The 72,089-nt window shown below is 37.9% G+C and overlaps 2 protein-coding genes across 2 annotated transcripts; one reads left to right on the forward strand and one right to left on the reverse strand.

Annotated features, from left to right (window-relative positions):
• Positions 1-29,214: 29,214 nt before the first annotated feature.
• LOC131147242 (receptor-like protein EIX1) lies at positions 29,215-49,692 on the forward strand. The gene is made up of 4 exons (XM_058097003.1): positions 29,215-30,376; positions 30,481-30,674; positions 36,355-36,490; positions 49,277-49,692. Exons 1-4 carry the CDS (start codon positions 29,215-29,217, stop codon positions 49,690-49,692), a joined length of 1,908 nt encoding a protein of 635 aa, XP_057952986.1.
• Positions 49,693-49,783: 91 nt separating this feature from the next.
• On the reverse strand, positions 49,784-57,318 carry LOC131147243 (uncharacterized). The gene is made up of 7 exons (XM_058097005.1): positions 57,158-57,318; positions 56,680-56,776; positions 56,057-56,195; positions 54,465-54,535; positions 54,160-54,240; positions 54,000-54,055; positions 49,784-49,871 (listed from the first exon to the last, which is right to left on the reverse strand). The coding sequence occupies exons 1-7, from the start codon at positions 57,316-57,318 to the stop codon at positions 49,784-49,786; spliced, it is 693 nt and encodes a 230-aa protein (XP_057952988.1).
• Positions 57,319-72,089: the final 14,771 nt, after the last annotated feature.

The raw sequence follows: 72,089 nt of genomic DNA on the forward strand, positions 1-72,089 counted from the left end.
ACAGCCGAGCACTACACCAAAACCTCTGCAGCGGTCTCCGCACAGCGGCTCCTCGGCCTTCCTCCACACCCACGCACAGCGACACCAGCAGACCACCAGGCCTCTCCTCGGCTCCTGCCAGCAACTCCCCACCAATTCCGGCGTTCTTCCGTCACGACCTTAGCCCCCACTGTAAGTACTTCTTTCTGCATGCCGGCCACAGCACACACATATGCACGGCCTGATCTTTTGTGTTTTTCTTTTTTCTTTATTTTATTTTGTTGAAAAATTTGTAAACGAGAATATACAGTTATGTTAGATAGGCCATGAGAGATGCAAGTTTCCAATTTTGTTTCTTTTAATAATAATAATAATGTTGGCAGTGAAGAGATAGGTAGTAAGTGTTAACTGCAAATATTAATTGGTTTATCATCACATATTTGGGTTTTGGTTGTTATTGGTAATGTTTTAATATTTACAATTTAGGTTTAAAGTTTCATTGTCTTTATTGTGTATATTACTTAATATTATTGTCATAGGTTTTGGATTATATCATTTAATTTTTATTTTTTATTTTTTTTTATTTATTTTTTTTTCATAGCTATTGTTGTATATTTGTTTAAAGTACTTATATTATCGTTGTATTTTTTTTGTAATCATTGTAATATACTTATTTTTATTGTTACATATTATTTAGGGTGTTTGTTTTATTGTGTATACATTATTTAGGCTTTTTGATGTATTTAGGATATTTATCATGATTATTGTTTATGGGATATTTAAGGATTTTGTGTATTATTGTTTATTATTTAGGATTGCAATATTTACGTATGTTCATAATTCTTGATTATTTACATTATTTTCACGATATTATCATTTAAGGTTTTGGTTATTGTTTTATGTTAGGGTTTTGACTAATGTACGTTATTAGGGTTTTGAGTGGTTTTATCTGTCTCTATATTGTTATTGTCTATTAATTTTAGGGATTAATTGTTTCCATATAACTTGTGTATTAGTTTTAGGATAGATACGTTTCCATATTATTATCACATTGTAACTTTAGGAATTGTTACGTTTCCAAATTATTAGTACATATCTTTTAGGATTTTTGATTTATTTCCATTTTATTGCACGTTTTACTTTTTAGGGTTTGATTATTTCCAGGTCATTGTATATTTATTTTTAAGTTTGTCTAAATGCTATAATTTTGTCTTATTTGTTTCCATGTTTGTTTATATTCAACTTTTAGGGTTTGACCTATTGTCATATTTCCTTTATTGTTAATATTAGAGTGTTGTTAGTGTTATGTCAAAATCTTGATTATTTATAATTAGGGCTTTTGCCTGTATTTGTTAGGATATGTTATTATTATATTGTATAGTTATTTAAATTATGATGTATATGTATTATTAGTCTAGTAGTATTATTATGGTATAATATTTATGTGTTATGGTATATTTAAATATTAAAGTGGTATTATAATATTGTATTGGTATTTATGTGTTATTAATATTGTGAGATATACATGTGTTATTATTATAGTAGTATTGTTATTATAGGTAATGTATTATCATTATAATATATTAGGGCTATTATTATCACAAATTTCTGGAATTTTCGACTATATCTTATGTTTATATTTCGTATTGTAGTATCTTAATATTCTAGTATTACTATTTTTTTATTAAGTTTAAATTATTATATCTATTATCCAAAACCTCCCAAACTAGTATTTTCATACTTAGGAAAGCCCATAAAATTTCTAAAATTTGGGAGTGCATTTGATAAAGTATTTTTGATTTTTAATCCCTATGATTTTATTGCGGGGGTTTGAGCCTTCGGGCATCACATACCCTAAGCTCTGAGGGAATACATATATATATATATATATATATATATATATATATATTATATTTATTTATTTATTATTTTATTTATTTACTTATTTTTCACATGTATTTATAAATTCATAAAAAGGAGTAATTTAAAGACTTATTAGATCAACTTAGGGATAATCTAAAATTAATTAGGTACCGTTCGTAAGAATAGGCGCGTAGGGGGTGCTCGTACCTTCCCCTCGCGTAACCGAACTCCCGACCCCAACTCTGGTAATGTAGACCGATTCTACCCCTAACGGGGTAGTAATCAAGTGTTCTAACCGCACTAAAGGTTAGTGGCGATTCCGACACTTTCATCTTTTTAATTGAAAATTCAAATTGATTTTAATTTCGCCGCCCGGGGCACACGCGCTCCCGGGACGTCGCGATAGTAGTGTTGTCACAGTGAACTCCTCTCCACCTGCAACAATCTTCGCCTACCCACGAAGAGAGGCGGTTGGAAGGATCCCGAGACCTTTTTTAAACTCAAGAAAGGCTTCTCTTTCCTCTGCCCTACAATGGATGGCATTTGGATTTCCATAAGAGAAACTCACTGCCCCAGCCCAAGAAAGTAGCACCAGAACAACCACCAAAATTGTTGTTGGGTGTGCATCCATTCTTATAGATGCATGCAAACAGCAAAGGCTAAATAAAAAGGCTTCTATTTTTTTTTCACTTGAATTTAAGGAAGATGAGCAGCTTGAATTTATAGATCATGCTTATGTACGTGGTAATCTTCGTCAGCTCTTCAATTGTAATTTGTCAGCAAATGCTGTGGAGGAAGCTACTAAGAAATTGATCAAAGCCCAGGTCAATTTAGCGTGAAGACTACACTGCTGTACTTGACTAATCCCTTATTCCACGCTCGCACTTATTATTTCTACATGCTCATTGCCTGAAAATTTTAATTTCAAACATGGATTTTCAGTTTGGGAAAGAGACTCGTATTTTTCTTTTATTTTCTTGTTTGACGCAGTGGTTTCACGTTTCTCATTAATGCAATATGTAGTTCTGAACACATGACTTTGCCAGCTGCCTTCCAATGAACTTCTACTTTTGATCTTCTATATGTAGAAAATGTCTTCTTTTTTTTCTTTTTTTTTAGTAAGAAATTCAAGTACATATACAAATTTACAAGTAAAAATACATAATACAGTTTTGAGGTAGGAGTGTCAAGAGAAAAATGCTCATTTTCATTAGAAACCACTCTATATGACATAATTATCTTGCCAAGCAAAAAAAAAAAAAAAAAAATAGAGTACTATATGACATATGTTATGAGATTAATTAGCAAAAAAATATTGTTTTTCGCCATTTCAAATAGCTTATTGCTGTTGTTGTCTTTTGTGTTTTCAAAATACAGAATTGTTATTTTTTGCTAAAATTACCGATAATTTAAGCATAAATTAAAGTTTCTTCGCTTAAACTTCTTACATGGTTCCTGGTTCATGTTTCACTTTCACACACGAGTAGTTTGGGTCTCACACTTTGTTGCTTAACATGTGTTAATTGCTCTGCCCATAATCCTCACTTGATCACGATGCTAACAAGAATAATTGAGATGAAATCAGTTCAAATGATTAGTCAAAATTCAATTTAATAGTTTTTAAGTAAATGTCCAATTAATTAAATCAAATCATAGGATCCAATTTAGGGTACCATCAATTTTTTTTCTCTTATACGTATAGTATAATTGGTGTGTTAATTTTAAAATTAAAACATTAAATTCAAGTATTAATATAGTTATATAAAATATATTCTACATAAATTTGTAATATGTCAATCTAACTTGATTAATCATAGTTACTGTATGAGTCAAATTGAAATCGAGCAAATAACTATAAAAAATAAAAAATTCTAAACTAAAACAAAGCCAAAAAATTAATAACCGACATTTGGCTCGGTTTGGTTTGATTTTTCCATTTTTCTTGAATAAATATGAGAGAATAATAGAGATATTTTGAAAGTAATATTTGGAATTAGTTACTTTTTATCAATTCTTTATTATAAATTCATATAAAAAAAATTGTTATAATTTATGTTATATTAATAGCCGGCATTTTTTTTTGTTTGTTTGTTTGTGTAAACTAGTTATCAAATTCTTCTATACATCAATTCTATTTTCGAAAATAAATATTAACGGACCAAGTCTAGCTAAAAAGAAAGGTCTTATCCTTCATTTATGTTGTATAATTAAATTAGTGTATTATTATTTTTCATGGGTCAATGAATGGATTAAGCTGCTCCTTGTTCATTATTTTTTATATAAATTTTATAAAAATGCTTTTAATGTTTTAAATTATTAGTCTAATCTTTATAGATAAAGTACAATTTAAATAATTGTGAAAACAATTTGTTTAGTTTACAATCTTTTTTTTAGGAAAGATAAATGCAGTAAAATAGTTATTTAACTTAGTTGAATTTCATAAGAAATTTAATATTCTAATTCATTTTATGCATGTCAAAAGCATACTCAATTATTATTACTTTTATTATTATTCACATTAATTGTGTAGGTGGATGTAATAATTGTACTAAAGGTTCCATGCAAGTAGATGGAAGCCACTGCGCAACTCCCTTCCCCTAATAATTCTCTCTTTCACACCTATATATAGCCCATTCGCTGTACAATTTATACGCTTTTCTCTTTCCTGTTTTGGATAATTAATTATCAGAACAAAAGGCTCTAATTCCAGTTTTAGGCAGTGAACTGTGATCGATGGGCATCCAACGATCATCGTGATTCATGGCATGGAGACATGAACCATTTTTTTTTTCTTTTGTTTTTAATTTTGCCAAAAATTTAGCTCGCATTTAGAATTTAAAAAATATTAGAGAAAAAAAAAAGAATATATATATATATATATATATGGAAAAATTCAGTTCACTTTTTTATGTTCGATTATCAATAAAATAAATAAAAAAGTATATCTTTAATTGATCTACACCCGGTGCATCTTAATTATCTTCATAGCAAAACAAAATTTCTGCATTCTCCAACGTATCCTTAGCAGAATTCTAACTTTTCTCATTATTTTATTTTCAAAAAAATGTTCGCAAAAAATGAGCTAGAAGAACTTAAATTTGACTCAGGATAATGCCAAAGGCTAGCTCTCTTGGACTCTTCTAAGTGTAGGACCTAGTCATTTTTTAGGGGGAGAAAACATGTTTATAGACACTATAAATACTTCATGCATTGATTGAGCTTCTTGCAGTAAATAAAGAATCTAATCCCCTGTAGTTCTAATGGGAGTGATGGCTGCAAGTTTGCCCACTTTTTCTTCTACTATTTTTATCATAATTAATTCACGAATGATGGAAATTCAAAAATGGGCATGATGGAAACTTCCTTAAAAGAGGTAATTCATTAACATTCTTAGAAAATCACAAATTTTTCAAAAAGGAAAAAAAAAAAAAAAAAAACTCTAGCTATATCCCAGGTTCCATTATAAAATCCGGATCACTACTTCCATATGATCTACTAGGTTGGTGCATGAATTGGCTTATGAAATTAGAATGAATAATTTCTGTATTTCATAAATAATTTTGTACAAGCCAGTACAAACTACTTACAATACAATCTCTGCTCTAAACATGGAAACAATCTCCTAAAAGAATCTCACTCAATAATATACAATAAATACCCCCCTAAATCTCTCCAATATACACGGGATCTCTACACTCCCCCTCAAGTTGGATTAGAGATATTAATCATGTCCAACTTGCAGATGAAATCATCGAAACTTTGTCGAACTAACCCTTTGGTAAAGATGTATGTGCTTTGTTCCTTAGTAGATACATACATCATACAAATGGTTCCTTCTTTAACCTTTTCATTGATAAAATGTCGGTCTACTTATACATGTTTAGTCCTGTCATGTTGAACTAGATTAAGAGAGATACTGATGGTTGTTTTGCTATCATAGTAGAGTTTGATAAAGAATTTCATTGGGGATTTGTAATTCTTCCAAGAGTTTCCGTAACCACAGTCATTCACATATCAATTGTGCAACTACCCTGAATTCAGCCTCAACACTACTTCGAGCCACAACATTTTGTTTTTTTACTCCTCCAAGTCACCAAATTACCCTATACAAAGGTGCAATATCCGGTGGTAGACCTTTTAATTTCCGTTGATCCTACCCAATCTGCATCTGTGAAAACTTACACTTCCTTGCTTTCACACTTCTTGAAGAAGAGTCCTTTACCTGAAGAGCCTTTGAGATACTAAGGATCTTGTAAACGACATCAAGGTGAGTCTTTTTGGGTGAATGCATGTTTTGGCTTGCCACACTAACTAAAAATGCAAAGGCCTTTAAAAGATATTTTTGGGTTTCTTTGGGGTTAAGAAATCATATTTCCTCTCTCTATCTCTAGAATTCGAAGCTCTCTCTCTCTCTCTCTCTCTCTCTCTCTCTCTCTCTCTCTTCGATTTCTTCACCATTCGTCGCCTAATTCATTAAACTGAAGTTAGCGTGCGTGTAGATCAGGAGAGGATTCTCTTCGAGAATAGCAGATCAGAATCTTGTTTCGAGCATTTTTGGGTTTTAGCTCAAAATCAAAGCAAGGCTTAATTTTCGTTCTATTTCGGAATATGTATAGTAGTAGGAGTTGTAAGCATGTTTTGTACTGTGGAATATAGGTTTTGGTGTTCTGGTTCATAGTTTTGGAAGCCGTAGAGTTCGTGGCTCAATTTTGGGTTTAGGTAAGGGGATTAGGTTTATGTCAGTTTATTTTTGAAATCAGGATCGATAAACCTATAAGTTATGATCGTATGTATGTTTTAACTGCTTATTTGGGGAAATCTATCGGGTGAAACCACGGAATTTTTGGGTTATAGTTTTTGGGAAAATTGGAGATTTTGGGTATCATCTATGTTTTGTTTAGAAAACTGTTTGATTTTCTTAAACTGTATTATTGAGATGACTGTAAGAACCCGAACCGTAGTATGTGGATTTAATATTTGAAAAAAGTGTAAAAAGGTAATTATGCAGATTTCATTGACGAGGCCATCATTCATCGACGAAGGTTGAAGGCTCCTCGTCGACGAAATTCAAAGGATCGTCGACGAGGGAATGCCAAGAGGTTCGGAGAAATTTGAAATATTTGGCTCGTCAATGAGGCTACCATCTCGTCGACGAAGGTAATGGCGGACTCGTTCATGAGGACGCCAATTCGTTGACGAATCCACCTGAGTCAAGGGCTATAAATATCAGTTCCATTGCTTCTAAGCTAAGTAATCTTAAATATCCTCTCCCTCTCTCTCTAGAACTCGAAGCTCTCTCTCTCTCTCTCTCTCTCTCTCTCTCTCTCTCTCTCCTTGATTTCTTTAATGTTCGTCACCTGATTCGTAAATCCAATGTTACTGCGAGGATCGGGAAAAGATTCTCTGCATTTCTAGCGGATCATAATCTCGTTTTGAGCGTTTTTGGGTTTCGGGCTAAAATCGAGGTGAGGCTCGGTTTTCGTTTCTGATTCAGTATATATGTAGTAGTACAAATTGTAAGCATGTATTATACTGTGATTTGTAGGTTTTGGACTTTCGGTTGGTGGTTTTGGGGACCATAGAGTTCGTAGTTAGAATTTGAGTTAAGGTAAGGGGATTCAGTTTATATCAGTTATTTTTCGAAATCAGGATCGAGAATTTTGTAGGCTACGATCATATGTATGTTTTGGTAACTTATTTGGAAAAATTTATCGAGTGAAAATACGTGATTTTCGAGTTATAGTTTTCGGGAAAATGTGGGGATTTCGGGTATCATCTCTACTTTGTTTGGAAAACCGTCTGTTTGTTAAAATTGTATTGTTGAGATAATTGTTATCCATATTTGCATAAACTATATACTTGAATTGGAAAATGATATGATTTTCCGTAAACCATATAAGTGTGATATGTATGGTTGTATTTAAATGTTCTAGATATTTGTAAAACAACTTTGTCGCGGCTAATTACCGTACGCTAATATGTATAGGAGTGTGAGCTCCAAAATGATTTTAGGTTTTGTAAAAATCGGCTAGTGGCGGCTAATTACCATACCCCGAAACAGCTATGTGGCAGCTAATTACCGTACGCTGCGCCATGTACCAATGTGAAAATCGTGGGCGAGAGTGTCCGGCTCTATATCTGAGGGTGTGAAATATCACTATGTCATCTGGCTGGTCACCGAAGGGTGTGAGCCACCCTGAATGGCAATGTAATCGTTGTGAAACTTTGAGTTCATGGAGTAGTTGCGTGTTGGCAATGTAATCGCTGTGAAACATGAGTTCATATCGTAGTTGCATACTTGTGTGAGTTACATCGTATTGGTAATGTAATCGCTTGAAGCTTCGGGTTTCATAGCGTAGTTGCGTATGTAGCAATGTAATCACTGTGAGGCTTAGGTTACCTTGTATAGTTGCGTACTAGTGTGACGACACTGACTGTATGTTTTGGGTATCGTATGTATTGGAATGAAATTGTGAAAATACTAGAATTGTATGGAACTGTATAAAAATGTTTTGGAATTATATCGTATTGTATAGTGTTATATTTTATGTAAAATAACACTGGTATGTCACAGACTGATATAACCTACTTTCTTCCTTACTAAGAGGTGTCTTACCTCGAATGTACATACAATGTTTTTCACATCCTTCGGGCAGCCGTAATTAGCATCCTAGCGTCTGGAATCGAGGGTGTCGTTAGCTACTGCTAGTACCTGTTAGGTACGAGTTTCGGTAACCGGGTTGTCGGGATGGTTTTGTAGACACCTGGGGTATGTTTTGTATTATGGGAATGTATATCTTAGCTTATATAGACTCTCGTATGATACTGTATATGTATAAAAAGATCGTATTCCGCTGCGTATCTGATGAGTATGGATTTGTATGTATATGTGTATAGGGCATCTGTGTACTAACTCACTCAAAAAATGAGCAACTCGGAAGCTATCCCAAGTATAGGAGTTATGTCGTGTAATATTCAGCTCAAGGGCTAGATCGTCTCCTCAGGGAATACGTTTTAATCTCAAATTTCACGTTCATCCAATCGAAAATAAAAATACATTGAACTCAGTTCAGATTCGAGATTTTCAAAATTGTTAAGATTCATTCAAACTAATTAAAATAACATGCAAAGTGAAACCCTAAAACTAACATGCATGGAACTAAGGAGTAAACAATGGAAACCCTAATCTACTCAAGGAAACATTGGGACACGTGTTAATTAAAAATGGTAACCTAGAACATGGAATTAAAAACACACAATGGAAACTCAACCAAACACACACGCGCAATAAAAACCGGACCCTTAATGAAACTAAGAACTCAAAATAAAATCACAATTTTACGCAAACGGAGCACGTTAAAAGTATAAACTTTAATAAAATGGACCCTAACTAAACCAAGCTTCAGTAAAAACAACTAATTTAAATCAGCGAAAATAAATAATAATAACAAAAACTCAAACTCTAAACTTCCAGTAACTTTAACAAATAAAAAAAAAAACATTATTTCATTGCAATAAATAAACAGAAAGGAAAAGAAAAGAAAAGAAAAGGATAAAGAGAGAAGGTGAGAAAGAGAGAAAAGGAGCAAGCCATGAAGAGCTTCTGGTTGGCCGTGGCTTGGACTGGCAGAGGCTTGAAGGTGCTGCTAGAAGGAGTAGCTGCTGAAGAGGAGAGCCGCCAAGAACTAGGCTAGAATCTGCTGCGAATGAGGACTATAGGATGCTGGACTCTCGAGGCTGTGCTGGCCTTGGAGGTTGCTGATATGCTGTTGCAAAATTTGGAAGGCTGCCGGAGGACCTGCTGGTAGAGAAGAGGAGTAGGGAAGCTGTTGCTGCGGGTGCCTTGGAGGATCTTGCCGAAGTAGGGATAAAGTGGAACTCTCGGGTTCTGGCAGCAAGTGGATGGTGCGTGGGCTGGTGGCTCGCGGCAGAGGATGAAGCTGGAGCTGTGGCCTCGGGTTGGTGCTGGGTCTGGTGGACAGATTTACAGAGAGGGAGAGAATGAAAGAACAGAGGGGGAAGGGAATACAGAGAGGGAGAACAGGGAAGAAGAAAGACAAACCGAAACAAAGAAAGAGAGGGTGGGAAAAAATCAAGGTAAAGAGAATAAGAAGAGAAGGAGAAAGAGAAGAGAGAAGAGAGTTGGCTGGGGGCAGTGCCTAACAGGAAAAGAAAGGGAAAATATATATATAGAAGGGGGTAGTGAAGCCCTATGGCCCGTGCTAGAGAGAACTGACCCGGATAACCCAGACCCATTTAGAAAGAGCTGACTTGGCTTGCATGGACGGGTCACATCATATATCCATATATATATTTTTTTCATTTTTTTTGTTCTCTATTCATCGCCAAATTTGACCCTTCTGGAGCCCATTTCTCACAAAAATCGAAACATGAAAGTTGTATATAATCCTTTCCTCTTTCTCCAAAAATTTGAATCGTCTCGATTAGAGCTCGTACAAAAAAGTTATGCACGAAATGCAAATAGGTGTTGGTTTTGGTTCCCGGGACTTTTCCTGCGATAAAAAATTATCAAAAATTCGTAAATTGCACAACAAAACTCAAGAATGATAATTTTGGCACTTTATTAAAATATTGGACAAATTTGGACTTTTAACTAAAAATATTAGCCGTAAAGCCGTAATCATGTACCCCACGGGGTCAGACCTTTTTTTTTTAGTATCGTATCATGTATGTTTGAATTGATACAGAGACAAGTTAGGTTACTATATTCACACTTGGGACCCACCTATAGGTTTGGGGTGAGACAGCTTGGTATCAGAGCTAACCAGGTTACTAGGTCTTGTAGGCTTGGTTAGGAGTATTGATGCGTACATACCAGGGTATAAGATGTAGGAAATGGGTAGTGTTCGTCGAGGGTTGTTTTGTTGCTAGATCGGGATTTGTCGGTGGTATTCCATGTTTTTCCTAAGATGATGATTCTAGTAAAGGTATGGCAGACCATTGATGGATTTGTGTCGGTGTGACGGGACAAGCTTAGACCTGTGAGAGTAATAGATGACATGATTAGGTATATTATTGTGTTAACTGTGTACGATATATGAATTCTAACTAATTCCTATTCTGTTTTCAGAATGGGGCCCAAGGATAATAACTTAGAAAGTGGCTTCGAGGATACAACAAACGATGAGTCTCCTTCTATGTCTCGTGTTTTGGCGAGACAGGTGATCTGAGAAATTGGGCAGAGTGTTAGGAGAAGCGAGAGCTCTTCTACTGATGTGAGGTGTACCATCGAAAGGTTCACGCGCATGCACCCTCTGACATTTACGGGAGGACCTGATCCGATAGTGGCGGAGGACTAGGTCGAGAAGACCGAGAGGATTTTGGAGTCCTCCACTACACTGAGAAGTAGAAGGTCTTGTACGCTACCTTCCAACTGACTGGGGAGGCAGGGCGATGGTGGACGACGGTGAGTTTGCTTGAGAGGCAGAGATCTAGTCCATCTAGTATGACGTGGGGCCGTTTCAAGGAGGTATTTTTCGAGAGAAACTTTTCGGTCTCCACTCGGGATGCGAAAGCTGATGAATTTTCAGGCCTAACGCAGGGAACTTTAACGATGCAAAGGTATGCTGCCAGACTTATCGAGTTATCTCGATTTGCATCGTACTTGGTTCCAAATGATGCACGAGATCGAAGGCTCGGAGGTTCGAGAGGGGTCTGAGGAAAGACATCTTCCGTCTTGTGGGGGGTGTTGCAGATACGTGAGTTCTCTGTCTTGGTGGATAAAGCCGCCATAGTTGAGACTGACCTTTGGGGAGATAAGGTAGTGCAGGTTCAAGGGAAGAGGTCAGTATCTTCTGTTCCTCAGAGTGGTCCTCTACAGGGACAGTGGAAGAAGAAGAAGAGTTACAGTTTCGGTTATCGGCAGAATATTGAGCGGCAAAATTATCAAGTGGATCCATCCCCTACACCGTGCGCTAAGTGCCAAAAAAGGCACAACGGTGAATGTTAGCCGTTCTGGGGAAACTGTTACAATTGTGGCAAGTCGGGCCACATGTCACGGAGCTGTCAGGCACCAAAGAGAGATACACCTGCACAGAGCCAGAACCGTGGGAGTAATCAAATACCTCGGGGGAACTACTAGGCAACCACGGCTCCAGCGAGGGTATATTCACTGACCCTAGTAGATGTAGAACACGCTAGGAACATGGTGACAGGTACTATGTTACTGCTTTCGTATAGAGCTTATGTTTTATTTGATTCGGGGGCAACCCATTCATTCATATCTGCTAGTTTTGTGACGTTGTGTAGGGTTGAAACTTGTATGATGAATGATATGTTGCCTATGACTACGCCGACTAGGAGTGTAACGATCTCTAGTAAGTTATTGGAGGACTTTCCAGTAGAGATCCAAGGGAGGTTGCTATCAGCGAACCTTGTAGTATAGGACATGTATGGTTTTGACATCATACTGGGGATGGATTAGCTACTCTCCAGTTTTGCCATGATTGATTGTCGTAGGAAGGTAGTAGTGTTTAGACCTCCTAGGGAGCAGGAGTATGAGTTCGTAGGATCGTGTGTGCATTCGACACCACAAGTTCTATCAAAGTTATAGGCGAGGAGGCTACTCTTGGATGGGTGGCAGGGGTACATAGCTTGCGTGAAAGAACCGCCGCGGGAGGAGTTGAGGTTCAAGGATATTCGAGTGGTGAACGAGTTCCCGAATGTGGTTCCAAATGATTTACCTGGTTTACCTTCGGATCATGAGGTGGAGTTTGCAATAGAGTTGCTGCCTAGTAAGGCACCAATCTTTAAAACTCCGTACCAGATGGCTCCAGCAGAACTTCGAGAGTTGAAGGAGCAATTGCAGGAACTACTGGACCAGGATTTTATTCGACCAAGTGTTTCACCCTGGGGAGCTCGAGTATTATTTGTGAAGAAAAAGGACGAGTCGATGCGTATGTGCATTGACTACCGTGAGATCAACAAAGTGACAGTGAAGAACCGTTACCCTTTGCCTCGTATAGAGGATCTCTTTGACCAGTTAGAGGGAACGTATGTCTTTTCAAAAATCGACCTACGGTCAGGGTATCATCAAGTGAGGGTTAGGTCTAAGGATGTAGCGAAGACTGCTTTCCGAATCAAATACGACCACTATGAATTCTTGGTTATGCCATTTGGGTTGACCAATGCGCCACCAGTGTTCATGGATTTGATGAACATGGTGTTTCATGAGTACCTGGATCAGTTCGTAGTGGTGTTCATCGATGACATTCTGGTATACTCGAGGAGTCCAGAAGAGCATGGAAACCATTTGAGGTTATGCTACAGATTCTACAAGAGAAGAAGTTGTATATTAAGCTGAAGAAGTGTGAGTTCTGGTTGAATTAGGTCATGTTCTTTGGCTATGTGGTGTCTAGGGGTGGTTTCTCCATTGATCCTAGCAAGATTGAAGTTGTGGTCGACTAGGCTAGGCTGAAGAGTGTGCAGGAGGTTCAGAGTTTTCTAGGACTGGCGGGTTACTATCGTCGGTTCGTGGAGGGTTTCTATAAATTGTTTGGACCTCTGACACGATTGACTAAGAAGGGGCTGAAGTTTGACTAGACTAGTGATTGCGAGCAGTGCTTTCTCGAGTTGAAGCACCGGTTGGTTACTGCTCCAGTATTGACTATTCCTTCAGGGGATGAGGGTTTTATGATCTATAGCGACGCGTCCCTGAAGGATTTGGAATGTGTGCTTGTGCAACAGGGTAAGGTAGTAGCTTATGCTTCTTGGAAACTTAAGGAGTATGAGAAGAATTACCCTACGCATGATCTAGAATTGGTTGTTGTAGTTTATGCCCTAAAGGTTTGGCGACACTACCTGTACTGTGTTCGGTGTGAGATTTTCACTGATCAAAAAAGTCTCAGGTACTTTTTCACGTAGAAGGAGCTGAATACAAAGCAAAGGCGGTTGCTAGATTTGATCAAGGACTACGATTGTACAATCAGTTATCACCCGAGAAAGGTTAATGTGGTAGCTGATGATTGAGTTGGAAGTCAGAACGTGCAGCAGTATCTGCAGTTGTAGCTCAGCGTCATGTCAAATGGGATCTAGAAAGCTTTGGCGTGGAGGTAGTGTCTGGTGATCATCAGGCTTTCATTGCTAGCTTGGTGATCCAATCGACCTTGTTTGAGCGTATTAAAGTCGCGTAGGCTAGTGATGCGAGGTCAGCTGAGATTGTGGAAAAAGTGCAGTAGGGTATGGCTACGGATTTTAACATTTCTGACGGGGGTGTGTTAAGGTTTGGGACCAAACTATGTGTTCTGAATGATGATGAGATCAGAAGGACGATTTTGGAAGAAGCGCATCTTTCTTTGTATACGATACATCCGGGTAGTACGAAGATGTATCGGGATTTGTGCAAGTCCTTCTGGTGGAGTGGTATGAAGAGGGATATTGCCCGGTTTGTGGAGCAGTGTCTGACGTGTCAGCAAGTGAAGGCTGAACATTAGAGACGGGCAGGACTGTTGCAGCCTTTGCCTATTCCGGTGTGGAAATGGGAGCACATTTCCATGAACTTTGTTACCGAATTGTCGTCAGTGCTTCACGGGAAAAATGCTATTTGGGTAATTGTGGATAGGTTGACAAAATCTGCTTACTTTGTACTGATGAAGGTTAGCTACCCTTTAAGTAGGTTAGTGGACTTGTATGTGCATGAGATAGTGAGAATGCACGGAGTACCGGTGTCCATTGTTTCCTATCGGGATCCGAGATTTACTTCTCGATTTTGGAAGAGATTGCAGGAAGCATTGGGGATGAAGCTTACTTTCAGTACATCGTTCCACCCCCATACTCATGGACAGTCAGATAGGATGATACAGATCTTAGAGAATATCTTACGGGCTTGTGTATAGATTTCGGTGGTAGTTGGATTCATTTTCTGCCACTAGTGGAGTTTGCCTATAACAATAGCTTCCAGGCTAGTATAGGGATGGCACTGTTCGAGGTTTTGTATAGTCAGAGGTGTCGATCTCCTTTGTATTGGGATGAGGTCAGTGAACGTCAGATTTTAGAACCTGAACTTGTGTAGTAGGCATCTAAGAAGGTAGGTTTGATTTGGGAGAGGATTAGATCAGCTCAGAGTCGGTAGAAGAGTTACGCGGATGTTCGCCGCCATGAGTTGGAGTTCAACGTAGGGGGTAAAGTATTCCTTAGAATCGCTCCGATGAAGGGAGTGATGAGATTTGGAAGGAAGAGCAAGTTGAGTCCGAGGTAAATCAGACCATTTGAGGTTATTGAGCGAGTGGGTCTAGTAGCCTACAGAGTTATACTACCCCTAGCACTCTCGAGGGTCCACGATGTATTTCACGTATCCATGTTGAGAAGGTATGTGTTGGATCCATTTCATGTTATCAGTTATGATGAGTTGGAAATTGAGGATACTTTAGCGTATGAGGAAACATATGTTCAGGTTCTGGACCGTAAAATTCAGAAGCTTTTTACCAAATAAATACCATTGGTGAAGGTATTGTGGTGAAACCACGAGGTTGAGGAAGCTTCTTGGGAACTAAAAATGCAAATATGCCGGAAGTATCAGCAGTTGTTCTAAGTAGTAGTTGGATAGTAGGGTGGTATGAGTATATATGTACATATGTAATCCTCTGTTATAGTATCGTGATTGGTGGTTAGTCTCTGGGAGAGTCTCGTTGTATTGTGAACTCCCGAGGCCACATATGTATGTAACCACGATATTCCTCCACCATAAGTGAGGGAGAGTATGTATGTATGTATTGTAATGGGGCTGCGTATAAATGGCCGCCATATTCTTTAGAGTGTGTATGTATGTATTGCAACAGGGCTGCGTATAAATGGCCGTCGTACTCTCTAGAGTGTGTATGTATGTATCATGACGGGGCTGCGTATAAATGGCCGCCGTTTTCTATAAAGTATGTATGTATCGTAGAGGGGCTACGTATAAATGGTCACCATTTCACCTTAGGGTGTGTATGTATATAGTAGTATGAATGTGTTCATAAATGAGAGATTACAAATTTCGAGGAAGACATTTTTTGTAAGAAAGGGAGGTTGTAAGAACCCGAACCGTAGTATATGGATTTAATACTTGAAAGAAAGGTAAAAAGGTAATTGTGCAGATTTCGTCGACGAGGCCATCATTCGTCGACGAAGGTTGAAGACTCCTTCTCGACAAAATTCAGAGGATCGTCGATGAGGGAATGCCGAGAGGTTCAGAGAAATTTTAAATATCCGGCTCGTCGACGAGGCTACCATCTCGTCAACAAAGGTAATGGTGGACTCGTCGAAGAGGATGCCAATTCGTCGACGAATCCACCCGAGTCAAGGGCTATAAATATTAGTTCCATTGCTTCTAAGCTAAGTAATCTTAAATATCCTCTCCCTCTCTCTCTAGAACTCGAAAATCTCTCTATCTCTCCTTGATTTGTTCGATGTTTGTCACCTGATTTGTAAATCCAACTTTACTATGAGGATCAGGAAAGGATTCTTTACATTTCTAGTAGATCGAAATCTCGTTTTGAGTGTTTTCGAGTTTCGGGCTAAAATCGAGGTGAGGCTTGATTTTCGTTTTTGATTCAGTATATGTGTAGTAGTACGAATTGTAAGCATGTATTGTGCTGTGGTTTGTAGGTTTTGGAGTCTTGGTTCGTAGTTTTGGGGACTGTAAAGTTCGTAGTTGGAATTCGGGTTAAGGTAAAGGGATTCAATTTATATCAGTTATTTTTCGAAATTAGGATCGAGAAGCTTGTAGGCTACGATCGTATGTATGTTTTGGTAACTTATTTGGGAAAATCTATTGGGTGAAAATACAGAATTTTTGGGTTACAGTTTTCGGGAAAATGTGGGAATTTCGAGTATCATCTCTACTTTGTTTGGAAAACCGTTCGTTTTGTTAAAACTGTATTGCTGAGATGACTGTTATCCATATTTGCATAAATTGTATACTTGAATTGGAAAACAATATGATTTTCCATAAACCAAACAAGTGTTGTATGTATGGTTGTATGTAAATGTTTTAGATATTTGTAAAACAGCTATGTGGCGGTTAATTACTATACGTTGATATGTATAGGAGTGTGAGCTCCAAAATGATTTCAAGTTTTGTAAAAATCGGCTAGTAGCGGCTAATTACCGTATGCCGAAACAGTTATGTGGCGGCTAATTACCGTATGCTACGCCATATACTAGTGTGAAAATTGTGGGCAAGAGTGTCCGGCTCTATATTCGAGGGTGTGAAATATCACTATGTGATTTGGCTGGTTACCAAAGGGTGTGAACCACCTTGTATGGCAATGTAATCGTTGTGAAACTTTGAGTTCATGGAGTAGTAGCATGTTGGCAATGTAATCGCTGTGAAACTTGAGTTCATATCGTAGTTGCGTACTTATGTGAGCTACATCGTATTGGCAATGTAATCGCTTGAAGCTTTGGGTTTCATAGCGTAGTTGCGTATGTAGCAATGTAATCGCTGTGAGTCTTAGGTTACCTTGTGTAGTTGCGTACTAATGTGACGACACTGACTGTATGTTTTGGGTATCGTATGTACTAGAATGCAATTGTGAAAATACTGGAATTGTATGGAACTGTATGGAATTGTATGGAACTGTATGAAAATGTTTTTGAACTATATTGTATTGTATAGTGTTATATTTTATGTAAAATAACACTGGTATGCCACATAGTGATATAACCTACTTTCTTCCTTACTGAGATGTGTCTCACCCCGAATGTATGTACAATGTTTTTTAGGTCCTTCAGGTAGCCGTAATTAGCATCCTAGCGTCTGGAAGCGGGGGTGTTGTTAGCTATTTCTAGTACCTATTAGGTACGAGTTTCGGTATCCGGGTTGTTGGGATGGTTTTGTAGACACCTGGGGTATGTTTTGTATTATGGAAATGTATATCCTAACTTATATAGATTCTGGTATGATACTGTATATGTAAGAACCCGAACCATAATAACTGGGTCTAAATGAATAAGAGAGGGACAAATTGGGAATTTGGCATATTTCGTCGACGAAGCCATATTTCGTCAACGAAGCCTTTGTTCTTCTCGTCGAAGAAATTCAGAGACTCGTCGATAAGGAGAAGCCAAGGGGTTTCAGAAAAATCGGTGATCTCAGATTCGTTGACGAGGCCACCGATTCGTCGACGAAGGTAACAGAAGATTTGTCGACGAAGACACCATTTCGTCGACGACTTGGGTTGGGTCAAAGGGCTATAAATAGGATTTTTCATTTCTTCCAAGCTAAGAAAACTCAACCTTATCTCTCTCTCTCTAGAACTCTCCCTACTCTCTCTCTCTAGATTTCTTCGTTGATCCTTGATGGAATATGAAATATGAAGTTTCCTTGAGGATCGTGGAAGGATTCTCTACAACTTCTACGGATCAAAATCTCGTTTTAGAGATTTTCGGGTTTTGGCATAAAATCGAGGTAAGGCTCGATTTTCAATTCTAATTCAGTAGTTTTGTAGGAAACTGTGTTGTGAGTATATTATGTACTGTTGATTGTAGGTTTTGGAACTCGGTTCGCTGTTTAGGGACCTTGGAGTTCGGGATTGGCTATTCGAGGGAAAGGTAAGGGGAACTATGTTTATATTGGTTATTTTTGAAATTGAACTCGGTGGAACTGTGGTTCACGGTCCTATGTGTGTTATGACTACTCATTTGGGGGGATCTGAAGGGGAAAACTATGGGTTTTTCATTATTACAGTTTTGGGAAAAAGAGGGCGATGGGCTGAATCCCTGGTTTTGATGAAAACCTATGTATATGATGATTTATACTGTGTTATTGGGATGGTCATGCCTTGACTTATTTAAACTGTATTTTTTTGAAAAATCATGATTTAGATTACCAAATGGGTGTGGTTTGTTTGGTTATATGAGCATGCATGTGTGTGTGATATGTTGAATTACTAGTAGGAACACGGTTCTGAAATTGTTCCAGGTACTGAGAGTGTCTGGCTCTATATCTGAGGGCGTGTGTTTATCGCCTTCCATATGGGCAAAAGTTTCTGACTCTATATCCAAGGACGTGTGTTTATCACCTACCATGTGGGCAAGAGTGTCCGGCTCTATATCTAAGGGCGTGTGTTTATCACTTGTCATGTGGGTAAGAGTGTCCAGCTCTATATCCGAGGGCGTGAGCCTATTCCGGCAGATCAGGCCGAAGGGTGTGGATCCACCAATTATGCGCGGGTACGATGCCATGGGAGTGGAGGACTAGCCATGTGCCGGTGGCGCCGTGCTTCGCGGGTTGGTTACGGGCCAATGCTGGATTGTCACGGACCGGCTTTGGGCCGATAGGTGTGACAACACCGGGTTTGTTGATCATGTGTGTGTGTGTGTGTGTATGCACTGTGTAAACTAGTACTGGACTCCATTTAACTGCGTGTATGTTGTATCATGATAACACTCAAATGCCACACACTGATATAACCTGTGTTCTTCCTTACTAAGAGGTGTCTCACCCCTACTGTACGTACATTTTTATAGGTCATTCGAGTAACCGGAACTAGCGTCCTGGTGTAGGGAGCGTAGTGGCCGATGTACTGCGTTAGCGCTTGGGTAAGTGCTAGGACTGTATTTTTGGTGGGTTTCCATTTTGAGATGTGTTTGGGCACCCATTTGTACGTTGAGATAGAGCCATGTTTTGCTCTTATATAGACTCTAGTATGGTATGACATATGTATATATAGAATGACCTTTTTCCGTTGTGTATATAATTGTGTTTGGATGTGTTTAGGGTGCCTGGGAACCCCACGGGATCGGACCCTCATCCTTTGTACTGTATCTTTAGATGTTTTATCAGATACAGGGATATGTTAGATTACATTTTCACCCTTGGGTCCCATTTTGGGGTTCGGGGCATGACAGTATATGTATAAAAAGACCATATTTCGCTACGTTTCTAATAAGTGTGGATTTGTATGTGGATTTGTATGTGTATGTGTATATGGCATCTGTGTACCCCACGGGGTCGGACCTTTTTTTTTTTCTGTATTGTATCATGTATGTTTGAATTGATACAGAGACAGGTTAGGTTACCATATTCACACCTGGGACCCACTTGCGGGTTCGGGGCACGACAATGACCGTAATCCATATTTGTATTAAACTATATTCTTGAACTGGAAAACAATATGATTTGTTGTATACTAAATAAGTGTGGAATGTATGGTTGTATGTAAATGTTCTAGGTATTTTGTAAAACAACTAATGGCGGCTAATTACCGTACGCTGATGAGTATAGGAACGTGAGTTCCAAAATGATTCCAGGTTTTGTGAAATCAGATAGGGGCGGCTAATTATCGCATGCTGAAACAGCTATATGGCGACTAACTACCGTACGCTGCACCATGTACCAGTTCATTACCGTGGGCGAGAGTGCCCGATTCTATATCCGAGGGTGTGAAATATTACTTGTGTTCTAGTTGGTCACCGATAGGTGTGAGCTACACCGTATTGGCGACGTATCGTTGTGAGGCTTCGGTTATCACAAGGTATTACTTGTCGTAGTGTGACAACACTGACCGTATGTTTGGGTATCGTATGTATAGGAATGGTTTGTGAAAATATTGGAACTGTATGGAAATGTTTCAAATTGTATCGTATCGTATGGTGTTATGTTTTACGTAAAATAACACTGGTATGCCACACACTGATATAAACTGTTTTCTTCCTTACCGAGAGCTATCTCACCCCGAATGTACGTACAAATGTTTTCAGGTCCTTCAAGTAGTCGAAACTAGCATCCTAGCATCCGGAAGCGAGGGGTGTCGTTTAGTTGCTTTTAGTGCTTGTTTATGTATGAGTTTTGTAACTGGGTTGTTGTAATGGATTTTGTACACCCCAGCTTATGTATTGTAAATTTTGGGAACATATATTCTAATATTGTATAGACTCTGGTATGGTATGTTTATAAATAGTATGAACCTTTTCTGCTATGTATTGGATGAGTATGGATGTATATGTGTATGTGTGTAGGGCATCCGTGCACCCCACGAGGTCGGACCTTCTTTCAATGTTGTATCATGTATGTTTAAATTGATACAGAGAAAAGTTAGGTTACTTTATTCACACCTGAGATCCATCTGCAGGTTCGAGGTGTGACAGCTTGGTATCAGAGCTAACCAGGTTGTTAGATCTTGTAGACTTGGATAGGTGTATTTATGTGTACATACCAGAGTATAGGATGTAGGAAATTAGTAGAGTAGGTTGAGGGTTGTTGTGTTGCTAGACGGGGACTCGTTGGAGGTGTTCTATGTCCTTCTTGGAATGATGATTTCAAAAAGATCATAGCAAACCATTGATGGCTTCTTTGTCGGTGTGATAGGACAAACCTGGACCCATGAGAGTAATAGTTGACATGATTAGCATTAATGATTGTGTTAACGGTGTACGATATAGGAATTCTAACCGATTCCAATTCTATTGTCAGAATGGAGCCTAAGGATAGCAACTTGGATAGCAGTTTCGAGGGAACTGCGAGCGATGAGTCTCATTCTATGCCTCAAGGTTTGACGAGGCGAGTGATGCAGGAGATCGTACGGAAGGTTAGGGAACGTGAACGTTCTCCGACTGCTTCGGGGTGTACGATCGAGAGGTTCATTTGTATGCATCCTTCGAGGACCTGACCCGATTATAGCTGAGGACTGGGTCGAGAAGACCGAGAGGATCTTGGAACTCCTTCACTATACAGATGGGCAAAGAGTTCTCTATGCCACCTTTCAGCTGTCTGGGGAGGCCAGGCGTTTGTGGACTACGGTGAGTCTTCTTGAGAAACAGAGAGCCGGTCCATCTAGTATGACGTGGGATCGCTTCAAGGAGGTATTCTTCGAGAGATACTTCCCGGTCTCCACTCGGGAAGCGAAGGCCGATGATTTTTTGGACTTGGCGCAGGGAACACTGTCAGTGCAGAGGTATGCTACCAGGTATATCGAGCTATCTCAATTTGCATCGTACTTGGTTCTGAACGAGTCTGAGAAGGCTCGAAGGTTCAAGAAGGGTATGAGGAAAGACATCCACCGGCATGTGGGGATGCTGTAGATCCGTGATTTCTTTATCTTGGTGGATAAAGCCACCATTTTTTAGACTAACCTCTAGGATGATGAGGGGGTGCAGGAACATAGGAAGAGGCTGGTATCTTCTTGGCCTTAGGCTGGTCCTCGTTAGGGACAGTGAAAGAAGAAGAAGAACTACAGTTTGGATTATCAGCAGGTTATCGAGTGGCAGAGTTCTCAAGGGGATCCATCCTCTACACCATGCGCCAAGTGCCGTAAAAGGCACGATGGTGAGAGTCAGACGTTCTGGGGTAACTGCTACAACTGTGGCAAGTTGGGCCACATGTCACAAAGCTGTTAGAAGCAGAGGAGAGTTGCGCCTGCTCAGATCCAGAACCGTGGACGTAATCAGATGCCTTAGGGTAACTACCAAGCGAACACGGCTCCGGCGAGAGTGTACTCCTTTACTCTAATAGATGCGGAAAACATTGGGAACGTGGTGTCAGGTACCATGTTATTTCTTTCGAATAGGGCTATTGTTTTATTTGATTCGGGAGCAACCTATTCATTTATATCTGCTAGTTTTTTGAATTTGTGTGGGGTTGAAACCCAAGTGATGGATAGATGGTTATCGGTGGCAACACCGTCTGAGAGTGTAATGACCTGCAGTATTATGTTAGAAAACTGCCCAGTAACCATTCAGGGAAGGCTGCTACCAACGAATCTTGTAGTATTTGACATGTCAGGGTTTGATGTCATATTGGGGATGGATTGGTTGTTCTCCAATTATGCTATTCTTGATTGTCGTAGGAAGGTAGTAGTGTTCAGATCTCCTGGGGAGTAGGAGTACGAGTTTGTAGGATCATGTGTGCGTTCGACGCCACAGGTTCTATCGGCACTTCAGGCGAGGAGGTTACTCTTGGACGGGTGTCAGGGGTACCTAGCTTGCATGAAGGAACCATCGGGAGATGAGTTAAAGCTCGAGGATATTCGAGTGGTTAGCAAATTTCCAAATATGTTTCCAAAAGAATTACCCGATTTACCTCCGGATCGTGAGGTGGAGTTTACGATAGAGTTGCTGTCTAGTAAGGCACCGATCGCTAAATCTCCGTATCGGATGGCTCCAGTAGAATTTAGAGAGTTTAAGGAGCAATCATAGGGACTACTGGACAAGGGCTTCATCTATCCTAGTGTGTCACCCTAGGGAGCTCCAGTTTTTTTTGTGAAGAAGAATGACGGGTCGATGCGCATGTACATTGATTACTGTGAGATCAACAAGGTAACTATGAAAAACCATTACCCATTACCTCGTATTGATGATCTCTTTGACTAGATGCAGGGCATGCAAGTCTTTTCAAAAATTGATTTGCGGTCAGGTTATTAACAGGTGAGGGTTCGATCAGAGGATGTTGCGAAGACTGCTTTCCAAACCAGATATGACCACTATGAGTTCTTGGTCATGCTATTTGGGCTGACGAATGCTCCAACGGTGTTCATGGATCTGATGAACAGAGTTTTCCATGAGTACCTGGACTAGTTTGTAATGGTGCTCATCGATGATATTCTGGTATACTCGAGGAGTCCAGAAGAGCATGAAAACCATCTGAGGTTGGTATTGCAGATTTTGCGAGAGAGGAAGTTGTATGTTAAGCTAAAGACATGTGATTTCTAGCTGAATCAGGTCGCGTTCTTAGGCCATGTGGTGTTTAAGGGCGGTATCTTAATTGATCCTAGCAAGATCGAAATTGTGGTCGACTGGGCGATACCGAAGAGTGTGTAGGAGGTTCAGAGTTTCCTTCGACTGACGGGTTATTATCGTCGATTCGTGAAAAGATTCTCTAAGTTGTAAGGACCTCTAACACAATTGACTAGGAAGGGGGTGAAGTATGATTGGACCGAGGATTACGAGTAGTGTTTCCAAGAGTTGAAACAGCGACTGGTTACTGCTCCAGTCTTGTCCATTCCTTCTGGGAATGACGGTTTTGTGATCTATAGCGACACGTCTCTAAAGGGTTTGGGATGCGTGCTTATGCAACTGGATAAGATAATTGCTTATGCTTCTCAACAACTCAAGGAGTACGAGAAGAATTACCCTACACATGATATGGAGTTGGCCGCTGTAGTTTATGTGCTGAAGATCTGGCAACACTATATGTGCGGTGTTCAGTGTGATATTTTCACTTACCACAAGAGCCTCAAATACTTTTTCTTGCAGAAGAAGTTTAATATGTGGCAGAGGTTGTGGCTAGAGTTGATTAAGTACTACGATTGCACCATCAGTTATCATCCGGGGAAAGCCAATGTGGTAGCTGACGCGTTGAATCGGAAGTTAGAGCATATGGCAGTATCTGCCATTGTAGCTCAACATCATATTAGATGGGATCTGGAAAGCCTTGGTGTAGAGTTAGTGGTTGGCGATCAACCGACTTTCATTGCTAGCTTGGTGATCCAACCAACTTTGTATGAGCATATTAAAGCCACGTAGGCTAATGATGCGTAGTTATCTAAGACTGTGGAGAAAGTGCAGCAGGGGTTAGCTATTGGCTTTAACATCTCCGAGGGAGGTATGTTGAGGTTTGGGACCAGGCTATGTGTTCTGAACGACGACAAGATCAGAAAGATGATTTTGGAGGAACCGCATCGTTCCTTGTATACGGTACATCCGGGTAGTACGAAGATGTATCGAGATTTTTGCGAGCCTTTCTGGTGGAGTGGTATGAAGAGGAAGATTACTCAGTTCGTGGAGCAGTGTCTAACATGTCAATAGGTGAAGGCTGAACATCATAGGTTGGCAGGGCCATTGAAGCCCTTGGCTATTCCGGAATGGAAATGGGAGCACATTTCCATAGATTTTGTTACTGAATTTTCGCCAACGTTTCACAGGAAGAATGTTATATGGGTAATTGTGGACAGATTGTCAAAATTTGCTCGCTTTGTACCAATGAAGGTTAGCTACCCTTTGAGTAAGTTAGCAGACTTGTACGTGCAGGAGATAGTCAGACTGCATGGGGTACCTGTGTCCATTGTTTCAGATCGGAATCTAAGGTTTACCTCTCGATTCTGGAAGAGCTTGCAGGAAGCACTGGGAACAAAGCTTACTTTCAGTACAGTGTTCCACCCCCAGATTGATGAATAGTTAGAGAGGACAATACAGATCTTGGAAGATATGTTACGGGCTTGTGTATTAGACTTCGGTGGTAGTTGGATTCGGTTTCTACCATTGGTGCAGTTTACCTATAACAACAATTTTCCAAGCTAGTATCGGTATGACACTGTTCAAGGCTTTGTATGGTCATAGTTGTCGATCTCCTCTGTATTGGGACGAGGTTGGTGAACGTCAGGATTTAGGACCTGAACTCATGCAGCAGTTGTCTGAGAAGGTAGGTTTGATCTGGGAGAGGGTTAAATCGGCTCAGAGTCGGCAGAAGAGTTATGCAGATGTTCGCTGCCATGAGTTGGAATTTGAGGTGGGGGGTAAGGTATTTTTGTGAATTGCTCCAATGAAAGGAGTGATGAGATTCAGTAAGAAGGGCAAGTTGAGCTTAAGGTATATCGGACCATTCGAGATTCTTGAACGAGTGGGTCCGGTGGCCTACCAGATCACACTTCCCCCAGCACTCTCGAGGATCCATGATGTGTTTCACGTATCCATATTGAGGAGGTACGTGTAGGATTCGTCCCATGTTATTAGCTACGAGTCGTTAGAGATTAAGGATACTTTAGCATATGAAGAAATTCCCGTTCAGATTCTGGACCGGAAAGTTCAGAAATTGCGTACCAAGGAAATACCATTAGTAAACGTATTGTGGCAGAATCCTGAGGTTGAGAAAGCTTCTTGGGAATTGGAAACGGAAATACGTCGGAAGTATCCGCAGTTGTTCTGAGTAGTAGTCTGGATAGCAAGGTTGGTATGGGTATGTATGTATGTATGTACGTAGTACTCTATTTATCATAGTAGTATTGTGTGGTTAGTCTCTGGGGGAGTTTTGTAGTACTGTGAGCTCCCGAGACCATGTATGTATGTAATCACAGTATTCTTTCGCCATAAGTGAGGGTGTGTATGTATGTATGTATTGTGACGGAGCTGCGTATAAATGGCCGCCGATTCTTTGTAGAGTGTGTATGTATTCAGTAGTATAAGTAAGTCATAATGAGAGATTGCAAATTTCGAGGACGAAATTTTTGTAAGGAGGGGAGGTTGTAAGAACCCAAATCCTAATATACGGATTTAATGAATAAAAGAAGGGTAAGAAGGTAATTTGGTCAGGCTTCGTCGACGAAGCCATATTTCGTTGATGAAGACCCTTTTATCCCTTGTCAACGAAATTTAGAGGCTCATCGACGAGGAGAAGCAGCGAGGTTTAGGGAAATCAGAATTATCAGGCTCCTTAACGAAACCACCGTCTCATCAACGAGAATGCTGGTGAACTTGTCAATGAGGACGTTATCTTGTTGACGAATCTGCCCGAGTCAAAGGCCTTTAAAAGATATTTTTGGGTTGCTTTGGGGTTAAGAAATCATATTTCCTCTCTCTCTCTCTCTCTCTCTCTAGAATTCATAGCTCTCTCTCTCTCTCTCTCTCTCTCTCTCTCTCTCTCTCTCTCTTCGATTTCTTCATTGTTCGTCGCCTGATTCATTAATCCAACGTTACCGCATTGATCAGGAGAGGATTCTCTTCGAGAATAGCATATCAGAATCTTGTTCCGAGCATTTTCGGGTTTCAGCTCAAAATCGAGGTAAGGCTTGGTTTTCGTTTTTGTTTCAGAATATGTATAGTAGTAGGAGTTGTAAGCATGTTTTGTACTGTGGAATATAGGTTTTGGTGTTCCGGTTCGTAGTTTTGGGAGCCGTAGAATTCGTGGCTCGATTTCGGGTTTAGGTAAGGGGATTCTGTTTATGTCAGTTTATTTTTTAAATCAGGATTGGTAAACCTGTAGGTTACGATCGTATCTATGTTTTAACTACTTATTTGGGGAAATCTATCAGGTGAAACCACAGAATTTTTGGGTTACAGTTTTCTGGAAATCTAGGGATTTTTGGTATCATCTCTGTTTTGTTTAGAAAACGGTTTGTTTTTCTTAAACTGTATTATTAAGATGACCGTAATCCATATTTGTACTAAACCGTATTCTTGAACTAGAAAACGATATGATTTGTTGTATACCAAATAAGTGTGGAATGTATGGTTGTATGTAAATGTTCCAGGTATTTTGTAAAACAACCAGTGGCGGCTAATTACCGTACAATGATGAGTATAGGAACGTGAGTCCCAAAATGATTCCAAGTTTTGTGAAATCATCTAGGGACGGCTAATTACCGCACGCTGAAATAGCTACGTGGCAGCTAACTACCGTATGCTACGCCATGTACTGGTTCATTATCGTGGGCGAGAGTGTCCGGCTCTATATCCGAGGGTGTGAAATATCTCCTATGTGTTCCGGTTGGTCACCGATGGGTGTGAGCTACACAATATCGGCGACGTACCACTGTGAGGCTTCGATTATCACAGGGTATTACTTCCCATAGTATGACGACACTGACCGTATGTTTGGGTATCATATGTACTGGAATGGTTTGTGAAAATACTAGAACTGTATGGAATTGTTTCAAACTGTATTGTATTGTATGGTGTTATGTTTTGCATAAAATAACACTAGTATGCCACACACTAATATAAATTGTTTTCTTCTTTACTGAGAGGTGTCTCACCCCAAATGTACGTACAAATTTTTTCAGGTCCTTCAGGTAGCCGAAACTAGCATCCTAACATCTGGAAGCGAGGGGTGTCGTTTAGCTGCTTTTAGTGCCTGTTTAGGTATGAGTTTTGTAACCGGGTTGTCGTAATGGATTTTGTAGACCCCAACTTATGTATTGTAAATTTTGGGAACGTATATTCTAGTATTGTATAGACTCTGGTATTGTATGTGTATGGATAGTATGAACCTTTTCCGCTACGTATTGGATGAGTATGGATGTATGTATATGTGTATGTGTGTAGGGCATCCGTGCACCCCACGGGGTCGGACCCTCTTTCAATGTTGTATCATGTATGTTTAAAATCATACAGAGACAAGTTAGGTTACTTTATTCACACCTGGGACCCATCTGCGGATTCGGGGCGTGATAGTATCGGAGAATCCATTTTACCGCTAACCAATGCTCCTTTCCTGGATTTGAGAGAAACCGACTAATAACTCCAACAGTATAAGCTAAATCCGATCTTGTGCAAACCATTGCATACATTAAGGAACCAACGGCCGAAGCATAAGGAATTTTTTTCATCTCTTCCTTGTCTTTCTCACTTGTAGAACTTTGTTTTACACTCTTGTGTATTTGTAAGGCTTATGCCTTTTGTATCCATTTTGTACAACATATTTGGTGATAGTGGATTTGGACCGCCATGCCCCGTGGACGTATCTCAATATTTTAGGGAACCATGTTAAATTTCTTGTGTCTCATTTTTTATTTATCATTTGTATTACTCCATTGATTTATATGTGGGAATTATTCGTATATAAATTTTTTCCCAACATTTGAGAGAATGACCAACAACTCATCAACAAGAACAATGATTCATCAGACACGATGTTTATTTCAAACTTCTTTCTCTATTAAAAAAAAAAAAAAACTGAAGTACAAATCAAGACAGAAAATTGAAACTGCACGTATAGGAAGTTGATTGTGCACACAGCAGCACATGGCATGAAGGGTTGGACTAAATAACTTTTCGTTTTGCCCTTTACCTTCGTCTGCAGTCCCATCACTTGAGTTTACGTATGCAGTTTTGAATTGATTGTTGTAAAAATTCTGAGGTTTTTTTTTTTTTTTTAAATTTAAATGATGTTTAAATTGAAAATCAATATTTTAAAGTTATTAATTTTGGGCAATAAACAGGCAAAAATTACAAGTAGGTCTATTAACAATCATAACCTTAAAGTTGTGCAGTGTATTGCCTATTCACTTATATATTTATTTATTTACCTGACATTAAAACTTCTTTTCTTTATTATGAAAAAAAAAAACATTTGAAAGTAAAATTTCACAAGAGTCCAATTGTGGATGTGTCATGTGTCTTCAAATAGAAGTCTGAGTTTCTTCTTTTTCTTTTTCTTTTTTTAAAAAAATGAATGTCCAAATTGAAAAACCATATGTTGAAATTTCAAATTTAATTGGGTAACTGAGCAGTGGAAATTAAGAGGGAAGGCTTGTGGGATGAAGACTTATTAGTCTAATTGTTTTGGACATTGACTCAGAACATCAAAATAATAATTTCTTAACAGTGACTCCATTCCTTCCCCACCCTATATATAAATGCAAACTGCTCCTCGTCTTCAAACTCAAATAACAAAACAGCTCTTTTCCATAGCAGAAGTTGGATTTTTGTTGGTATATCTCAATGAGATGCCCAACTGCAGTTTTGGGGATTGTTTTGACATTGATTTCTTGGGATGGAGTATACTCAAATGCCACCCATTATAAGGGAGAGGAGAGAGAAGCCCTTCTAGACTTTAAGCATTCTCTCACCGATCCTTCCAACCACCTCTCTTCCTGGGTTGGTGATGATTGTTGCAAGTGGACAAGAGTTCGCTGCCACAACACCACTAGCCATGTCATCCATCTCAACCTCCCTAATTTTTTCCCTATTGATGATTATGAATCTTTTGATGCTATGTACAAGAGGTCCTGTTTGGGTGGGAACATAAACGGCTCTTTGCTGCAATTGAAACATCTTCAGCATCTGGACTTGAGTGACAATTGCTTTCTGGGACAACATATTCCACAGTTCGTTGGTTCCCTCACCAATCTCACTTATTTGAACCTTTCTTCTACGGGATTTATGGGCCCTATTCCTCCTCAACTTGGGAGCATGCTTTGTCTTGATATTGGTAGGGATGATTATTTGTACATTGCAGATGATTTAATATGGATTTCTCATCTCTCCTCAATTGAATTCCTTGACATGACCTATGTCAATCTCAACCGGGCATCTAATAATGGGCTTCAGATGATGTACATGCTCCCTTCCTTGTCCACGCTACACTTGTCTCTCTGTTTCCTCAGTCACCAACTTCCTCTTTCTCATGTCAATTTTTCTTCCCTCGTCTCTCTCGATCTCTCCTATAATAGTTTCATGGATTCTTCGACATTAGGATGGCTTTCTAGTATCTTTTCTATTGTTTCGCTTGATTTGAGTTATAACCGAATTCTTGGTTTGCTTCCTGCCCTTCTACGAAACCTAACTACTCTTCGGTTCCTTAATCTTGCTTATAACCAATTCAACTCTGCAATACCAAAGGTGTTGTATGACATGACCAGCCTCCAAATTCTCGATCTTAAATACAACAATTTTCAAGGATCAATTTTAGGTGCTTTTGCCAACCTTACATCACTCACAGAACTCCAGTTGTCTTCCAATTACTTTGAAGGACAGATTCCAAGATCCTTGGGAAATCCTTGCAATTTAAGAATTTTAGGTTTGTCATTGAACCAACTTAGTGGAGATATTTCTGAATTTTTTGGAGATCATTCATCTGATTGTGCATCAAGGAAATGCTGGAGTCCTTGAATTTTGGGTTGAATCACCTGTCAAACCAATTACCCAATCATTTGGGAGAATTTAAAAGTTTGTCCATTCTTGATATTTTCTCCAACTCCATTTCAGGGCCAATTCCTGTTTCTATAGGGAAATTATCATCCTTGAGGAGGTTAGATATTTCTTCCAATCTTTTCAATGGGAGTATTCCAGAAACTCTTGGAAGTCTCTCCAAATTAGAACGAGTGTTTATCTCTAACAATTCCTTTGAAGACATCATTTCAGAAGTTCACTTTGCAAATCTGACAAGCCTAAAGTATTTTGTAATTGATTCAAACCGGCTGACCTTGAAAATAAGCCACAATTGGATTCCTCCATTTCAACTCCATGAAATATCTATGAGCTCAAGTGATGGGGGACCTCAATTATTTCCTGCATGGCTTCAAACACAGAACAAATTGAAATATATATCCCTATCAAATGCTTCAATATCAGGTAATCCCAACATATTGGCTCTCCAATAAGTCCCAACTTTTCTGTGTTGATCTATCTCAAAACCATATCCAAGGCTCATTACCTCCCATCCCTGCCACAATAAATTATTTTGATCTTTCAAATAATTACTTCAATGGATCTCTTGCTCCCTTTTTGTGTAACCAAATGGTGGATGAGGAATCCAAATTGTTATCTTTAGTATTATAAAAAAAAAAATTATTTGGAGAAATTCTTGATTGTTGGGTAAATTGGAAAAATTTAAGGGTGTTGACGTTGGTCACACCTAATTTTGATTATGACAAATACTCTTTATACTAATGGTTGTACTAAGAATTGCATGTAGGTTCACCTTGTGCGTGCTTTAGGACTAAAAGACATATCATGATGGCATGTGGTGTTCCTACCGAAGAATGAAGATTTATGTGTTGTATTTTGTATTCATTAGTTTATTTCTTCATTCTAGGATGTAATTTATTATAAATTGTGCACTTGTATGGCCTGTAATAATTTGCATCATACATCATAGGTATATATGCTCAAAACGATCATAGCTAGTCCTTAGGTACCTACACTAAGAACACAAGTCCCCTACATCTCTTATCATAATCAGGGGAATCAAATTAAGGCTAAAATGAACTCAATGAAAAAAGTTGAGAGGGTTCGGGCGACTGAACCTATGCCATATAAAGTGGCTTGAGTGACCAAATAAGTAACCATGCTGACTTGGTTTTTAGGCACCTGAACCTATTTTGAACGTATCTTCCTCGGGCACCCGAAGCTATGTCAGAGAAATTTTCAACTACTCGGTCGACTGAACGATTACATTCAAAAGTAGGGTCGGGCGACCGAATTGCCTAGTTCGATTGACTGAACTGTGAGCCGCACAACCGAATTATCGAACAAATGCTACTGACTTTGTTTCAGCCGACCAACTCACCCTTCAGGCACCTGAACCTCTAAAAGTTGAATTTTTGACTGTATCTGTTCGGGAACCCGAACCTCGCGGGTTAAAATATTTTTTATCGAATTTTTAAATGGGGTAAAATGGGTTAATATTCTTAATGGTCTTTTAAACAAATTTAATTATACCTAGTGTGTCCGCAATTGTAAAAAATTCCTCCTTGCCTGTATATACCCATTCATTTATCATAATTAGCAAGGATTAGTAAACTTGATTAGGGAAAAATTCTCTCAGCATTCAAAATCCCTTATTAGCCAAATAATACTTCCAAACACCCACATACTCCTCATTCTTGATTTCTCTAAGCATTTTAAGTATTTTCTAAGGCTAGTGTGCTTAATCTTTGTAGCTAAAACTCTCATTTACATTATTGATTGATTGATTTTCTGAGAGAGTTTAGCATTAAAGTTCTTCCACCGATTTCATTTGATAAATCAAGTGTGGAAAGGCTTTGAAGGTTGTGGTTCCTGCATTGTAGTTGCAAGATACCTAAACCTAAATTTTGTGTGCAAAAATCCTTTTCAAAAATCTAGTACTTCAAACAACTCCAGTGTGCTTTGAATATTAGAATATATTATTGAGTTTGTTTGTTTGAACTTGCTTAGCATATTTTTGAAACCCTAATCTGATTTATGTTATTCACATAGTGAGTTTCAAATATTGCTTGAATATACACTCTAGATCTGAACTGGAAATCTATATGTGATTGAGTATTTAGCACACATTAGAGCACTGAGCATATTTACATATCATTCATGCTGCATTATTGACTGAGTTATATTGGTGCACACATCTGCTTGTCTAGAAGATAATTTTTGTGTACACATTTTATGCACATTGGTTGTATTCCAGGCGCAGGTCTGAAGAGGGAGACTAGCACTGTGGAATAGTCCCGGATTGGCTTAGACCCAGTTAGGAAAGCTAGGTGCGTCATCATGTTAAGGTGTGTTGATTGAGGTCAGCCCCTTGAATTGATCTGGTTGTATTAGGTACCGCTCCACCCGTTTAAGTAAGCATTATAATGGTAATCCTTGTGCTAATATGGCCATGGAGGGGATGTAGGCATAGTTGGCCGAACCCCGATAACATATCGTGCATGTTCTTTACATTTCCGCACTTTACCTTTATTGCACATATATGTTTATTTTTTGATTGTGTAGACTGACCTTAGGTTGGATTGTACTGTTGACAAAACCAGTAAACCTAGGAATAAATTTTAAATACCCAATTCACCCCCCTCTTGTGGTTGCACCAAATCTATCAATTGGTATCAGAGTCTCGTAACTTAGACTTAGATGTCATTTAATTAAAAGATCATGATGGCTCGTGTTAGTGCTTCCCCTTCGTGCGAGGGAAGACTGGTCACACACCTACCTGTATTCTATGGTGATAACTATGCTGTATGGAAATTCAGAATAACTGTGTATGTGAAAGTCTTAAATTGGAAATTTTGGAAAGTCATTGATCACGGTGATTGTGTGCCTATGAAATCTATTGGGTGTACTGATGTTCCTAAATCTGAGTGTGAAATGGATGATCATGATAGGAACTTAGTACAAGTAAATTTTGATGCCATGAATACCTTACTACTTGCTTTAGATTCTAATGTTTTATGTGAGATTATGGCTTGTAGTAGCACTAAGTAGATCTGGGATGAACTTGAGTAGAGATATGGTGCGTCCACGTAAAAGGAAGTCATCTCTCCGTGTGACTCAGGCTCCACTGATCTCAAGGGAGGTAACCAGTGCTATGTAGCTTTAACTAATGATGATGTTATCTCATTTCCCTCTATCTTAGTAGATAAATATGAACATGATTCATGTGCTAATTTGAATTTTGTATCCGATTATGAATCATATGATAGTAGTGATAGTGAAAGCACGCCTTCTTATGACGAACTGCAAGTTGAATACATTAAGACTCATAAGTTACTTGTAAAATCAAATAAGAAATACTCTGTGCTGAAAAACAAGTATGATGCATGCATTAAAGAATGTGACTCAAAAGCTCTTACAGAAAGAGAAAATAATTTGAAAATTAAAAGACTAGAAAGCAAGAATGAATCATTAGAAAAGGAGTTGATTGTTTTGAAATCTAAGGTTTCTAATGATGATAAAAAGAACCACTTGATTGCAGATCTTGAAAGTAAAACAAACAATATGTCTAAAGAACTTTTGAAACTTCAAAATGCTTGCAAAAATTTGGAGAACTCAAAAATTCAAGATCTAGAAAAGAAAATAAAAGACCAATCTAAGTTCATCTACACGTTCACTAGAGGTAAGGAAAACTTTGACAAATTGCTAGGTGCACAAAAGATGACCTTAGATAAGGAAGGTATAGGTTATAATGGGATTGAAAATAAGAAAAGAAAGAACCTATACATGGGGTACTTTGTAAAAGAATCAAATCATTATGCTAGTACCTCCTCTAGTCCATACACTCACACCACATGCATCTTATGTAAAAAGAAGGGGCACACAAAGTTTGATTGCCCATTTAAAAGAACAGATGTGAAACCTAAACAAGTATGGAAAATTAAGGAATTACCAAGTCCTAACCCATCGATAATAAAAGGGAGAAAATTGATATGGGTTGTTAAGAAAGAAAACTCCTTGAAATTCAAGGAAGAAGTTGTTCAAACGGGAATTACATGATCACACAATTCTTCCTTAGGAGTTAGGATTAGCTATAGGGGGTAGTATTCTCTAAAGGGTTAGGAAGTGGCTTGGGGCTGAAAATGTATAATCTTATAATATCCACTATTCAAATTATTACATACTGAATATTTTGAAGAATCGAGCCAATATGTGAATTCAAGTACATACCCAATCCGGACTTAATGAATATATTCATTGGCTATTTAATTAAAAATCCACTTCCAAATGGACATGGCTTGTCTGCCTTGTACTTAAATTTCAAATTGCCTAACTCAATCTTAACCATGAATATCTAAAGTTAAGCATATCTTGTCCATTGCACAAGTCAATGTTTCTTTAGGAAATGACTAACAATCTTGAACTCATCTTGAAGCCCTATCAATGCCCTAAGTCTTATAGATAAACCATAGGGACTCTAGCGTTGAAGAACTGGTCAAAATAAAACAAGTTGACCAATCTCAGGTGACCAAACCATACAGTGTATTCGCACTTCGGCCAACCAAACTTGTAGTCTGACCAGGCCATTGACCACCCTTCGGGCGGTTGAACGTTCATGTTCAAAACATCTTGGGCTGCTGAACTTGATTCGGGTCACTGAACTTATCTTCGGGTAACCAAATGAGGTTTTCAGGTGACCGGTTCAAATAGTTTAAATTCAATTCAGGCTGCCAACGCTCGAAAATACAAAATGGCGCCTCAAATTCAGCCGACCGAACCAGTGTTCGGGGCTACCAAAAAGACTTAGTGGGTGCACGTATTTAAAGTTGTTCGGGTGACCCAAACTTATCCTTAGGCACCAGAACCGTGCTAATATATATGGTTTTTCTCAAAAATAGGTTCATTTCTTCCCATAACCTTGAGAGCTTCCTCAGTTTTTCTCACACTTCAGCCTAACTTTCCTTGAGAGACTTTCATGGCTAGGGAATAGAGACGTGCCGCTGCGGGTGTTCCACTCGAACAGTGGTTTCCCACACCCGATCGGCGTATCAAGTATGAGAGAATTTTTCACCTTAAAGACCCCATCCTAGGAAAAATCTTAGATACTGAATTCATGCAACCCATTTCAACAATGTTCTAGACATGTTTTGGTATCAAGGGTGGTATGAATTCATCGCCTTCCAGCCTAAGGGGATGTACCTGTTACTCATCTGGCTATTCTATGCCAATCTTGCACAAGATGGTTAAGGCTACTACTCCAGAGTACTCGAGAAAGATCTCCATTTTGAAGATGCGTATCTGGCAGAGACATTTGAGATCTAGCGTGGCGACTTCATCTACCCTAATTCTTCCTCCACCTGGATAGGCAAGCTGGACTTCACGATGAATACCTTTGTCAATTTAGTTATGACGAATCCAATAGCTGATTTAACCCATACTCCCAGCTACAGATCCTTGACCCTAGAGGTAAAGGTGGTACACCACCTAATTTCTTATAATATATTGCCTAAGTCAGGATCGAGGGACCATGTATCCCATTTAGATTGTTTTGTGATGTGGTGCCTCTTCACTAGAAAGAAGTTCGATCTTCCCAGACTGATCCTATGGTGGATGTTCATTAAGACCGTAGGAAAGTGGATCATTCTACCCTACGGTGGCATTTTTTCTAGGATATTTGTTAAGGAAAAGCTTAATAGGTCGCCACTTGCCACCATCAAGAAAGTCAAGCCCTCTGACATCTTTAACTCTACCACAATAAAGTTGATGGGATATGAGCTCACTGGCAACATGTGGTTGCCCACTACACATGAGAGATGCCCGGGAGCTCAGGAGATCTTGCAGGAGCTGCCCCAACCACCATCTAGCACTGAGATCATGACAGCTATCACCAATCTCTCTGCATCGTTTCAGGATTTCTAAGTCTCCATGATTGAGTGGGCATCTTCATTGCAGGCTAGACTTGACTCCCTCTACAGCGAGTTCACCGAGTTCCAGACCGAGGTGCGGGCTAACTTTCATATCCTCGGTGAGCGGTTGAGAGAGATGAATGAAGAGGACATTGGGGAGGATGACCAAATGGAGTTGAGCAGTGAGGAGGGGGATGATGATCATGACGACAGGGAGACCTAGGAGTGCTTCTTGAGGATCCATTTCATCTTACTCCAGCTCTTTATTTGATCCACTTTTTTGTTTTACTTAGATACACTTTTATTTTTTCTGTAATTTATTTAAAACAACTTTTATCCTTGACGATCACACTCACCACACGCACACGCAGATACTATGATGTGATGATTGCATCTTGCTTATGACTATATATCTGATAGTACTTTGACTTGCATGTGTATTTTGGATGACTATTCTGTTGAAATGCATGATTAGTGTAGAATGCCTCCTGTATAGGCGGATGCAGTTGATGAGAATTGCCTGCTGGTAGATTTAGATTCTCGCATGCCTTAAAACTCTTGAGATACTGCTTGCTTGAGAATCATTTTTGTGCAAGTTAATTTTGGGAAATGTCATGTTTACAATTGACATGCTGCCGAATTTTCTGTACACATTTGCTCAAAAAGGCGGAAATGATTGAATATCTTGTGTGTCAGTGAAATTTAATCTTAGATTTTAAATATTTATGCTTGGCGTACTTGCTTTAAACTTTTGAATTCCTTGGAGCTGGTTGTGCATATATATTTAAAATGTTTTGATTTTGACAGGTTTTTATGGATTAATCACATTTTAGAACAAAATGCTGACAATTATTTGAAAATCATTGCACATAACTTTATATCATTTCTAAATGCTAAACTTCTTAGAACTTGAGTCGCATTTCTAAAATAATTTTTGAATTTTACTCAAGTTGATTCATAAAGAAGATGCATATTTTTAGTGGGAGTCACCTAACTTTAAAATCATTAGGGCCTAAGAAATAAAAAATGTATTATGCCTTCATTTATATATCTTTTGGAAAATACATTAACTAAGTGATTTCAATGTGCACATCTTGGTAAATCTTTTGATATCATGTTCATTTCAAAATTAACAATTGGTTTCAAAACAATATGACCTTATAACTAGTGGTCTTTTAATAGTTAGTATCTTCTCTGCCACATAGTTGTAACAATTGGTATCAGGCTCACATGTTTTCATTATACTATACCTTGTGGAAATGCATGTTTGTTTTGGCAACCAAAGATGATTATGATAAAATTAACTTTAAAATATTTTTTGAAAGGATGAGTAAAAACCAAATGAAAATTTAATCTTCATCCTTACATAATCATCCATTGGGGGAGTATAGATCATTACGATTATAGGTTTGCTGAATGCTTCTCCTGCTTCCTTGATGTACACTTTGTTTGGGTCCCTTAATTGAAATATGTTATATATTTTATGAAAACTCCAAATAGGTCACTTAGGTACAGGGTTATGATTGGGAATGATCTATTTTCAAATGGTATGCTACCGAATTTGTTCTTTCTTTTCCAATATACCTTCTGCATTTAAATGACATACTTTGCCTTCGCGCTTTATTGTTGAACCCTTTTTGTTATTTCCAAAAGGGGGAGAAAGGGCAAAAGTGGGTAAAACTGTGCGTAATTATGATAATGCTTAATCTTTTACTACCCATTACTTTAATTGTCTTTATGCATATAGTCAGGGGGCCTTTCTTGGCTGTACCCACTTTTGCATAAGGTATTTGTCATCATCAAAAGGGGGAGATTGTTGACGTTGGTCACACCCAGTTTTGATTATGATAAATACTCTTGGTACTAATGGTTGTATTGAGAATTGTATGCAGGTTCACCATGTGCACACTTTAGGACTAAAAGACATATCATGATGGCATGCGGTATTCGTACCGAAGAATGAAGATCTATGTGTTGTATTTTGTATTCATTAGTTTATTTCTTCATTCTGGGATGTAATTTATTATAAACTGTGCCTTTGTATGGACTGTAATAATTTGCATCATGCATAGTAGGTAGGTATGCTCAAAACGACCATAGTTGGTCCTTAGGTACCTACACTAAGAACACAAGTCCCCTACATCTCTTATCATAATCAGGGGAATCAAATTAAGGCTAAAATGAACTTAATGAGAAAAGTTGAGAGGGTTCAAGCGACCGAACCTATGTTGTCATGCCCCAAACCCGCAAATGGGTCCCAGGTGTGAATAAAGTAACCTAACCTGTCTCTGTATCAATTTAAACATACATGATACAATACTAAAAGAGGGTCCGACCCCGTGGGGTATACAAATGCCCTACAAGATACACATACACATCCATACTCATCAAATATGTAGCGAAAAATGTTCATTCTGTTCATACCGTATACCATACCAGAGTCTATACAAGTTAGGATATACGGTTCCAAAATTACGATATATACACTGGGTGTCTACAAAAACCATCACGACAACCCAGTTACAAAACTCATACCTAATCAAGTACTAATGACAGCTAAACGACACCCCCGCTTCTGGATGCTAGGATGCTAGTTTCCACTACCCGAAGGACCTGAAACATTTGCATATATATTCGGGGTGAGACACCTTTCACTAGGGAAGAAAGAAGGTTATATCAGTGTGTGACATACGAGTGTTATTTTATGTAAAACATAACATCCTACAATACGATACAGTTTGAAACATTTCCATACAATTCCATGCAGTTCTGGTATTTTCAAAAATCCATTCCAGTACATACGATACCAAACATACGGTCAGTGTCGTCACACTCAAGAAATCGCTACCCTATGATAACCGAAGCCTCACAACGATACGTTGCCAATATGGTGTAGCTCACACCCATCGATGACCAGTCGAAAATACATAAGCGATATTTCACATCCTCGGATATAAAGCCGAACACTCTCGCCACAGTAATGAACTGGTACTTGGCGTAGCGTACAGTAATTAGCTGCCACATAACTGTTTCAACATACGGTAATTAGCCGCCCTTAGCTGATTTCACAAAACCTGGAATCATTTTGGAACTCACGTTCTTATACTCATCAGCGTACAGTAATTAGCCGCCACTAGTTGTTTTACAAAATACCTGAAACATTTACATACAATCATACATTCCACACTTATTTGGTTTACACAAATCATATCGTTTTCCAGTTCAAAAATACAGTTTTATACAAATATGGATTACGGTCATCTCAATAAAATACAGTTTAAATAAAACAAACGATTTTCCAAACAAAGTAGAGATGATACCCGAAATCCCTAATTTCCTGAAAATTGTAACCCAAAAATCCTATATTTTCACCTGATAGATTTCCCCAAATAAGTAGCCAAAACATACATACGATCGTAACCTATAGGTTTACCGATCCCGATTTTGAAAATAAACTGATATAAACAGAATCCCCTTACCTTAACCCAAAATCCAACTACGAACTCTACAGTCTCCAAAACTACGAACTGAGACTCCAAAACCTATAAGCCACAGAACAAAACATGCTTACAATTCCTACTACCATACGTATTCCAAACAGAAATGAAAACCAAGCCTTACCTCAATTTTGAGTCGAAACCCGAAAATGCTCGAAACGAGGTTCCGATTCACGATCCTCGAAGAGAATCCTCCTCTGATCTACGCGGTAACATCGGATTAATGAATCAGGTGACAAACGACGAAGAAATCGAAGAGAGAGAGAGAGAGAGAGAGAGAGAGAGAGAGAGAGAGAGAGAGAGAGAGAGAGAGAGAGAGAGAGAGAGAGAGAGAGAGAAGAAAACTTGCTAACTTAGCAAGGAAGCAAGCTCCAAGATCTTTATAGCCCCTTCGACTCAGGCGGATTCATTGACGGGATGACATCCTCGTCGACAAGTCCACGAGGGAGTTTGTCGACGAGACGGTGGCCTCGTCGACGAGCTTGATATTTCAAATTTCCCAAAACCTTGCGGCTTCTCCTCGTCGACAAGCCTCTGAATTTCATCGACGAGGGATAGAAGGGACTTCATCAACAAACTCTGGCTTCATTGATGAAGCCTACCCAATTACCATGCTACCCTTCTTTTACTTATTAGATCCATTTATCATGGTTCGGGTTCTCACAACCTCCCCTCCTTACAAAAATTTCATCCTCGAAATTTTCAATCTCTCATTTACGAACTTAACTACATAACCAAACACATATGCTCGACTCTAGAAAGGACTGGCGGCCATTTATACGTAGTCCCGTCACTAAACATACATACATACACACCCTCACTTATGGCAGAGGAATACCATGGTTACATTCATACATACATCATCTCGGGAGTTCACAATAACACATTCCAAGAGATTAACCATATTAAACTACTACGATAACAGGTACTACATACATACGTACCCATACCGACCTTGCTATCAAGACTACTACTCAAATCAACTGCAGATACTTATGGCATATCTTTGCTTCTATATCCCAAGAAGCTTTCTCGACCTCATGATTCTACCACAATACCTTTACTAACGGTATTTCCTTGGTACGCAACTTCTGAACTTTATGGTACAGAATATGAATAGGTACCTCCTCATACTCCAAAGCATCCCCAAGCTCTAAGGACTCATAACTAATAACATGCGATGGATCCGACACGTACCTCCTCAACATAGATACGTGAAACACATCGTGGATCCTCGAGAGTGCTGAGGGTAGTGCAATCCTGTAGGCTATCGGACCCACTCGTTCAAGAACCTTGAATAGCCCGATATACCTTGGGCTCAGCTTGCCCTTCTTCCCGAATCTCATCACTCCTTTCATCAGAGTGATTCGTAGAAATACCTTACCCCCCACCTCGAATTCCAACTCACGGTGGCGAACATCCGCATAACTCTTCTGCTGACTCTGAGCCGATTTAATCCTATATCAGATCAAACCTACCTTCTCAGACGTCTGCTGCATGAGTTTAGATCCTAAAACTTGATGTTCACCCACTTCATCCCAATATAGAGGATACTAACACCTCCGACCATACAAAGCCTCGAACGATGCCATCCCAATACTAGCTTGGAAGCTATTGTTATAGGCAAACTCCACCAATGGTAGAAACCGAATCCAACTACCATCGAAGTTTAATACACAGGCCCGTAACATATCCTCTAAGATCTGTATCGTCCTCTCCGACTGTCCATTAGTCTGGGGGTGGAACTTTGTACTAAAAGTAAGCTTCGTCCCCAGTGCTTCCTGCAAGCTCTTCCAGAATAAAGAGGTAAACCTCGGATCCCGATCTGAAACAATGGACACAGGTACTCCGTGCATTTTGACTATCTCCTGCACGTACAAGTCTACTAGCCTACTCAAAGGGTAGATAACCTTCATCGATACGAAGTGAGCAGATTTCGACAATCTATCCACGATCACCCAAATAGCATTCTGCCTGTGAAGTGCTGGTGGCAATTTGGTGACAAAATCCATGGAAATGTGCTCCAATTTCCACTTCAAAATAGCCAAGGGCTGCAATGGCCTCGCCGGCCTCTAATGTTCAGTTTTCACCTACTAACACGTCAGATACTGCTCTATGAACCGGGCAATCTCCCTTTTCATACGACTCCACCAAAAAGACTCGCACAAATCCTAATACATCTTCGTACTACCCAAATGTACCGTATATAAAGAATGATGCGCTTCCTCCAGAATTGTCTTTCTGATCTCATCGCCGTTCGGAACACATAGCCTAGTTCCAAACCTCAACACACCTCCCTTATAGATGTTAAAATCCACAGTCAATCCCTGCTGCACTTTCTCCACAGTCTCAGCTAACTCTGCATCATTAGTCTGCACGGCTTTAATACGCTCGAACAAAGTCGACTAGATCACCAAGCTAGCAAAGAAAGCCTGATGATCACCAGACACCAATTCAATGCCAAGGCTTTCCAGTTCCCATCTGATATGATGTTGAGCTACAATTGCAGATACTGCCACATGCTCTGACTTCCGACTCAACGCATCGACTACCACGTTGGCTTTTCCCGGATGATAACTGATGGTGCAATCGCAGTCTTTGATTAGCTCAAGCCACCTCCTCTGCCTCATATTCAAATTCTTCTATGTGAAAAAGTATTTGAGGCTTTTGTGATCAGTGAAAATCTCACACTAAACACCATACAGGTAGTGTCGCCAAATATTCAACGCATATACCACAGCAACTAATTTCAGATCATGCGTAGGGTAATTCTTCTCATACTCCTTGAGCTGCCGAAAAGCATAAGCAATTACCTTACCCTGTTGCATAAGCACACATCCCAAATCCTTCAGAGATGCATCGCCACAAAACTGCCATTCCTCGAAGGAATGGTCAATACCGAAGCAATAACCAATCACTGTTTCAACTCTTGGAAACACTGCTAGCAATCCTTGATCCAGTCATACTTCACACCCTTCATGATCAATCGTGTTAGAGGTCCAAACAACTTAGAGAAACCCTCCATGAATCAACGATAATAACCCGCAAATCCAAGGAAACTCTGAACCTCCTATACACTCTTCGATCTTACCTAGTCGACCACAGCTTTGATCTTGCTAGGATCAACAGAGATACCGCCCTTAGACCATACATGTCCTAAGAATGAGACCTAATTCAACCAGAACTCACACTTCTTCATCTTGGCATACAGCTTCCTTTCTTGCAGAATATGTAACACCAACCTCAAATGATTCTCATGCTCTTCCGAACTCCTCGAGTATACTAGAACATCGTCGATAAACACCACCAAGTACTCATGGAAAACCTTGTTCATCAGGTCCATGAATACTCTTGGAGCATTGTTCAATCCAAATAGCATAACCAAGAAGTCATAGTGGTCGTATCTAGTTTGGAAAGCAATCTTCGCAACATCCTCAGGTCGAACCCTCACCTGATGATACCCTGACCGCAAATCGATTTTTGAAAAGACTTGTGTTCCCTGCAGCTGGTCAAAGAGATCATCAATACGAGGCAACAGGTAACGGTTCTTCATAATTACCTTGTTGATCTCGTGGTAATCAATGCATATGCGCATCAATCCTTTCTTCTTCTTCACTAACAAAACTGGAGCTCCCCAAGGCGAAACACTAGGTTGAATAAAACCCTTGTACAGTAGTTCCTGCAACTACTCCTTCAACTCTCTAAGTACTGTTGGAGACATCCGGTACGGAGCTTTAGAGATAGGTGCCTTGCCAGGCAGTAACTCTATCGCAACTCCACCTCATGATGAGGTAAACCAGGTAAGTATTCTGGAAACAGATCCTGGAATTCGTTAACCACTCGAATATCCTTGAGCTTCAACTCATCTCCCGGTGGTCCCTTTATGTAAGCTAGGTACCCCTGATATCCGTCCAAGAGTAACCTCCTCACCTGCAATGCCGACAGTATCTGTGGCATCAAGCGCACACACGATCCCATGAACTCATACTCTTGCTCCCCAAGAGGTCTAAACACCACTACCTTCCTACGACAAACGATCACAGCATAACTGGAGGACAATTAATCTATCCCCAGTATAACATCAAACCTAGACATGCCATAAACTACAAGATTCACCGGCAGCAGCCTTCCCTGAATAATAACTGGGTAGTTTTCTAACATCCTACTATAGGTCATTACACTCCTAGATGGTGTAGCCTCTGATAACCATCTATTCATCACTTGGGCTTTAACACCACACAAATTCACAAAACTAGCAGATATAAACGAATGGGTTGCTCCCGAATCAAAAAAACCACAGCTCTATTCAAAAGTAATAACATGGTACCTGACATCTCATTCCCAGCGCATTTCGTATCTGCTGGAGTAAGGGAGTACACCTTGACGGAGCCGTGTTCGCCTAGTAGTTTCCTCGAGGCTTTTGATTACTTTTATGGTTCTGGCTCTCAGTAGGCATAACTCTTCTCTGTTCCTGAGAGTTCCATGACATGTGACCTGGCTTGCCACAGTTGTAGCAGTTACTCCAGAACGGCTAACACTCGCCATCGTGCCATTTACAGCACTTGGTGCACGACGCGGAGGATGGATCCCCCTGAGAACTCTGCCCCTCGGTAACCTACTGATAACCCGAACTGTAGTTCTTCTTCTTCTTCCACTATCTTGGTCGAGGATCAATCTGAGATCCATAAGGTACTAGCCTCTTCCTCTGTTCTAGCACCCCCTCATCACCCTAGAGGTCAGCCTCAACTATGGTGGTTTTATCCACCAAGACAAAGAAATCATGGATTTGCAGCATCCCCACAAGCCGACAGATGTCTTTCCTCAGACCCTTCTTAAATCTCCGAGCCTTCTCAAACTCGTTCGGAACCAAGTATGGCACGAAGCGCGATAGCTTGATATACCTGGCGGTATACTTCTGCACCGTCAGCGCTCCCTACATCAGGCCTGAAAACTCATCGGCCTTCGCATCCCGAGTGGAGACCAGGAAGTATCTCTCGAAGAATACCTTATTGAAATGGTCCCACGTCATACTCGATGGACCAGCTCTCTGCCTATCAAGCATACTTACCACCGTCCACCATCACCCAGCCTCCCTAGATAGCTAAAAGGTAGCATAGAGGACCCTCTGGCAATCTGAGCAGTGAAGGACTTCTAGAATCCTATTGGTCTTTTCGACCTAGTCCTCTACTATAATTGAATCAGATCCTCCCAAAAACATCGGAGGATGCATACAGGTGAACCTCTCGATTGAACAACCCGTAGCTATAGGAGAGTGCTCACACCTCCTAACACTCCTCCCGATCTCCTACATAACCTGCCTCATCAAACACCGAGGCATAGAGGGAGACTCATCACTCGCAGTCCCCTCAAAGCCATTATCCAAGTTGTTATCCTTGGGCTCCATTCTGAAAATAGAATAGGAATTGGTTAGAATTCCTATATCGTAAACAGTTAACACAGTCATTAATGCTAATCATGTCAACTATTACTCTCACGGGTCCAGGTATGTCCTATCACACCGAAACAAATCCATCAATGGTTTGTTGTGATCTTTCTAAAATCGTCATTCCAAGAAGGACACAGAACAACGCCAATGAGTCCCCATTTAGAAACATGACAACCCTTGACCTACTCTACCCATTTCCTATATTCGATACCCCGGTATGTACATTTAACTACACCTAACCATGTCTACAAGACTTAGCAACCTGGTTAGTTCTGATACCAAGCTGTCACGCCCCGAACCCGTAGATGGGTCCCATGTGTGAATAAAGTAACCTAACCTGTCTCTGTATCAACTTAAACATACATGATACAACACTAAAAGAGGGTCCGACCCCGTGGGGTATATGGATGCCCTACAACATACACATACACATCCATACTCATCAAATACGCAGCAAAAAATGTTCATTCTATTCATACCATATACTATACCAGAGTTTATACAAGCTAGGATATACATTTCCAGAATTATGATACATACACCGGGTGTCTACAAAAACCATCACGACAACCCAATTACAAAACTCATACCTAATCAAGTACTAATGGTAGCTAAATGACACCCCCGCTTCCGAATGCTAGGATGCTAGTTTCAACTACCCAAAGGACCTGAAAACATTTGTATATACATACGGGATGAGACAACTCTCAGTAAGGAAGAAAGCAGGTTATATCAGTGTGTGGCATACGAGTGTTATTTTATGAAAAACATAACACCCTACAATACGATACAATTCGAAACATTTACATATAGTTCCATACAGTTTCAGTATTTTCACAAATCCATTCCAGTACATACGATACCAAACATACGGTCAGTGTCGTCACACTTAAGCAATCGCTACCCTGTGATAATCGAAGCCTCACAGCCGTATGTCGCCAATACGGTGTAGCTCTCACCCATCGGTGACCAGTTGAAAATACATAGGCGATATTTCACACCCTTGGATATAGAGTTGGATACTCTCACCCATGGTAATGAACTAGTACATGGCGCAGCGTATGGTAATTAGCCGCCACATAACTGTTTCAGCATACGGTAATTAGCCGCCCCTAGTTGATTTCACAAAACTTGGAATTATTTTGGAACTCATGTTCCTATAATCATCAGCGTATGGTAATTAGCCACCATTAGTTGTTTTACAAAATACCTGGAACATTTACATACAACCATACATCCACACTTATTTGGTATACACAAATCATATCGTTTTCCAATTCAAGATTACAGTTTTATACAAATATGGAGTACGATCATCTCAATAATATAGTTTAAATAAAACAAATAAACAAAGTAGAGATGAGACCCGAAATCCCCAATTTTTCCAAAAACTGTAACCCAAAAATCCCGTATTTTCACCCGATAGATTTTCCCAAATAAGTAGCCAAAACATACATACGATCGTAACCTACAGGTTTACCGATCCCGATTTCGAAAATAAATTGATATAAACAGAATCCCCTTACCTTAACCCGAAATCCAACAATGAACTCTACGGTCCCCAAAACTACGAACCAAAACTCCAAAACTATAAACCACAAAACAAAACATGCTTACAATTCGTACTACTATACGTATTCCGAACATAAACAAAAACCAAGCCTTACCTCAATTTTGAGTTGAAACCCGAAAATGCTCAAAATGAGGTTCTGATCCATGATCCTCGAAGTGAATCCTCCCCTAATCTATGCAGTAATGTCGGATTAACGAATTAGGCAATGAACGGTGAAAAAATCGAAGAGAGAGAGAGAGAGAGAGAGAGAGAGAGAGAGAGAGAGAGAGAGACCTCCGAATTCTAGATAGAGAGAGAGAGAGAGAGAGAGAAAGAGAGAGAGAGAGAGAGAGAAAGAAAGAGGAAAACTTGCTAACTTAGCAAGGAAGAAAGCTCCAAGATCTTTATAGCCCCTTTGAATCGGCGGATTCGTCGACAAGAGGACGTCCTCGTCGATGAGTCCACCAGGGAGTTCTTCGATGAAACAAAGGCCTCGTCGACAAGCCTGATATTTTGAATTTCCCAAAACCTTGCAGCTTCTCCTTATTGATGAGCCTCTGAATTTCATCGACGAGGGATAGAAGGGCCTTCGTCGATGAACTCTAGCTTCATCGACAAAGCATACCCAATCACCATGCTACCCTTCTTTTACTTATTAAATCCTTTTATCACGGTTCGGGTTCTTACGTATGCTATATAAAGTGGCTCACGTGACCGAACAAGTTTGGTTTTCGGGCACCCGAACCTGTTTTGAACGTATCTTCCTCAGGCACCAGAAGCTATGTCAGAGCATTTTTCAACTAATCGGGGGACCGAATGATTACGTTCAAAAGTAGGGTCGGGCAACCGAATTGCCGGGTTCAGTTAACCAACCTGTGAGCTGGGCACCCGAATTATCGAACAAATGCTACTAACTTTGTTTCAGCCGACCGACTCACCCTTTAGGCACCTGAAGCTTTAAAAGTTGAATTATTAACTGTGTCTGTTCGGGCACCCGAACCTATAGCCGGGCACCCGAACCTCACGGGTTAAAATATTTTTTACCAAATTTTTAAATAGGGTAAAATGTGTTAATATTCTTAATGGTATTTTCAACAAATTTAATTATACCCAGTGTGTCCCCAATGGTCAAGAATTCATCCTTGCCTATATATATTCATTCATTTATCATAATTAGTAAGGATTAGCAAACTTGATTAGGGAAAAATTCTCTTTACATTCAACATCCATTATTAACCAAATAATACTTCCAAACACCCACAAACTCCTCATTCTTGATTCCTCTAAGCATTGTGAGTATTTTCTAATGCTAGTGTGCTTAATCTTTGTAGCTAAAACTCTCATTTACATTAATGTTTGATTGATATTCTGAGAGAGTTTAGCATTAAAGTTCTTCCACCAATTTCATTTGATAAATCAAGTGTGGAAAGGCTTTGAGGGTTGGGTTCTTGCATTGTAGTTGCAAGATACCTAAACCTAGATTTTGTGTGCAAAAATTCTTTTCAAAAAGCTAGTACTTCAAACAACTCCAGTGTGCTTTGAATATTAGAATATATTATTAAGTTTGTTTGTTTGAACTTGCTTAGCATATTTTTGAAACCTTGATATGATTTGTGTTATTCACATAGTGTGTTTCAAATATTTCTTGAATATACACTTTAGATCTCAACTGGAAATCTATACTTGATTGAGTGTTTAGCACATATTAGAGCACTGAGCATATTTATATATCATTTGTGCTTGCATTATTGATTGAGCTATATTGGTGCACACATTTACTTGTCTAGAAGCGAATTTCTGTGTACACATTTTATGCACATTGGTGTTATTCCAAGCATGGGCTTGAAGAGGAAGAATAGCCCTATGGAATAGTCCCGGATTGGCTTAGACCCGATTAGGAAAGCTAGGTGTGTCATCCTGTTAAAGCGTGTTGGTTGAGGTCAACCCCTTGAATTGACCTGGTTGTATTAGGTGTTGCTCCATCCGTTTAAGTGAGCATTATAGCGGTAATCCTTGTGCTGGTGTGGCCAAGGCGGGGATGTAGGCACAGTTAGCTGAACCCTGATAACATATCGTGCATGTTCTTTACATTTCTGCACTTTACCTTTATTGCACGTGTATGTTTATTTTTTGATTGTGTAGACTGACCCTAGGTTGGATTGTACTATTGACAAAACCAATAAACCTAGGAATAAATTTTAAATACCTAATTCAACCCCCCCCTCTTGGGGTTGCACCAAATCTATCAAAGGGTGTTGCGATTGGATAGAAACAATTTGGTAGGAAAAATACCAAGTTCCATGGGTTTTATAACTTCTCCCTCGTGGTTACACTTGCGCAAGAATAAGCTCTCTGGAAACTTGCCTCCACCAACTAAAAATTGTCATTATTTACAAGTTTTGGATCTTAGTGAAAATAATTTTTTTTGGAAAAATACCATTCTGGATGGGAAAAAGTCTTTCCAACCTTCAAGTCCTTGCTCTTCGTTTAAATAATTTGAATGAAACTATTCCCACCCAACTCTATCATCTTTATTCTCTTCAAATCTTGGACCTTGCAAATAATAGTCTCTCTGGAACCATTCCAAAATGCCTTGGTAACTATAGTGCAATGATAAACAAACCACATTTTTTTAATCAATTTTTGTACAATGCTAAAAGCAGAAACTTGGAGAAGATGCCACTTGTGCTAAAGCAATTTATGTATGAATTTAGCAATTCTCTCGAGAAATTAACAAGCATTGACCTTTCATGCAACAACTTATATGGAGAGATCCCTATAGAATTAACCCACCTCAAAGGTTTGTTATCTCTAAACTTGTCCATAAACAGACTTCAAGGAAGAATACCTGAGATGATCGGCAACATTGCGTTCACTGGAGTCTATTAATTTATCAATGAATAAATTTTCAAGCATAATTCCTCAAAGTATGTCAAATTTAACATTCTTGGAATATTTAAATTTGTAATACAACAACTTCTTAGGTAGAATTCCATTGGGCACCTAGATCCAAAGCTTCAGTCCGCTTAGTTTCACTAGCAACCATGACCTCTGTGGTCCACCACTTGCTGAATGCAAAAAAAATGAAATGCCTCTAGTTTCAAAACCAAATAGCGACAATGAAGGAGATGGATGGATTGATATGAGGTGGTTCTATTTGGGCATGCCGTTCGGGTTTGCTGTGGGTTTTTGGGCTGTTTTGGGTCCTTTAATGTTGAACAAGGCTTGGAGATTGACCTTTCTCAATTTTTGGATGAGTTGAAATATAAGTTGTGTAGGTGTTATTTTTCAGGTAATTGTATGTAAATGTTTAGCTCATAATTGTATGTAAATGTTTAGGTTGTTTTAGTTGGTTATTGATACAGGTTTTGTTAGACTTGTTTTGGTTTTGGTGCCGGTTTGTTAGTTATTTGTAATTCCCTTGTGACATATTTATAACTACGGTTTTCTTCTGTCATAAGTGAGAGCTATCAAGAAAGTTAGATTTTTCGTTAATATATAATACTACTTTTGCAATTTTTAAAATTTCTCATCATATAAATTATAACTCCACATACTACTAAAAAGATGACATCATAGATTTATTTATTGTATGTTTGACTATTACATCTATCAATAAGACTATTGTGTGTCACCAAGCCATTAGCAACACCAGACTAGGTGGGCACACATATGCTTTTTAGATGTGATTGACATTTGTACTTTTTAATTAATTTTCATAAATTCATGGACGGATCATCATGTTTGCTTAATTCCTTTTCAAATATCTTAACCTAAATTGAAAAGCGGTAGCAGTCAACATATATAAACCTAAAAAATAAAAATAAAAGTAGAACATAATACATACAAATTTCAATTCAAAACCCATTATATCTAACTATTCATTTTTTGTCATTAATATCTTATAAAATATGTAACATTAACAAATTATTTAGACAATTAGAAGGAATGGTGTCTTTTCACTTTAAATGAGTCATTGGCAAAATTAGATAGCATTTGGAAATAAGAATTTGTGTCAATTTTATAAATACTTTTAGTATAATTTTATTCTAAGTTTTTTGCAAATCCACACAAAATATAAATTTGAGGTCCAAAGTCTATGCTCCTAAATACAGGGTATGTAGTTACCTACTTTTTTGGAGTCTAATATTTCTTTAATATTTCTTGGCAGAAATTTATTATTCTCCTTAAATTTTTCATAGGACTAAAACTCAAAAACTAGTTGCGGATGTCAAATACTTATCCGCACCACTTCTCTGTAATAAAGCTCTAACGATGTGAGGAGAATATAGAGGCAATGCTGACTGGACGGTGTCAACTTGGTACTCATGACCTGGGTGATGCAGTGAGGAAATTGTACCTTACAATTATGCCCGTGGCAGTGTCGCTTTTGGACAGGAATTATTTGGTAGGATAATTAATTAATATTTTATTTATTTATTTTTAGTAAATGATGGCACCTCTTATCTTTTACTTTTATTTCTTAATTTTTCTTTTTACAAGCAAAAAGGTAAAGAAAGATGGTGTCGTGGTATCGAATCTCTCTTTATGATTATTTTTTAAACTTTGTAAAATCTCAAAATATAAGAAATTATAATTTAAAGTATAACATTAAAAATTAAAACACATTAATTTTGTGAACATCTTAAAAGAGTGCATACTATGCAGCATCTTGTGCGTCGGATGATTTGTTCCAACTATCATGAAATAGGTATTGAATAACTATTTTCAAATCTCATCACGAGAATATTTACTCTTATCTTATTTCACATTGGTTAAAATTATATTCACTTGAACATGAATGGTCTTTTGTTGAATAAATGATACTACATTTTAAAAACTCTTCTATGTTATCGAAAAAAAAAAAAACTTCTACCTTCTTTATACATGATTTATTTTATTTCATTATATTTCATCTTACCAACCAATCATAAAATAGAGGTGCTAGACATTTTCAGGTACCATGTGCTTGTCCTCCAAACATGGACTCTACATGTCAATTCTGAAAAATCTAGGTTTTTTCTACTTTGTTTGAAAAATTGAGCTTTGAAAGGCCTAAAGCTAAGTTCATAAAGGCAAAATTAAAGTGATGACATAAGTAGTTTTTTTGTTACACATAACAACCTTCTAAGAACCAATCTAAATACATATTTATGTAAGCTTGAATTTCAATTCTTTGTTTAATTTTTGATATAATTGTGCATTGTATTTTTAAAATTCATAAAAATTTAAATTTAAGGTCGAAATTCTTATTCTCTAAACATAACTGTTAATATTTTTTTATAATTTGAGTTCTTTGAATAGTAGATTGAGCTAATATTGTTACTGAATAGAAATTATTTAAATTGTACCAGTTGTAATTTAATATCTGAAAAATTATAATGCATACAAGCTTAAGTTTGTCAATTATTTCAATAACATGATATTTGAATTAATGGTGAAGACAACTGAGCTATAATGAGAAAGATTCATACTTCACTATCTTCGAATATGTTAGTGAACAAATACTAATGAATGATGCAGTATGGCCCCATTTGGAACTCATAAAATATTATGGAAAGGAAAAAAATAAATAAATAAAAAGGAATCCTCATTTTCATGCTTGGTTATCGAGGAAAATGAGAAAAAAATTAAAAAGATATCAAATTTTTAAACAAAAATTTATTTTTACATATCAATAATATTTTATTTTATTTTTAAATTTTTTAGACATATTAAAACAAACTTTCATTTTTAGTAGTATTTAATGAAGAAAGAAAATATAAGGAAAAGTAAGTTTCCTCCTTATTTTTCTTTTCTTTTCTTTCCCCACATAAAAAGTTTGATCCAAACTAACCGTATAAGAATCCTCCATTTATGCATAGTCGATATTCAACAACTCTAACACATAATTCCACTAAGATCTCAAATTCAAACAGCCACTTTACTCGTTTCTATGGCAACCATAAGCCTTATGGTCTTTCACTTTTAAATAACAAAAAAGAAAAAAAAAAATCATTACACTAACTTAACTATCAAGTAGCGTCTAGCTCATAAAATGTCCATTACTCATTAAAAAATACATATTATTTCTAATATGCAATGAAACAAAAATGAAAATTCTTATGTTAATATCTAGACAAAATCATTTCTTATATTTTGTAAATTATAAATTTATTTTTTTTATTTTTTTATCAAAAGTCTTACAATTCCAAAGTTGCAGGATAAAAGACAATCCATATCTTATTCTATCCATTTTTCGCCCCTCATTTAAAGTCAATAATTCTTTACTTAACTATTGAAATTTCTCATAAGGGCATTAATAATTTTTTCATTACCATCCATTTGCCACCTAATTTTCTTCTTTTATATAATACAAAGCTTCAGCCATGTGCTATGTGCATATAGAGATATTTTTAGAATTTAATTTAACATCAATTTATTAATTTTTATTTTTCAGAGAAAAATAATGAAAATATTTGAAAATGACAGCCAAAAGTTTGTCTGCAAGGAAATATAAATTCATAGATATAATTTTAGACATTTATTCTTATTTATATGCATTCATTACTATTTGAAAATACATATAACATGTACTGAAAGATAATTTAAAACAAAAAATAATTAAAAATGTATACAATTGTGAGTTTTTATAATTGGTAATAAAAATATACAATAATTATTTAAATCTTATAAATAACATTTCCCAAACCAAACAAAAAATCTAAGACCATAAGATGGAATCAAATCTAATTAAGCATTTCTCCAAAGAAGGCTCCTTTTTACATTTTGAGTTTTCAAAATTATATTTTAGATAGAAAATGACTTAAATTTATCTTTTATTAAACAAATTAAGTGTTATCTATTACTTAAATAAGCCCAATATTACCGCATCGTATAAAAAACGAGACAATAAATGCTTTTGAACCAAGAAATTCTTCATCCCTGCACCCTTCTCTTCCACTTCCCTCCTACCAAACATAGGGCATTAAAACTCATGCATCTTATTGAGGAAGCCAGTGTCATCAACATTAATCCTAAAAAATTGCACTAACTGGATTTTTCTCAAGGAGCCTAAACTCACAAGCCAATCTCTGGATCACATAACGCAGTAATTCACACACGAGCACCTTCACATAACACAGTATAAATTTCATATATAAGGAAGTTTTGTTTAGTGAAGCACAACTCATAATCCAAACCAAAAAAGTAGATACATGTCACGGAAAAATTTGTTCAAAGCAGCATCACCGTCTAACTTTTCATCTTTCTCCTGGAAATTCAAAACCACCAGAATATCATGGCTCAGCCTTTCTACACGGGTAATAAGTATGGAAGAAAGGGTAATAGCAAAGCTTTTTTAAGTTGCAGGCAAACCTCCTTCTTCACTTGAGCTTCCAACTTGTCCCAATCTACTGATCTTAGTTTTGAGGTTGGATATGCAGGTCGATTGGTGCCCTTAAAATCCATCAGAGAAATAATCAATAAAGCATTCAGTACAAAGAATATATGCTCAATAAAATAAAATAAAAGGTAGCCCGGTGCACAAAGCTCCCACGTATGCAGGGTCCGGGGAAGGGGCAGACCACAATGGGTGTATAGTACGCAGTCTTACCTTGCATTTTCGCGAGAGGCTGTTTCCACGCCTCGAACCCGTGACCTCCAGGTCACACGGCGACAACCTTACCGTTGCGCCTAAACTCCCCTTCTAATATATGCTCAATATGTTTATAAAATGTCCAGGCCACCAAATCTAATCAATTTGTCCCAATATGTCTCACAAACGTATTTCATCCTTGAAATTTTTATATTCATCTATTATGAGAAACGACACTTATGTGCACACATAGATGTAGAGAATTGGGGTTCAAGGTTGTCAAAAACTTAGAATTGCATGTTTCACAATTCAAGCTGTGCATCTCTTTAGTCAATTTTGGCTCTACTTGTGTTTCTTCAAGGGGTGCAGGGGGAAGATAACGGATCATTATAAGCATGCTAATGCTAATAAGGGTGGGAATAGGTTCAGAGGACAATAATTACTAGGTCAAAAAAACATTGGGGTGGTATAATTTGAATGAAAAATCATCTTGCTGCAAAAAATGGTAAAAGTTCCAGAAATGGAAACATCGATGTACATAAGTTTTAGAATCATGAAAACCAATAACGACGGTGATATGTAACATGTGGGCCCAAAATTGGAACAATGGACATCTTTCTTACAAAGAAGGACAAACAACTATAGATGAAATGGTAATGCAGAGAACCAAAACTAAAAGACATCAATTGATAGCATCTGTGGCCATGCTCTACCATTTAATTTGGTCAACATTCCCTTAGTTATCCAGATTTTAAAGCCTCCAAGCAGATATAGTAGGTGCCTGAAGCCTCCTTATCATGAAGCAAAGGATGTCTCATTTGAAGAGAGGAGTTGATCTCATATAACTCTTGTTCATTCAAATTAAAATATTAAAAAAAAAAAAAAAAAAGGAAAAACGAGCTGCACATTAATGTCTGACAAGTGGACCAAGGGCAAAAGGAAATCACTCAGAAATTTTGTTTGAAGTTTCAAGTGGCACAGCTAATTTCCATAAGTGATATGTTGATACTTCAGAATTGATTTGAGTTGCTCAATGGCATGATAAAGGAGATTGAAGAAGAACATGGTAGTGGGAATCTATAATGCCGCTGCTTCTATAGCGACAGTAGGATATTGGAAGAGGCAGAAAGAATTTAATTTAGTCCCATTGTGCAGCTCATCAGTCTGATTTGATGCTTGCATCATATCCTCTATGCCAAGAAGAAGGTGGGAGAATCATGGTCTTTATCTATGGGAATATATGGATATGGGTACTTCAGTTGTATACAACAATATTTTAAAGGTCAAAGGTGTTGAGCTTTAGCCCTTATGAGCAAGGTGTAAGCATTAAGGCTGTGACGCATAAGATTTTGAGAATTTTATTATTTTGACAAAAATATGTGAAGGAATTACACATTTTTTAAACTAAATAAAAATTAAGAAAATTATATAAAAATAAAATATAAACGGTAAGCTACCTTTTAGCCATTCAAAAATACTAACTTGACTTCATTAAGTAAATCATGGCATGATAAGTTTGTAACATTACAAAGTTAAAATTGTTTTCAACATCTAAGATGCAGCTGTCAATTATTTTAGAAAGGACTAGTATCAAGAATTGTAGGGATTAACTCATATCAGGGCATTCCATTCGTATAAACATGTATTTACAATTTTCTATTTCACAAATGAACCTACCTGATGCCACATTTATCCTCTCTGTAACTGAATTTTCTTTGCAGAATTCAAGAGACGTCCAGTTAATTGCCTCAGCTTTTGTGATACGAATTTCAACTTTGGTAAACGAGACATCATATCTGCACTTTGCAGGTATTATCTGTTTGGCAAAAACAATGAAAAATAGTATTAACATCCGAGTGGCATGAACTAGGTTGCCTGCAGCACTACAGCAAGATGTCAAGTCAACTACTTCAAAGCACATACAATTTCATATTTCACTTGTTTAACCAAATATTTAAAACAGATAATGATGTAAAATAAAAATAAATTCCTCTTGAGAATGAAGGAAAATGATACCCAATGGTTTCTATCAGTTACTTGCGAAAAATATGCTACCCATATTAAAAAAATGACTATTTTATACAAAATTTTGCACAAAATAGAAGATATCAAATAAAGATTACAACCATACCAACGAATGAGCAATTTGAAGCCAATTAATACCCCTACCAGACGAGCATAAACACAGGTTCTAAACAAATGGAGTTTCCAATCAATATGAAGTTCACATCACCTTTCCAAATAATCGAGGCTGAAAATGCTACGGATTCTCACCCGGAACATCAATGCCAACACTCAACAGCAGAGCAGATAGAAGAAATTAGAGGGGCAGCACCCGTGTAGGATGGTGGGGAGAGGTAACCCCCAGTAAGCTCACCTACTTCTGCCAAATATAACCTTAAAACCAAAAATGCAAAAACAGTACAGAGATAAAAAGCATATTATACTGACTATTTGTTCACCAAATTCAACGGTAACGTCGCTAGCTGGTACGCCCTTTGCAAATAGAGTTACAACAACTTCCTCAGCCTTTTGATAGTATTCATGCCTGCATCAATAATTTTCCACCAGTAACCCTGCGAATTAAACAAAGGCTAGTAACATACTACATCCATCTCAATGACAAGCTAAACAGGCAATGTCAGCATAAACGCGCACACTAAATAAAATTCATGAAACTAAAGGATATATCATAAATGGAAGCACTCAAGCTGCGGAACTTGACAAGACATGGAAAGCAAAGAAATCCTGAACTACCTTTATTTAGGTTTAGCTGACATGGCCGTCGCCACCTGATCAGAAAGGTCACTTACTGGCTCGGCATCTGCTGCAGCTACAATAGTTTCATCTGATGCATTGAGCCCAGGAGAAGACACCATGTTGTTTCTGACTTTTTCCGACTGCTTTTGCAGATCAACAGCTTCCTCTGCAAAACGCATGTAAGATCCACTAAAGCAATCCTCTATAACATTTTTAAGTTAAGCCTTAAATTATAGCAAGGTTAATTCATTTCAGATGAAGAGAACATGCTGCATAAATATGTAATCATTGATAGCATAAAGATTGTTAAGCATCACAGTGCACCTTCTTAACCATTGATGGCATATCTATAACATGGCTAGACAAAAATCCTCCTCTTTTGGGAGCCAAAGGCTGAAGTTATGGGGTTTTCAACAGCAAGGAATTCCCGTTCGGGTCTAGACAAAAGACATCCATGGCAGCTATTAGAACATTATACCAATAAATTGTCAGTTTAAACAAGTTTTGCATTCAGGTGTATTTTGGCAATGGATCATAGTTGTAATTCATTGATCTTACAAAGATCAATTTTCAAAATTGGGCATTAATTTTATAGGGCATGTGATATTGTAGTTATTTTCTATTTTCTGTTCCTATTACTGCACAGTGAAGAAACAAATTATAAAAACACCTTTGTTTTATGTTGTCAGTCTTCAATTTGTGCTGTCCGTTTTCAGATTTTTACAAAAAAGCTAAAAACCATATTTTATGGTTTTCAATTGTTTTGGAAACCGTAGTCAAAAATTTTAATATCCAAAAATAGTTCTTTTGAATTAAATCATCCATTTTATACACTTTAAAATAAAATAAAAATAATAATGATCAAATGAATTTAAACATAATTAAAATAAAAACATACATAAAATTTCAAAATAATAATAATAAAATCAATTACAAAATATTTTTACCATTTTCCAATTGTCATGTCAAATAAAATTGTATTTTAAATTAAATTTTGAAAGTATAACAATTAAGTAAAATAATATTAATTTTTATTATTTTATTTTTTAATGTGTATTATTTTGCAATTTTATTATTTTATTTATATTTTTATAATATCATATTATTATTTAAATTTAAAGACGAAAATGAGCAATTTTTTAAGCACAAAAGACATTGACCTTCCTTGAGGTTTGATAAAAGGATAATAACCTCCCCTGAGGATTCAAAAATTCTAGAGATTTTTCCTAAGATTTCAAGAATTTCAGGAACCTCCCTTGAGGTTTACCTAAAAGACAAAAATGTTCCTTTGTATTTTGTTAAAAGACAAGTTTTTTAGGGGAGGTTTGCGTTTTTTTTGGCAAACCTCAAGGGAGGTATATAACATTTTTAAAACCTCAGGGAAGGCCTGAGGTATTTTTAAAACCTCAAGGGAAATCTCTGTCTTTTTACCAAACCTCAAGGGTATGAGTGTCTTTTGTCCCCATTTTTTTTAATTAATTTAATTTAATTTTATAAATATTAATCATACAGGTTGTTGATTTCTAATTTTTAGTTTTTGTTTCTGATTTTTGGTTTTCGTTTCTGATTTCTCTTTCTATAATTTGCTGCAATGATACCAAACAACCACTTAGGGTTTTAGTAGTTGTCGTTTATTGGGTTTCTAGAAGTCATCAGAAGTATTTGTCAAAGCTTGGCTCCAAGTTTGACTGGTAACCTGAGTAAAAGTCTCATATCATATTTAAACTTCATATCTAAGTAGGCCTTTTGACTAATGAAATTCTAAGTTGTTTGAACTATTGAAGGCAAAGTATGCCTAGTAAGATTTCTCCTCCAATTTCCTTAACACACTCATTCTTCCTCTTCTTCAACTGGGGACTGCTCAGTGATCCTGCACTTCTTTTTCCATTCCTTGCAACCCTAAAAACCATAATTCCATCCCCTTTTACCCAAGAGAAGCACTAAAACCATGGATTATTTTCTCGTATTTCATCATCATAAAACCCCTACCCTATTGATTCAAACTCCTAATCTTCCATGCCACAATGTCTAGCTCCATGTTCCATCTATTCTAGCCCCTCTCTCAATCAAATGCCAATTGAATCAAGCTTATATTACTTCATTACTCTGGACCTACTTCCTACCCTAACCACAAACCTCAAATCACTTACTTTCCCAAGGTGCACCTAAGCCACAATAACAGATCTTCCCCAAATCTGTCATGCATTAAATATGACATCTCTTCCCTCATTGTCATATGAATACAAACACAACAATCATTATAAATTTTTATTCCACCAAAGCATAATGAAACCAAAAAAACCCCCACAAATCTAGCAAGCATATGTAAAATGAAAGTGAAACAGAAGATGACAACAAAACAAAATAAAAAAAATAAAATAAAAAAAACTGCTTTATCCATTTATCACTTACAAGGCCATTTATTAGTGTATCCAGGTATGACTTGAATTTTATGCATGAACTAAACAACTAGCATAAAATGGTACAAACCAGCAATTTAGCAGGTTTCAAGGAAAGAGAGCAAGCAATCAAGCAACATTTAATTCTCCAACACAACAGAAGAATAATGATGAAGGGATAAGCTGTTAGGAAATTAAATGGGTAGGAACAGTATCACACAGCTAAAATAAGAAATTAGAAAAGAGGAATTGACACCAAAATTTACGTGGAAAACCCCCAAACAAATTGAGGGAAAAACCACGGGTAAGAGTAGAAGGAATCCACTATGAAAAATAATGATACAACTTCTCTCAAATTAGGAGAAGTTAGAAACACAAGCTACAATAGAGATACTTTAAAGGAGAGTACTTGATTTCTCTCTCTAAGGTGGAGTTGGAGATGCTTGGGATGGATATCTTCCTTCACCACCACTTCCCTATTTATAGGGGGTTTTGTAAGCCCCTTTTTCAAAGCCGTCAAATGAATAGTGCAATCACCTTTGTAGACTTGTGCAACCACCAAATGAATAGTGTAGCCACCTTTGTAGACTTGTGCAGCCACCAAATGAATAGTACAGTCCCTATGTTAGACTTTGAATGCTAGAAATGACTTTACAATTTAACATTCTCCCACTTAAAGTCATTTTCAAATCATTTTTTTTTTCTTTCATCATTTCTAATCTTTCCAGTTTCATGCCACTTACGTTTATGTTAAGCCATAAGAGGATCTACACCATATGAACTTGTCAGTGTTGATTGGTTTTGTCATAACATCTGCTAGGTTGTCTTTGGTATGAATCTTTTGCATGTCCACACTTCCTTCTTCCACAACTTCTCGAACGAAGTGATACTGTACTCCGATGTGTTTTGTCCTGGAATGAAAAGCTGGATTCCTTGCAATATGGAAGGCACTCTGACTGTCATAATATAGAGAAATTTTATTTTGATTGTGCCCGAGTTCTTCCAATAGTCTTTTAATCCATATTGCCTCCTTGCAAGCCTGCGTAGCTACCATATATTCAGCTTCAGTCGTAGACAATGTCACAATAGTCTGCAACTTTAATACCCAACTTACTGCTCCTCCTACAAGAGTAAACACATAACCTGTAGTGGATTTTCTTTTGTCAAAGATCACCTGCAAAATTTGTATCAACATATCCCCTGACAATAAATTCTGATCCTTCGTAACATAATGTTGTATCTGAGGTCCCTTTAATGTATCTTAGGACCCTTTTCATAGCATTCCAATGCTCTCTACCAGCATTCGCCATGAACCGACTGACCGTACCAACTGCTTGAGCAATATCTAGTCTTGTACAAATCATAGCGTACATTAGGCTTCCCACTGCTAATGGATACGGCACTCGAGACAATTCCATCCTCTCTGCTTCATTGCTAGGACACATACTTGAGGATAATTTATAATTGACAGGAAGTGGGGTAGAGATTGGCTTACAATCTTGCATGTTGAAGCGTCGCAAGACTTTCTTCAAATAATTCTTTTGAGAAAGCCAAATCTTCTTTTCTTTTCTTTCTCGGTTAATTTGCATCCCTAAAATCTTGTTTTCTGGTCCCAAATCCTTAATATCAAACTCCCTAGCCAATTGTGCCTTCAATTCTTTGACTTTTTCTTTATTAGGGCCTACAACCAACATATTATCCACATACAACAATAAAATAATGAAATCATAATTACCAAACCTCTTGTAGTACGTACAATGGTCTGCACTGAGTCTGTTGTATCTGAGGCAAATTATAACGGAATCAAATCTCTTGTACCAACATCTTGGCGTCTGCTTTAAGCTGTACAGAGATTTGGTTAACCTGCAAACCAAGTTTTCTTTTCCTTTTTCTTCAAAACCTTCTTGTTGGAGCATGTAAATTTATTTTTCAAGTTCTCCATGAAGAAAAGCAGTTTTCACATTTAACTGCTCTAGGTATAAATTAAACACAACACACATAGCCAATACAGTTCTGATAGTAGTAAGTCTAACAACTGGAGAAAATATCTCATTAAAATCAATACCTTCTTTCTGAGCATACCCTTTCACTACCAATCTTGCACGATATCGTTCAACCTGATTGTTACCATCTCGTTTGCTCTTGTAGGCCCATTTATTTCCAATGGCTTTACATCCATGTGGTAATGGAACAAGCTCCCATGTATTATTTTTGTACAAGTCTTCAATTTCTTCCTGCATTGCTGTCATCCACAAAAAAACATCAGTGCTACTAATAGCCTCATGGAAAGTTGATGGCTCTCCATCTTCTGTTAGAAGACAACATGCAGTATTGCTTGCCATGACATAATCTAAGTGCCATGATGATTTCCTTGTTTCACGTACTGAACGTCGAACTTCTGTATCATTGGCCTCATTTGGTTCTTGTTCCTCATGCTCTGATGCAGCTTCAGAAGAATCTTTATTTTCTTCTATCTGAACAGTAGTCGTTTCTGAAGTGTTGTTATTTTCTTTATTTTGCATTTCATTTTCTACAAATATCACATCTCTGCTGACTACGACCTTGCGGGCAGTGGGATCCCACAGGCGATACCCCTTGACTCCGTCAACATAACCTAAGAATATGCATTTTCTAGACTTTGGGTCCAGTTTAGTTCTTTTCTGGGCATTATACATTACATATGTAGGACATCCAAATATGTGAAGAGAAGAATATTGGGTTGGCTTACCAATCCACATATCCATCGGTGTCTTTAAACCAATAGTTGTTGACGGTGATCAATTTATCATATAACAAGCGGTTCTGACTGCTTCAGCCCAGAATGACTTGGCTAGATCTGCAGTCTTCAACATGGCTCTGGTCCTTTCTAATATGGTTCTATTCACCTGCTCTACTACGCCATTTTTCTGAGGTGTATACACAATAGTGAACTGCCTTTGAATACCCTCTTGCTTGTAAAATGAAATAAAATTGCTGTCTTTATATTCTCCTCCATTATCTGTCATTAAGCACTTGATTCTTTTTCCAGATTTAAGTTCCACCTATGCTTTGAATTCTTTGAACACTAGAAACACATGTGACTTCCTCTTGATTGGATACACCCATAATCTCCTGGAGTAGTCATCAATAAATGATACAAAATAATGCCCTCCTCCTAGGGATGGAACTGGTGATTCCCATACATCAGAATGAATCAAGTTTAGAATGTGTTTGCTTCTGGCAGTAGATCTTTCAAATTTTAATCTATGTTGCTTACTTGTAACACAATGCTCACAGGAAGGTAGACTTACTGATTTGAGTCCGGGAAGAAGATTACGTTCTGAAAGAATCTTCAGACCACGTTCAGACATGTGGCTAAGTTTACGATGTCACATTATCGTTGATTCTTCCTGGGTTGATGCAACTAATGCGTCTCCCTATTGTATAGTATTTCCTAGCAGTGTGTCTAGATTTGCCACGATCTTTTCTGCTTTCATCAATACAAGCGTGCCTTTGACAACCTTCAAGATCCCATTTTCAATAAGGGTCTTACAGCTGAGTTCATCTAATTGTCCAAGAGATAGTAAATTTTTCTTCAAGCCTTTCACATGTCGTACCCCTTGAATAGTGCGAATCATACCGTCATACATCTTCAGTTTAATATTACCAACTCCAGTGATCTCTAAGGCATGATCATTACCCATGAATACAGATCCGCCTGAAATAGGTTCATAAGAGTGGAACGAGTCTCGGCGAGAGGTCATGTGCCAGGTTGCTCCTGAATCCATGATCCATACATCAGTAAGTTTCTTACCACCTTTAGAGATAGTTTCCGCTTCGCTGTACAGGATTTTGCCATCACTGGAAGTACTCGCAGCGCATCCTTGAGAAGTGTTCTCCTCAGGAGCTTTCCCTGCATTCTTCTTCTTATGCCAACAATCCTTCGAGATGTGCCCCCTTTTTCCACAGTTGTAGCATTTAAAATTCTTCTTACTACTTGACTTTGATCTACCATGATTATGACCCCCACTAGGGCCATGTTCTGTTGATCTTCCTCTCGTCATTGGTAGTGCCTCAACTTGTTGTGAACTGGACGATCTGTCTTCCTTGTTTTTGCCTCTGGATTCCTCTTCTAGAACAGCTGCCGCAACATCATCGAAGACTAGATTATCTGATTGAATATTATTTGTAATGTTAATGATGATTTGATCATACGAATCTGGCAGACTTTGGAGTAGAAGTTCTGCTCGTTCGGTTGGCTTAATCTTATGGCCTAACGTTGTTAATTGGGAGAACAACGTATTAAGATTGTTGATGTGATCCATAACCGATGTGGACTCACTCATTCGAAGAGTGTATAGTCACCTCTCTAAGAAGATCTTATTGTGAAGTGACTTTACCTCATAGACCTTTGTCAACGCATCCCAAATTTCTTTTGCTAACTTCTTCTTTGCAATGCTTGATAACACCGAATCTGCTAATGCTAGATGAAGATTAGCCACAACATTGTCATCCATCTCATTCCATTTTTCGTTAGTTATCCCCGTTGGTATATCTTTAATTGTCGCTAAGCAATTGTCCTTTCTCAAGACCGCCTTCATCTTCAATTTCTGAAGGGAGAAATTACCCCCATTGAACTTCTCAATTTCGTACTTTGCTGCCATTGTAGTAGATAAGATGTGCTCCTTCACTAAACTGGCTCCCACTTTTTCACCGTGATCAATACCGTATACGTGAATAGTATCGTAAATGAATGCAACTATATACTTGAAAAAATCTTGTATACGTTCACAATACTATAAAAGTATCCGGTGACACGTGTGAATAGTAATCATGAATAGTAACCCCAACCCAAACGTAGTAACCCAAGGCTTTGATATCACTGTTAGGAAATTGAATGGGTAGGAACAGTATTACACAGCTAAAATAAGAAATTAGAAAAGAGGAATTGACACAAAGATTTACATAGAAAACCGCCAAACAAATCGAGGGAAAAACCACGGCAAGAGTAGAAGGAATCCACTATGAAAAATAATGATACAACTTCTCTCAAATTAGGAGAAGCTAGAAACACAAGCTACAACAGAGATACTTTGCAGGAGAGTACTTGATTTCTCTCTCTAAGGTGGAGTTGGAGATGCTTAGAATGGATATCTTCCTTCACCACCACTTCCCTATTTATAGGGGTTTTGTAAGCCTCTTTTTCAAAGCCGTCAAATGAATAGTGTAGCCACCTTTGTAGACTTGTGCAACCACCAAATGAATAGTGTAGCCACCTTTGTAGACTTGTACAGCCACCAAATGAATAGTACATCCATCATATGAATAATACAACCCCTATGTTAGACTTTGAATGCTAGAAATGACTTTACAATTCAACATTCTCCCACTTAAAGTCATTTTCAAATCACTTTTTTTCTTTTTTTCTTTTTTTTTTTCTTTCATCCTTTCTAGTCTTGCCAGTTTCATGCCACTTACGTTTCTGTTAAGGCATAAGAGGATCTACACCATATGAATTTGTCAGTGTTGATTGGTGACTGGTGCAAATTGCAAGTGCACAGTATCGTAGTTTTATAATAAAATGATGTGTAGAGCATCGTCCTCAGGGATTGATATCTTAATTTTACCAAGTACCGAAATTTTACTAACCTTGATTTTATTTAGAAAAATTAATAATTTTGGACTGCGAAATTTAAACAAAGCTACTTTAAATAAACTATTTAGGAGAATTTAAAACTGGGTACTGCGTGTCAAATTGATGATTGTGAAAACTTCTAGGAAACCGATTTCACCTAGTTCCTTACTATGCTTTACTCATTTAGCTAATTTAACTTCGTTTTCTCTGTTTGTTAGCAAATCGTCAATTTTTTCAAAAGCCTCTTTCGATAGTCAATCGGAACCTATTCTTGTTTATTATTTAACATAAGAGTATGTAAATTAATAACGCAAGAACGCAGTAAGACCCTTGATTTTTAATGCTACGTAGGTTCATACAAGTCTTTCGATCTCTATATTTACCTACGCTGAATTATCCAAGATCTATCCTATAATCCCCCCTTTTGGTAGCAAATCACAAGACTAAAATCATTTAATTAATGGCCAGTTAATTAAAAGCATTAGGCACAGAATAACTCAAACAAACATTAATGAAAACTACTTCAGATTAGCATCAAAGAGCAAGCATAGTTCGAAACTGGCTACATCGTTTTCCTAGAATTCAAAAATTTAGTTCATTCCGAAAATTAAATCCAACATAATAGATTTCACCATATTTTCTTCAATTTGGAGCGTACGGAAAAGATCAACACTTGCCGCACCGCCGTCGCGCGTCACGAATACCCCGAACACCGCCGTTGTCCGCCGCCTTCTGATTCTGAAAAGATAGTATTTTTGCGTGCTTCCAACTCTCCTTTGTTGGCTATGTGTGTATCTTCGCAGCACGGCCAAAATAAATCCACAAGAAAGCTCCAAAAAAAATAAATTTTCCAAGAAACTCTATGTGGTTTTTGCCTCCCTTCTCTTTCTCTTCAAGAAAAATCCTTCTTTTGTTTTGTTTATAGTGTGGCCTCTCTCCCTCCAGCACAGCCAGCGCTGCCCCCCTCCCTCTCTTCTTGCACACGGCTCCCTCCACAAGGAAACCCTCTTTTGACTTTTCCATTCCTTTCCTTTTTGTCCTTTCTTTCTTTGCTTTTCTTTCCTTTCTTTTTTTCTTTCCTTTGTTTTGTCTTTCCTTTGTATGTACCCAGCGCACATTGCCCTTCTGAGATGACCCAGCTGCATGGCTGGGTCACATCTCATTTTTTGATTTTTTTTTTCTTTTTTTTTTTCAAAGGTACATGAACTGCCCTCCTCTTTCAAGCCCACTTTCGACCCTCTTACAGCTCGTAACTCTTAAAACTTAAAACACAAAATATGTAGACCTCTTTTTTATATTTTCCTGAAATTTTGAATCATCTCGATCGGAGCTCGTATGAGAAAGTTAGGCCAAGATTATGAGGAATTGTCGAAAAATCCATAAAACGGCATATGCTAACTTCATGTCTGATTTCGGCCTTGATGCTGCCAGTATTTTGCAAAGCACAAAACACGAAAATTGTAGATTGTTTTCTTATCTTTCTATGGCATCTTGAATCATCTGAATCAGAGGTTGGATGAGAGAGTTACGCATAGATTGTAAAGTACCATCGGTTTTTTAGCTTCCAACAGTTGTTCTGTAATAAAAAACACCAAAATTTCATACATTACTCAATAAAACCCAAATTTTATAAATAGAACACAATTTTAGAATATTGAGAGTAGTTAGGCATTTAAATACAAAATATCATTTGCAATGCAAGAATTAAAACACCTAATTACGCATTTTAAGCGCGTAATCAATTGGTGTTAGAATTGGTGCAAACCCAAGAGGGGGGTGAATTGGTATTTTAAAATTTATTGCCTTAAGTCAAACCATTAACAACAGTATTACACAAGCTTAAGGTCAATCTAGTGCATGTAAAATAAATCAATGTAAATATACAATAAAATTTAAACTGCAATAAACGTTTAACCAGGCATGCATAATAAAGCAACAAAAGAGACGACACCCAGAAATGTTATCGAGGTTCGGCCAAATTGCCTACATCCCCGCCTTGGCCAACAAGCACAAGGATTACCACTATAGGCTCACTTAACGAGTGGAGCGGCACCTAAACAACCAGGTCAAATTAACACAGGGCTGACCTCAACCTTAACCAGGTCAATTAGCGGGGCTGACCTCAACCTACACGCCTTAACAGGACGATGCACCTAGCTTTCCTAACCGGGTCTAAGCCAATTTGGGACTATTCCAGGGCTAGTCTCCCTCTTCAGGCCCGTGCCTGGAAATGCAACAGTATTTGAAATACAATCAAATGGTACAGTGATTGTGCTTTCGTGTAAAGCAGATATGTACACAATTACGCACAGTATAATCAATACACTACCAAAAGATAGGATTTGATAAGCTCGATGTAGTCTAAGTGTTTACTCTCAAATATTTATGCAAATATAACAATCAGTGCGTGAGAGTGTAAATGGTATGATCTTCGCGTCAAAATAATATTTCAGTCACAATGCACAAACAAAGATCACAAGCACACTTCAAATATCTAACAAATAATATTTCTCAATATAACCACAAGAAATATTCAAAGATGGTTTGCAAAATTATTTATTTGATCTTTGTATTAAGAAGATATTCTCAAGCAAAAAGTATAGTAACAAAGATCTTTAGCACGCAAGCAAATATCTCAAAATATTTTTCTCAAGATAAATCACAAGAGATATTTGAAAAAGGATTTGTAAAATATTTTTCGCAACCAAGACTCAATATGAATTCTTGAGTATTGCAATGAAAATGCAAAACTCAGAAGCCCAAGGGAGTTTTCCTATGGAAGGCTTATTTATGAAATCTCCTAGGAGAACTTGTAGCTTACTCTCTATGAAATATAGATCACAAATAAAACAACCAGAAGAGAGTATAAGTTAGGTGAGATAAGCACAAGAATACCCTTACAAGGAGGTATTTGCAATATAAATGAGTAAGAGTAGGAGTTTAAAGCTTGAATATGAAATATGACCTTTTTGAGATTGAGAGGATTTTGGCTAATTATATTTTCTAATCTCTTACTAATTATTCCAAGTGAGGGGGTATATATAGACTACCCTTAAGATATAACCGTTAAGGACACATATGGGATTATTAGGAAAGTTTTATTATATTTTAACCAAGTTAACCTCGTTTAAAAATATTAACCACACGGTAAAAATTAAGGGGCGACCCGCGAGGTCCGGTCGACCAGAATTGTTTCGGTCGACCAGGAGAAAAATGAACTAAATGGTCGGTCGACCGGGATAGGCGATTTTTCAAATTTGCGTGGTTCGGTCGACCAGGAGGATTTTGAACTAAATGGTTCGGTCGATCAGGCCACTGGGGCATCTCCCGAGGACCCTCGCTCGACCAGGTAGTTGGAGTACAAAAATGGGTCGGTCGACCGAGAGGTCAAAATGTTAACTCCTAGGCGGTACGGTCGACCGAGGTCAAATGAACTTGTAAGGGCTCGGTCGACTGGACTGTGGTCAACATGTTGACCCGAACCGGTTTCGGTCGACCAAGAGAAAATGACCTGTGTGGGTCGGTCGACCGAAAGTACAAAACTTATACATTTTTGTCCTTTTTCAAGCATGCAATTACTTAAGTCAAATATTTAAACATGTGTATGCATGAGTGAGTGTCCTAGGGTCAATTCTAGGCCTTTTTCAAGATACCGAAAAAATCCAGTGTCGGTCGACCGAAGAGTGTTACCTAAGGTCCATTTATGGTCTTGAGCTTATTGATCCTTCTATGCAGGTAAGACATTAATTATAACAGACCATGTTCTCCTAATTACTATTACAGACCCAAATGAATGATTAAATTACAATACAACATAAATAAGGTCTTCAAGTCTTCACTTCATGTGTCGTGCATGTACCATAGGATACGTTCGATCGGTCCTGCACACAAACTCATCAAACCATTAAATACTAGAGTATTTGTCATAATCAAAACAGGGTATGACCTAGAGGGTCAACAATTGGTTTTGTCATAATATCTACTAGGTTGTCTTTGGTGTGAATCTTTTGCATGTCCACACTTCCTTCTTCCACAACTTCTCGAATGAAGTGATATTGTACTCCGATGTGTTTTGTCCTCGAAAGAGATCAGAGATTAGCCTCAAAGAAAGTTCAGAGCAAAGGAGAATTTTTGAGAACTTAGGACAAGTCTCTGTAAGTACATTAAGTTTATTCAAGTATGAAGTTTTCATTTTGAAGCTCATTAAACAAAGAGACTTAGAGACCTTAAGATAATAACTTGGAACATGTTTTCAAAGTTAAAACAAATATTTATTCCAAGTAAAAATGAGAGAGAAATCAAAAAGTGAATAAGAAAGAAATTTATTCAGTTGACAGACGACTGTGTGGTTATAGACAGACGATTGGCTAAATTAAAGGCTTAAAATTGAAACACAGAAGCCTGACAGACGACTGTCAAGGCTCCCACAAACGATTGTCAGTGAAAAGTGAGAAGTCTGTGAAAATTTCACCAAACGACTGTCCACCTTTTATGTTACTAAATGGCTTAAATTTACACATGGACAGACAACTGTCATCATATGGACAGATGACTGTTATCTTATATTCTGATGACAAACGACTGCCACTCAAGCGACAGACGATTGCCACCTTTCTGCCTATGTTTTTTTTACCATTATATTAAATGGACAGATGACTGTCAGGACTTCACAGTCGTCTGCCTCGCGGCAATTTTCTATTTTCCAATGAATATAATTTTTGAAATTCAAATTTTTGGAAACTTAAATAAGTGTAATATATGGAAACAAGCCTGAGTATCCTTTGGGGAATAAGAAAGAAGGTTTTATTCGTCTATAAATACCCCCAAGACTCATTGAATTAATCACCAAGATTATTAAGAGCTCACAATCTGCTGTCATATTCTCTCTCACTCTGAAATTCTGAAAGTACCTCATATTGCTCTCATCCTTACTCGAAATTAAGAAGTTCTTGTTGAATCTCACTGTATTTAATCATTGAGTTGCTGAGTTTTTCATTGAATGATACCCACGGTGATAAATTTCTAAGAGCTTCATTCTGAAATTCATATTCTGAATTTACTGAAGTGCATTAGTGTTTAAACCTTGTACTAATCAACTCTTTGAGGAGCAAGTTCTTGTACGTTTTATTTTTCTATCATTGTAATAGGGCTTGTTGACGATTTGAGTATTGAATCGTTGGACCAAACAAGGGGAGATTGTTTGGAGAAGGCGAGCTCTAGCTTTACCCAAGGAGTGCTTGTAATTGTTTTTGTTAAAGGCTGATAAAGGAACGGTAATAGTGAATACTTTGGCGATTTGGCCAAGGGCGAGGACGTAGGCTGTGTTGAAGCCGAACCTCGTAAAAGTTATTGTGTTCTTCTTTCTCTACTCTGTTCTTTATTTTTCAAGGATATAATTTGTGCGATTGTTTTTAAATTTTAATCCTGAATGTTTGGTTGTTAAATAGACCGGAAGGTAATTCATTTTGGATAAATCAGCATTGATTGCGGAAACCAAAAGGGACTACGTTGGTTGATTATCTTTAACCTATTAATCTAAAAGTTTATTTAAAAACTGAACATTGGGAAGAAGAATACTTGTGATACAGGGCTTATATTGAGTGCAACAAATTTTCACATATATTGTTACTTAAAATTGAAAGTTTGATCTTGTTGTGATTGTTTCTAAGATTTGTAACTTAAAAGAACTAATTATAAAGAAAAATTTTTTAAACCAATTCACCCCCCACCCCTCTTGCGAAGCTATTCCTATTTTCACCAATATTTACAATTCACATGTTTATTCCAAAATATGGAAACAAATGTTCACAATTCAACAAGCTTATTCAAAAATGTGGAAGCAAATATTTACAATTCATGTGCTTACTCAAAAATATGGAAGCAAATATTTACAATTAAATATGCTTATTCAAATGACTATGGAAAGAACAATCAATCAAAGATATGGCACATATGTACATCCTAACAATCAAATGTTAATACTATGTGCAAAATAGGGGGGAAGTAATCAAAAGGCTCATTAGATTTGAAATGGGATACTTCTCGATTAATCGCTGGCTCGACTCTCAAAGTCCCTAGTGGAGTCGCCAAGCTATCGCAACGTCCCGGACCCGCCATAGACCACTTGACATCTCTTGCGATTCCTACACTCAATACTGATCACTAATCCTTAACTAACTCCTAACTTTTAACCACAAAAAAAAAAAAAAAAAAAAAACCTCGTACGCACATTCCCACATTTCCATCGCACTTTGTCCTTCCCTGGCAAGCAAATGCACTCGATTGACCCATAGGCACTAAAAAGTTGAGCAGCCTGGTTAAAATAGGTGTCTTTTATCTTTGCAAACTTGTTGCTTCAAATAACGTAGGAGAGTTCCAACCGTTGCATTGAAGCAACAAAGCCTACAACGAGGGGCGGCTATTGACACTCTAATTTTAACCAGGCTTCCCTAAAAAGACCCGGCACAATAAAAGTTGACTTTGTGTCCCGAAAATTGGAGGACCCTTTTAAGAAACCCAATCAAGTCTTGGTTTGTTTTCAATGAGTCTCGGTGCTTTTATCGAGTCTCGATATTTTTTACTGAGTCTTAGTTTGTTTTCAATGTGTCCCAATGCTTTTATTGAGTCTCGATTTGTTTTCAATGCGTCCCGGTGCTTTTATCGAGTCCCAGTATTTTTACCAAGTCCTGATTTGTTTTCAATAAGTCTTTTATCGAGTCCCAGTGTTTTTACTGAGTCCCGATTTGTTTTAACTGTGTTCTGGGCATTTTAAAAAATAATGGAGTCCGGGTCCTATTTTTGGGAATTAAGTTTCACTCTTTTCAAAACCGAGGCCTTTCTTTGTGAGGGAATAAAAATGGACAATAAGAGTTAAAAAAAAAAAAGGAAAAAATGCATCTAAACACCCAAAAAGAAAAAAAAAGAATCCTAATTATTA

The sequence above is a fragment of the Malania oleifera genome, unplaced genomic scaffold (genome assembly GCF_029873635.1).
Source record: "Malania oleifera isolate guangnan ecotype guangnan unplaced genomic scaffold, ASM2987363v1 ctg843, whole genome shotgun sequence".
NCBI classification, from domain to species: domain Eukaryota; kingdom Viridiplantae; phylum Streptophyta; class Magnoliopsida; order Santalales; family Ximeniaceae; genus Malania; species Malania oleifera.

Bases quoted from the DNA above. Each gene is read 5' to 3' on its own strand.
- LOC131147242 (XM_058097003.1), top strand. From the start codon at position 29,215: ATGAGATGCCCAACTGCAGTTTTGGGGATTGTTTTGACATTGATTTCT. The intron at 30,377-30,480 runs GTCCTTGAATTT...ACTCCATTTCAG, and splicing joins TGCATCAAGGAAATGCTGGA to GGCCAATTCCTGTTTCTATA. The intron at 30,675-36,354 runs GTAATTGATTCA...TCTTCATTGCAG, and splicing joins TGACAAGCCTAAAGTATTTT to GCTAGACTTGACTCCCTCTA.
- LOC131147243 (XM_058097005.1), bottom strand. From the start codon at position 57,318: ATGCGTTTTGCAGAGGAAGCTGTTGATCTGCAAAAGCAGTCGGAAAAA. The intron at 54,056-54,159 runs GTTTGCCTGCAA...TTGAATTTCCAG, and splicing joins AAGCTCAAGTGAAGAAGGAG to GAGAAAGATGAAAAGTTAGA. The intron at 49,872-53,999 runs GTATCTACTTTT...TTTTGCATTCAG, and splicing joins AACAAATTTTTCCGTGACAT to CAAGTGGTGGACCACAGAGG.